At 44.0% G+C, this 72,089-nt stretch overlaps 2 protein-coding genes and 1 non-coding gene across 5 annotated transcripts in view; 2 read left to right on the top strand and 1 right to left on the bottom strand.

Annotated features, from left to right (window-relative positions):
* The first annotated feature begins 18,193 nt into the window (after positions 1–18,193).
* Positions 18,194–58,656, top strand: LOC130294422 (probable glutamate receptor). The gene is made up of 11 exons (XM_056544178.1): positions 18,194–18,307; positions 29,432–29,497; positions 36,388–36,419; positions 38,543–38,593; positions 39,746–39,925; positions 44,056–44,282; positions 45,506–45,603; positions 49,056–49,276; positions 53,748–53,973; positions 55,290–55,540; positions 58,219–58,656. The coding sequence occupies exons 2-11, from the start codon at positions 29,440–29,442 to the stop codon at positions 58,306–58,308; spliced, it is 1,434 nt and encodes a 477-aa protein (XP_056400153.1). The 5' UTR covers positions 18,194–18,307; positions 29,432–29,439; the 3' UTR covers positions 58,309–58,656.
* On the top strand, positions 43,888–43,996 carry LOC130294717 (U6 spliceosomal RNA). Its single transcript, XR_008848592.1, has one exon. It is a non-coding gene; the product is annotated as a U6 spliceosomal RNA (small nuclear RNA).
* A 7,960-nt stretch (positions 58,657–66,616) lies between the features above and the next one.
* PANK4 (pantothenate kinase 4 (inactive)) overlaps positions 66,617–72,089 on the bottom strand; it is a 57,746-nt gene continuing 52,273 nt past the window's right edge. For 2 of the 3 annotated variants that reach the window (XM_056544173.1, XM_056544174.1), the window contains exons 18-19: positions 70,347–70,415; positions 66,617–67,024 (exon numbers count right to left, since the gene is read on the bottom strand). In XM_056544173.1, coding sequence (XP_056400148.1) covers positions 66,811–67,024; positions 70,347–70,415 — 283 coding nt within the window. In that variant the 3' untranslated portion in view covers positions 66,617–66,810. Of the gene's footprint in view, positions 67,025–70,346; positions 70,416–72,089 lie in introns of those variants that run through there. The other variant, XR_008848492.1, reaches the window with a different exon arrangement.

Here is a 72,089-nt window from a genome sequence, read left to right as displayed (position 1 = left end):
AGTGTCCGGATTGATCATGATAGTCATTCAGGACCATGGCTGCATCTCTTCTAGGGACCACAATCTGATGTATGCGCTCTCCGGAAACTGGGTCTAGGGAATTTCGGTAGACCAACCCCTTGTGCAGGAACAGGCGATTCCTCTGCCGCCACAGCCGCTTCAATTCAAAGTCCCCATGCGTCTTGCGCAGCTGAGTGGGAACTTTCTTGTGGAGGCAATAGTCTAAGAGGTCCCCGATAACCCGGCTTTCATCCTGAAGTGTCTTCCATGTGGATAAATCTTCAGGGACTTTGGGAGATTCAGATCAGTCACCCTCCTGGGCAGTTAGAGCACTCTGGCTCACGAACCTTCGGTAGAAGGGCGGCATCTCCACATCTTCCCACACATCTTCAGCAGGAGGCGCTTCCCCCGGAGCCATGCAAAAAAGTACATCTGCATTAACATTAGTTTTTCCACTGTGGTACTTGATGTTGAAATCATAGTTGGCCAACTGAGAGGCCCAGCGCTGTTCAAGAGCCCCCAACTTAGCAGTGTTCAAGGGGTAGTTATCAGTGTAGACCGAAAAGGGAGTAGCAGCCAGATAGTCTTTAAACTTCTCAGTAATGTCCCAGACCAGGGCCAGGAGCTCCAGTTTGAAGGAGCTGCAGTTAGCATCATTCTTCTCGGCGCCTCGGAGATGTCGGCTGGCGTAGGCAATTACTCTCTCTCATTGCCATCTTGCACCTGAGATAAGACTGCTCCCAGACCTTCGACACTAGCGTTTGTATATAAACGGAACGGCAGGCTGTAGTCAGGATACACCAAAATGGGGGGTTCCGTGAGGAGGTACTTCAGGGCTCGGAAGGCATCTTCTTGTTCTTCGGCCCACTGTATGGGTAGCCTCCCATTATAATTCTCCAGGGCAGTCCCTCTCAGTAACTCAGTTAAGGGCCCAGCAATTTGAGCAAAGTGGGGGATGAAGCGTCGGTAATAACCGGCAAATCCCGGGAAGCTTCGGACGTCTCGCACTGTCCTGGGGGTAGGCCACTCTTTCATAGCACTCACTTTGTCCGGATCAGGCTGGACTCCTTGAGCACTGACGACATGTCCCAGATAGTGTACTTGTGGCTTTAGCAAGTGACACTTGGAGGGTTTAACCTTGAGGCCATGTTGGATAAGGACTTGGAAAACTTCTTTCAGGTGGTCCAGGTGTTCCTGATATGTTCGGGAATAGACGATGATGTCATCTAGATACAACAGAACACTTTGGAAGTTAAGATGTCCTAAACATCACTCCATTAAGCGTTGGAAAGTAGCCGGTGCATTGCACAGTCCAAAGGGCATATTTTTGAACTCGAAGAGTCCCATGGGGGTCACAAATGCTGTCTTCTCTCTATCCTCCTTCGCCATTGGCACCTGCCAGTAACCGCTCGTCAAGTCCAGTGTGGAAAAGTAGGCGGCAGACCCCAGTGCAGTCAAGGATTCTTCAATACGGGGAAGAGGATAGGCATCCATGTGAGTTATGTCGTTCAATTTCCGTTAATCTACGCAAAAGCGGATAGTCCCATCTTTTTTCTTCACCAGGACCAAAGGTGCGGCACAAGGACTCTGGCTTTCTTGGATGATATCAGCCTCTTTCATCTCCACGAGCATTTTCTTTATGGTCTGATACAAGGACTCTGGCTTTCTTGGATGATATCAGCCTCTTTCATCTCCACGAGCATTTTCTTTATGGTCTGATACATTCCAGTTGCTTGGGGGTATCTTCGTCTCCTATTTGTAGTTGGCCCCACCAAGGTAGACTAACGGCACGTATATCTTGGATCCTTACTCGACAGATTTCTCTTTGATGATTCCCAAACTTCTGTTCTGCTTGGAGGATTTTGAGGTGGTGTTGGGCAGCTCGCCGGCCTGGAAGTGACAAATGAGGGAGAGATGCATGCAGTGCACAGACAATATAATCAAAACAGTGCCTCATGATATTCATTCCTAAGATGAAGTCAGCTGCCCCTTCATCCCTAACATTAGTAACAATCACACCCTGCCTTTCTAACACATGCTGTCCCACCTTCACCGTGGGCTCCCAGTAGCCATGCCTGGGTTCTGGTTTCCTGTTCCCTGTGATTACTCTAAACTCTGCTTTCTTAGGTTCACACAACCTTTCTGGACCCCAATACTTATAGAAAACCCCCTGCGGAATAGTGGACACCTGAGACCCCGTATCTATCAGAGCTTGTAACTGGATACCTTCAACTATCACCTGTACATAGGGACAAGGAGCAACATACATAGACAGTCCTTTCTTGTCGCTGGTTAGTTCTGGACCTTCAGCAGCGGTCCTCGACCCCAGGGGACGCCCGTTTAAAGCCCAGCATTGGCTCTTCCAGTGTCCATTCTGGTTACAATAACTACAGACAGGTCTCTGACTTCCAGGTGGTCTCACAGGAGGGGTATTAGGTGGATCAGCAGGGCGGGGGTCAGGTTTCTTAGGTGGCCGTGTTGCAGATCTAGAAGGATTGGGCCGCACAGCCATTTCTTTAAAGGCCTTGGCTAACTGCTCAATGTCCTGCTTAATGTCTTGTAGGTCAGCTGTCCAAGGACTAGAAGAAGGTGTTGGCAGGGCAGGCTGAGAATGGACAGGTGGCTGGGGCAAGGGCCCCGAAGATTCTGTAGTGGGAACATTAGCCTCCTCTGTCTGGGGTCCTGATTCTATCCCTTTAACCGTTAGTCTCTTAAAAGCTGGGAAAGCCATGTCGGGATTTTGCATTGCCAGCATCCTAAGTTGGGCTTTGTCCCATTTGTTCAGTGCCCCTTCTATAAAACGGTCCATCAGTACTCGGTTGCCCTGATCGGTCGTGATGCCGTCCAACTTCTGTACCGCCTCTAATACGCTCTGTAAAGCTACTGCATATGCCCTGAGAGTCTCACCTGGTTTCTGACGTCGCTCATATAGTCTGAGGTGTACCTCCGAGGGAGAATGAGATTCAAACACCTGAGAAAGTCCTTCAAAAATCTGTCCCACTGTGGCTTTGTCAGCCGCTGGCCAGGTGCGAAGTTCCTCCAAGGTGGGTCCCTGGAGCTGTCCCAGAAGTAACTGTATCTGTTGATGAGGCGGTAATGCATAAAATCCAAAGAGGCTGTAGAACTTCTCTTTAAAGTCTCTCAATGTGAAAGGGTCACCATTGTAGGTGGGAAGCACAGGATTCCCCAAGAAGTCAGGTGCAGTAACAGGGGCTCCCAACACATAGGGAGAGACTGGAGGTGGACTTGCTGGATTCTGCTCCGCCTGTGACGAAGGTCTTGCTGGAATCACAGGGAGAGCACGTTTTTGTGAGGTAGAAAGTGTTGGTGAAGTCAGCAACACCCTTCTAACTAGGGGTGGAGACCCCATTGGTGGGGTCACTGGAGCATTGCCCCCTTGCTGCTCGGATGGGGACTGTGGCGTTGTAGGTTCGGACATCTTTGTATTTGGTATGCTGGCCCTTTAAATAAATCTTGAATTCCTAGGTCCCGAGGAGATACGCAGTTGTTCTCTAATCTGGAACTTGAGAGCGTAGATTTCAAATTTGAGAGCGGTGACTTGAAACTCAATAGCCTTTAGTTGAAAATTCAGCTGAAGCTGATCGGCAGCTGAAGTGACTCTATATAGGACTTCAATTTGGCAATCTGGTGTCTGAGTTTCGTACTGTTCCGGCTCCTTACAACTTCCAACCCGCTGTCGCACTCTGCGCCTTTTCCCGCGCTGAACTATCTCTCTTTTTTGGTCTCCGGCACTAGACTCCAACAAAATGGCCGCCACAGCACCGAGGGCTTCGGTGGACGGGGTCTCTGGATCACGTGCGCAGGAAGGCCCCGCGCTAACTTCAGCTCTTTCTCTCACAACTTGTAACTCCGCTGTACTCTTCGCCTCCCCCCTTACTTTACATGCACACTTCCTCCACACAGCACCATGCGCGCAACCCCTTACTCCGGAGTATAAATCACAGTACATGAATAAAGTTCGTTACTTGGGGGGAGTACACTTTCACCAGTGGACACAGCAGCAGGCACACACCCGAATCCTGTTCGTGCGACGCCAAAAGGGCTTTGTGGTAGGGCCTTGGGGGTGTAGTGTAGCTGGAGTGTTGCTTCAGTATATGAGGGGTTAATGTAACCCCTGTCACTCGTGACGCCAGGGTGAGGTAAATCTTCGGCCTATCGCCACCCTTCCCAGAAACGATAGGTGCGTGCTTGAATGAATGAAGGTCCACAATAAGGATGAACTTGAACTTGTATAAACTTTACTGAGGTACTTGCGGTACATCCAATTAACAGCAACAGTCTTAGCAATACAGTCTCTATACAGCACGGCAGTGATTGACGGATGCCGCGGACCATTGACTTATCCAAAGGATTATTAGAATTAGGATTGATACAGAGATTCGTCCGGATTTAGGGGTCTGTTTAGGTCCGGTGATCTTGCAGACTTAACAGGGATTGAGTTAACTCACAGTTTTGTAAGATGGCCGTTGCCGCAAGGCTTGGGCCTAGTCACTGCTGACAACAGCTGCGCAGATCCTCCTCCATCAGCAGCCAACGAGGAAAGACAGAGAATAATGGCCGCCGCTCCCTTATATGGGCAGGGCCGTTTTGGATTGGTCCGTGTCAGCTGTCACTCACCGTTACAATGCATGGTGGGCGATCACCTGACTTCCTCCAAAGGTCCTTGAACCATAAAACATAGAGTTTTGGAACGCATCACGTGACCCGCAGGTCCTGCGACACTACAACAAGGTAAGTACACTTTATCTACATATTTACACATTGAATTTGAATAATTTTAACTATTCAAGGGGTGACAAGGGGCTAACTATTGATGAGAACCCCACCGGTACCTAGGGACTCTGACTTTGGGGACCTCACCACAAGGTAACGGATGCAATCCGGTACCGGGACACCACAAATGCGTAATAAATGGATTGTCCACAACCACTGTCAACTGAAACCTGAAGGAACTTTTACTGAAGATTTTCTGAAGCAGACAATAGCAATAATAGTCCATGAACAAAGTCTATTTGTATCTGAGCAGCGATTGACAGTTGGTTGAGATCAGGTAAGCTCAGTTTAGCTTTAGGAGGATTCCGTTGCATAGATCCGCTGGATTTAGGGGTGCGCATAGGTCCAGTGGTCTTGCGGTGAGTAGCGGGGAATTAGATATCTATAACCTCGGTGATGTAGGCCGAGGCCGCAAGGCTTTGGCCTAGTAACTGTACTTGAAAGTTGCGGAGGTCCTACCTCATTCAGTGACAGCAACCCAAGAGAGAAGAGAGTGATTAATGGCCGCAGCTCCCTTATATGGGCATGGGCGGGCCGTTTTGGATCGGTCTGAAACAACTGTCACTCACCGTTACACGGCATTATGGGATAACACGTGACTCAAGAACCACCTAAGGTCCTTCAACACACCATAGAGTTCTGAACCATGTCACATGACCCGCAGGTCCTGCGACGCTACAACAAGTGAGTAACACCATATACATATTTTACATAGATAATATTTATAAATATCAAGTTACTAAGGGGTGACTAGGGGTTAATTAGGGACGCGAACCCCGACAGTCCTAGGGACTCTGACTTTGGGGACTAATAACGAAGGTACAGTATGAAATATGGTGCCGGGACACCACATATGCATGTGTATGGGGGCTGAGATACATTAGTTGTCAATGATATTATCTGTGGAGGAGAATCAAGACCAGAGCCAAGACCTAAATGATCATACAAGGGTATTATAGTGGGATGCATCATGTGAAAACTATTGAGGACACTTATTATACCATATATGCCACTTTTCTTGTGTACAAACGTTTTTGTAAATTTTTTTCCTGTTTCATGCCACTTATGCCAGTGTGTGGAATATTGTCTCCCACAGCATAATACATTTACTTTAATTCTAATCTCACCATATTGTCTTGAATTATAGCAGAAATAAATAGCTGGCATAGATTTTGATGCATAGTTTCACCAAATGTATTAGGGGCCAGAGTCTCTTAATAAACTTGGGACATCATGTTTTTTTTGCTTCAGACTGGCATATAGAATGCTGGTCTATAAATAAATAGATTCCCACCATCCCAGGAGACTTTATTCTATAGGTAGTAGAGCTTTCCAAACAGTGTGTCTCCAGCTGTTGCAAAAATACAACTCCTAGCATGCCCAGACAGCCAAAGGTTACACATGTAAAGGAATAGCTATGAGGAAAGTGAGGTGTCCCGGTACAGGACCTGGTCCTGTCCCTTGTCTAAGGTCCCTGCAGCTAGAGTCCCTCCATGTCTACAGGGCTCTCCTATAGGGCTCACCCCTAGTCGTCTTAAGTGTGTACATATTAGTTTAATGTATAGGAAATATATGTATAGGACCTTAGTGGTCACGTGATACACAGTTGTAATGTATAAGATGCTTAAGGACCTTTGGAGGTTTTGTGATGTACTCAGAGTTCACTGGGTTCATAACTTACAGGTTTGCTGACCAATGAGCTCAGTCCGGCCCCTTAAAGGGCTGTAGTCAATCAATTCACTCTCTTGTTCCTGCACTACAAAGCCAAGCACATCTCATCCGCATCAATTCAATTCAAGCTAGGCCCAAAGCCTAAGAACCTGCAGCCACAAAACGTGAGTTACTCAAAGCTCAAACTACTGAATCCTGTGTGACTACTATCACCTCAAATATTCTAAAATAGTAACACAGTGGCTAGCATCAAAAGCTCATTGCTTCCAAGTCCCAGCAATCCTGTGAGGAGCCTGTATCCCGGTTCACTCTTAAGAGACTGTTATGTTCAATATCGTTGCATAAAATCTGCAAGTAAAGTTTCTTCAGTTTACTTCGGAAAATCTGCTGTGGACATTCCGTTATTTCTCCCTGGCGTTTGTGGGACGGTTGACGGTAGGAACATTACTATTGAGGAAACCGCACCCTGGCATCATGACATTCAAGGATTAATACCACCAGACCATACACTATTACCGCAACACCCTAGACACCATTACTCTCCCGGCACCACTACTCTTTTGGCGTCTCACGAACAGGATATGGTTGTGTGCCTTAAAAAAAACTTTGGTACCCTGACAAAAGCCATAGTCCTCCCCCTATTCAGAAATGTGCTATATGAACTGTCCGGAATTGTCGCATGTAGCGATTAAAATTAAGCCCAGAAGTGTACGGGACTTTGCTGTTGAGATTGTGCTTAACTGGGGCAAACGAAAAGTAAGGGGGGAGGTGATGATTGTCTTTCTGTGGCCATGTGTAAAATTCGCAGCGTAGCCATGCTGCGCTCTCCACTGCAATAAGTACCTGAAAGGGTTAAAAATTTACCAGAGAAGCATGCAAAAATGTCCTGCGCTGGTCTGCAACTCGCCCCTGGGTGTGGACACCAAGTACACGTTGCAATGCCATAGTGGAACTGTAATCTTTTGCTTGTGTTTGCCAGAGTACAGGAAGTCAGAGCTTCACCGATGACGTTCTTCTGGCTGGCGGCCATCTTGTGGTAGCCCCATATAAAAGAAACCACGCGGCCAGACCTCTAGAGTACAGACATGGCGGAGCCCAGTGCTACACGTGAAGAGAGTCCTAAGATGGCGCCGACTCAGAGAAAAGTTGCAGCAGCGCAACTTTTTCAAGATCTTGCCGACCGCTTGCAGCAGTTGTCCCTTGGGGCCGAGGAGGCCTACAACCTTCCCCCGCTACCGGAGGACGACGAGTGGCCGGCTACCCCGGAAGGGGCATCACCTGGGACATCGGAGACGGCATCATCGGTGAGACTGTCCCCTCACCATCGGACATGGGGGTCCTGGGCCGAGATCCCTTCGGAAAACTCGGATGTGAGTACCCCGGCAGAAGCAGATTTCGCTTCCCCATCCAGCCCAGAGAGAGAGGTCCCCCTGTCCCAAGTCACCCTGCCTAGTGCACGCCCGCGCTCACCCCCTCTCCCGAAATGGGTGTTCAGCGACAAGCCTGAGCTGATTCAGTACATGTGGGACCATGTTCTTCCCCAGCCAGGGAAGTCGCATCCACCGGTCCCCACAGCTCATATCGAAAGGGCCCGCAGGGAGGCTGAAATGAACAGCATAATTGAGCAGCTGAAGGCTGAGCACCGAGAGAGATATGGGCAGAAACGCCTCTCATGTGAAGACAAATTGAAGCAGCAGAGTGATACCAAGAGGTTGGAGGCTCTGTATAGGCAGACTGGTAGGCAGACCCACATGGAATCTGGCTGATGAGGCTGCCCAACACAGCCGAAGAAGAGGAAGGATTCAGAGCACCTGTCATGCACCCCAAGTATTTGCCCAAGTCCTATCTTTCTGCAGTAGAGGATGTGCCCAGGCCTACTCCCCCTGAGGAGGTGAGGCCTAAACAGCGGGCACCAACAGATGTGCCTAGCCCTACTCTATGCCCGGAGGTGTGGCCTAACCAACAGGCACCGACAGAAGTGCCGTGGCCTACTCCACTCGAGGAGGTGAGTCCAAATCAACCGGCACCGATGGGGGTACCAGTGGCCTAAGCGGCTGCTATTAATTTTGTAGTGAGTGTTAACCCCTCTGTTTCCCAATCAAAGCTCACTAATGTCTCATGGGACACTGCTATTCATCACCTAAGAGAGTCCCAACCTCGTGCTCCTTGCTACATGTCCCAGAGCAGGAAGCACGCTGACCGGCGAGGTTGGGAGTCAAGAAGATACCCCGTGTAAAGTCATTAATTTATTTTTTGTTTGCTTACCATTAATTCTGTGGTACCCAGTACCTTTGTTTTTCTACAGACTGTTCTGTTCTGGATGTAACCTGTTAAGAAGTGGTGCCTGGCAGGACTATGCCATGAAGTTACCTGTTCAGTAACGTAACCACCTAAGCTTGTGACCCGGCCCCAGGCAGAGAGACTCCTTGTCTGAGGAGATTCTTGTAAGTCTACACCCGGCTTTGGTAGCAGCCGTGTTCTAATAAGGACTCCTAACGTAGGTGGACTACTGATCCTTACGTGTCTGTTTATTGTAAATAACATTATAGTAATCATAAATGTCAGTGGTTATTGTACAGAAGTATCAATTCCTGTACCCAAAATACTTAGTTTCTTTCAGGTTTAAAGTGTTACTTAAAGGCGCCCTCCCAGCTCCTCTGGGAGTAACAAATAATGTCACCCCACACTAACGCCTACGGGAAAACAGTCCCCCCAGTTACTTTTTCTATCATGAAAAAATGAATATACTGCCCTCATACCACCCCGTACATGGAAAAATAAAAAAGTTATAGGGGTCAGAAGATGACAATTTTAACCCCTTAACGACGCAGGACGTATATTTACGTCCTGCGCCGGCTCCCGCGATATGAAGCGGGGTCGCGCTGCAACCCAGCATCACATCGCGTCGGTCCCGGCGCTCATCAACGGCCGGGACCCGTGGCTAATACCACACATCGACGATCGCGGCAATGTGCGGCATTAACCCTTTAGAAGCGGCGGTCAAAGCTGACCGCCACTTCTAAAGTGAAAGTGAATCTATCCCCGCTAGTCAGTCGGGCTGTTCGGGACCACCGCAGCTTACAGGACACCGGGAGGGCCCTTACCTGCCTCATCGGTGTCCGATCGATGAATGACTGCTCCGTGCCTGAGATCCAGGCAGGAGCAGTCAAGCGCCGATAACACTGATCACAGGCGTGTTAATACACGCCAGTGATCAGTATGAGAGATCAGTGTGTGCAACACTGCAAAAAAAAGTTTAAAAAAAGTGTTAATAAAGGTCATTTAACCCCTTCCCTAATAAAAGTTTGAATCACCCCCCTTTTCCCATAAAAAAAAGTAAGTGTAAATAAAAAAATAAACATATGTGGTATCGCCGCGTGCGTAAATGTCCGAACTATAAAAATATATCATTAATTAAATCGCACGGTCAATGACGTACGCGCAAAAAAATTCCAAAATCCAAAAAAGCGTATTTTTGGTCACTTTTTATACCATTAAAAAATGAATAAAAAGTGATCAAAAAGTCCAATCAAAACAAAAATTGTACCGATAAAAACTTCAGATCACGGCGCAAAATGAGTCCTCATACCGCCCTGTACGTGGAAAAATAAAAAAGTTATAGGGGTCAGAAGATGACATTTTTAAGCGTATAAATTTTCCTGCATGTGGTTATGATTTTTTCCAGAAGTGCTACAAAATCAAACCTATATAAGTAGGGTATCATTTTAACCGTTTGGACCTACAGAATAAAGATAAGGTGACATTTTTACCGAAATATGCACAGCGTAGAAACGGAAGCCCCCAAAATTTACAAAATGGCGTTTTTTCTTTGATTTTGTCGCACAATGAATTTTTTTCCGTTTCGCCGTGAATTTTTGGGTAAAATGACTAATGTCACTGCAAAGTAGAATTGGTGACGCAAAACATAAGCCATAATATGGATTTTTAGGTGGAAAATTGAAAGGGTTATGATTTTTAAAAGGTAAGGAGGAAAAAACCAAAGTGCAAAAACTGAAAAACCCTGAGTCCTTAAGGGGTTAAACATATAAATTTTCCTGCATGTAGTAATGATTTTTTCCAGAAGTATGACAAAATCAAACCTATATAAGTAGGGTATCATTTTAATCGTATGGACCTACAGAATAAGGTGAGTGAGGTGAATGAGGTGTCATTTTTACTGACAAATGTACTGTGTAGGAACGGAAGCCCCCAAAAGTTACAAAATGCGTTTCTTCTTCAATTTTGTCGTACAATCATTTTTTTTCTGTTTCGCCGTAGATTTTGGGGTAAAATGACTGATGTCATTACAAAGTAGAATTGGTGGCGCAAAAAAATAAGCCGTCATGTGAATTTTTAGGTGCAAAATTGAAAGACTTAACCTGTCCTTAAGGGGTTAAAGGAGTAGTACAATGTAGAACAATTTATCCACTAGCCTAAGGATAGGGGATACATTTCAGATTACGGGGTTTCTCCCATGCAAGGCCCCGGCTCGCTGGCCAGAGAGCGAATGCCAGAAACGCCCCCTCAATACAGCGCAATGTCAGAGCCGGAGATTGCCAAAGGAAGCACTCCGGCTCTGCCATAGGGGATAAGTTGTCCATACAGGAGGCCTGTTTTAAGGACGCAATATGGCTGGCCAGGAACCGCCTCATCTACAACAGGGAGGACACATCCATCCAGGACTGCCGCAGGCTGGTCCACAGCCGGCTTAGAGACTATTCCATCTTGAACTGTCCGGACGTCGATGAAGAAGAGGATTAACCTCCTTCTGCTTCCACTACCTCCCATACGTTTGCCCAGTAGTTTGACCCTGTCCGACACCCCCTAACCCAATTGATCCCATGACCCTCCCCGATCACAGACTGTAATGTGTTCTTGATTTTCCACTGTGTTTCTTCGATATCGAGTGATGGAGCTGAGTGTTAGTGTAGCATGTGGTACGGTGTATAGCTTAGGGAACCTGTGCTGTATATTGTACTGTCATGCTTTGTGTGATTGTAATTTATTGTATGACTTGTAATGACGACTGAATGATGAATAAAGCTCTTTCAATACCTTTCTACAACCAGTTGATTTAAAAAGTATTTTGTTTTCCTAAAGTATCCCTTTAAATCTTTGATTCCATGCATAAAGCCATTTTTCACAGTTTGCATCTTGAAGAATCCTATAAATAATTATTTGTTGAAAGCAAAATACCCCATTCAAAGGAATAGTGGTCAAAACTGTAGTGCAGTTCCTCAGGGGTGGAGCTTGGCACGGGCTGTCTGTCAATAGTGGTCTTTGAGTCATATCAACTGATTTATGAAGACAGCCAAAGGCTGTCCTGGCATGCTGGGAGTTGTAGTTTTGCAACAGCTGGAGGCACCCTGCTTGGGAAAAGCTGACCTGATCTATCAAGTAGGTGCCTACCGTTACACAGGGTACCTCCTGTGACAGCCACAATGCCCACCTATTATTAAACCCAGCCCACGCTTACCACCTGTAGGCAAGGCATATTAACTGACTATGACTATAGTATATTGCAGTGTTTCCCAAGCAAGGGGTCTCCAGTTGTTGCAAAACTACAACTCCCAGCATGCTCAGACAGCCAGAGGCTGTCTGGGCATGCTGGGAGCTGCAGTTTTGAAACAGCTGTAGGCACCCTGCTTGGGAAACACTTGTAAATGGCATATAATAGAAAGTTGGAGGACTACATTTACTGTGCATTTTAGTCTCTTTACAGATCATTCTTAAAGGGGTTATCCAGGAATCGAAAAACAGAGCTAATTTCTTAAAAAAAAAAAAAAAAAGGTCCCTGTCTGTCTCCAGGTTGGGTGTGGTATTACTTGGCTCCATTCACTTCAATGGAAAGGAGCTGCAGAACCACACCCAACCTGGAGACAGACAGGGAGCAGTTTTTGAAAGACATTAGCTCTGTTTTTCGATTCCTGGATAACCCCTTTAATAAAAGCAGAAATGCTAAAAACAACAACAACATATTCAGAGATGTAGACGAGGATTGGGACGTCGCCCGTGATTTATGTGAGAACATGTACTAAAATCCAGAGCACAGGAGGGAGGGTGGGCGAAGTAAAGCTAATGGGTCAATGTTATTAGGCATATAACCACATTATCACCCTGCAAGATGTCTCCCTAGAGAGCACAGGAGACCTGAACACATGAGGTCTGGAGACTGGTGATTAAACTAGGATCTCTCCTCTCTGGACAGTACAATGGACATCCCCTTTAATTGCGCTGTCTAAGCTCATCTACGCCACATTAGGGGCCGAGAGAACATTGCATCTTCCTATTTAGTATTCAGTCAATATATTGAGCTGTCATGTAGAAAAGGTAAATGACAATAAGAATTATGTTAACCACCCTGTCAATTAGTAATCACCGCCCGGCATCGATCGCACATCGGAAAAGTCATTCTCCCAGCCAGGGTCATATATTCAGGTAATGAAGTCGTATTGATGTGCACAGCCGGGCTTGGTTCTCATAACATTTTTTTTGTAAGTAAATTAAACCTTATTAACAGTTGTCCATTCCTAATGGGACCTGGAAGTCGCTCACTTTAGATTTAGCTGCAAAGAAAGGCAGGAAATAGAGAGCGGCACAAGTCAGGACAGCGTCATTGATCAGCAAAACTCTGATAGAGAAGCTCACGTCAATTGTGCTACCTGACCGTCCACCACGTATTAAATCAAATTAAAAAAATATACCAAGATGATATTGTAATGTCCCACATCGGTTAAAAGTCCTGGGTGCTGATTAAATACTTGTGACTTTTATATTGGAAAAAATATGTTTGCTGTATATGTATAATTTTGTATAGTTTGCCCAGCTTAGCTACAAGGTATAACAAGGGTTAATGCACCACACACGTGCTGCAGAGGTTACACAAGAGTTAGGTTCCCTTTAAAGGGGTACTCTCGTGCCCAGCGATCTGAACAATTTGTTCAGAACGCTTGGAACCAGTGGCCACGCCCCTTGTGATGTCACACGACGCCCCCTCCATTCATGTCTCTGGGAGAGGGGGTGTCGGCCATCACATCCCCTCCCATAGACATGAACGGAGGGTCGTGGCTGTGACGTCACGTCCCCGTTTCGGAGGCAGCGCCCGGCACAGAATGCTGGGAGCTGCACCAAAATCACGGCAGGACCCCTGCAATCATACATCCTATCCCCTATCCTTTGGATAGGGGATAAGATGTATAAAGCTGGAATACCCCTTTAATATGGGATCCTGTGCTACAGCTTTACAGCCTTAAAGCACTACACCCTGGAGAAGACCCTGTTTCAGCGAGTACTATATTGTTTTGAGTCAAGGAACAAGTTATGTCCTGGGAAATATCCGACAGTTGAGTCCAAAACTTGTAAAGCAAGAAAGCCAATATCCAAGTCAAGTTCATTTAGTCACTGACACACTGTAACAAAAACCTCCCCTTTGCACTCTACAGAAACCCTTGCAGTGCTTACAGCCTGGGACTTTGTGAAACTGTTACTGCTGTTTACATCTGAAGTTTTACAATTAAACCTGCATTGCTATCAACCATGAGACCTGGAGCAGTTTGCAAAGGAAGAGTGGTCCAACATTCCGGCTGAGAGGTGTAAGAAGCTTATTGATGGTTTTAGGAAGCAACTGATTTCAGTTATTTTTTCTAAAGGGTGTGCAACCAAATATTAAGTTAAGGGTGCCAATAATTTTGTCCAGTACATTTTTGGAGTTTGGTGACATTATGTCCAATTTGCTTTTATTCCACCCTTTTTTGGTTTAGTTCCAATACACACAAAGGGAATAAACATGTGTATAGCAAAACATGTGTTACTGCAATCCTTTTCTGTGAGAAATACTTCATATTCTAGAAAAAACCGCATACGGCTGAAAACGCAGCCGACAGGAGGCTGCGGTACACCCCGGTCGGCTCATAGACATGCATTAAATACGGTTCCCCTATACGGCTGAGTGCGGGCGCCGTGATTAAGCCCCGCCCACCCCTCCTCCCAGCCGTATACGGGAGCCGTAAGTACAAAACGAGGTGTGAACCCAGCCTAATACGAATTGCTGAACAAACGTATGCTGACTGTGAAAGAAAGGTATCGGAATAGACAAGACATCACAATTGTGCTGTGTAGCTGCTGACTCCTGTCCACCACGAAAATACCTACAATGGGCAAAAGACAATCAGAACTGGACCAGGGAAAAAGACTTACCTGTGAAAGAGTTGTCACTAGGAGGCACTATGGGAAGAAGGCAGGTCAGAGGAAGTAGTCTGATGTTCTGGAAACCTCATGTCGTGTAACCTAAATGTTGTACAAACCAAGTACATCCCTTCATGGCATCAGTATCTTTCAGCAGGATAATGCTCCCTGCTAGGCTGCAAAAATTGTGCAGGAATGGTTGAGGAAAATGACGAAGAGTTCAAGGAGTTGACTTGGCCTCCAAAGTCCCCAGATCTCAATCTGCTTGACAAGTCCTGCAATGTGTTAAAAAAAAAAATCCTGACTGATCTATGGAAACTGCGCTGAACAAATTACAGGACTTAAGGTGACCGTACACCTTATACTACCGTAAACCAAACCTGCCGGGTGTATAAGGTGTATGGCAGCATCCCGACTCTTCACCAACAGATGATGTCAGTGGAGGTGGAAAGTGATGGAATTTTACTGCCCGACCTTTTTGTTCATAGAGGGATAAGCTGGTGCCCTTTTTATGGGAGCGCCGAAGAGACCCAAGTATATCTTGGGCAACTCCGGTGCTCTCATAGATCTGAATGTGTCATCTATTGCACCTGCTCCTCATTGAGAGGCTGGGTCCAACGGTCGGACCCCCTGCGATCAGCTACTTATCCCCTATCTTATGGATAGAGGATACGTTAGTTCTAGCTGGACAACCACTTTAAAGGGGTATACCGCCCCTAGACATCTTATCCCCTATCCCCCTATCCAAAGACCCCCCCCCCCCCCCCCGCGCGCGCGCAAGAGCCGGAGGCTCTCAACATCATGGCCACACCTCCTCGTGATGTCACACCATGCCTTCTCAATGCAATTCTCTGGGAAGGGACATGGCAGCCTTCACGCCCCCTCCCATAGACTTGCATTGAGAAGGAGAGCATGACCTCACGAGGAAGGGGTGGCTGTGACGTCAAGAGCCTCCAGCGCTGCATCGCTAGTCATCCAGCATAGAGCTTTGTGCAGAGATTGCGGGGGAGGTCCCAGCAGCAGGACCCTCGCGATTAGGATTCAGGTTAGGTCTAACAGTTGGAGGCACACTATAAAATGAAATACCCTGCAGATCCGTTACGTGTGACCCTACACTTAAGGTTGGATACTCACAAGTAGAATATGGGCACATTCTTACACCTATATTATGGCAACCAGTCCAAGTCCAACCTGTCAATTTGGCAGATTAAACCTAGTCAGGCTGGCACTTGTGTCTATAATATGGGTGTAGAAATGTTTATTTTGCTAGTGAGAATCCAGTCTCAGAGGTCTTAAAGGGGTACTCCGCTGGAAAACTTTTTTTTTTATCAACTGGGGCCAGAAAGTTAAACAGATTTGTAAATTAAGTGGCGAGTGGGCTTGTACCTTTTGATCAAAATGTATACTAATAACCTGTTAGTTTTCGAATTTATGCTGAGAAGCAATTAGATCAAAATCCAATTTGTGGATGTGCGACCATGTCTGTTTTCTCTACTTGAATTCAGATTTGTAAATTACTTCTATTTAAAAATCTTAATCCATCCAGTACTTATCAGCTGCTATTTGCTCCACAGGAAGCTCTTTTCTTTTTGGATTTCCTTTCTGTCTGACCACAGTGCTCTCTGCTGACACCTCTGTTCATATCAGGAATTGTCCAGAGCAGGATAGGTTTGCTATGGGGATTTGTCTCTGCTCTGGACAGTTCCTAAAATGGACAGAGGTTTCAGCAGAGAGCACTGTGGTCAGACAGAAAGGAAATCCAAAAAGAAAAGATCTTCCTGTGGAGCATACAGCATCTGATAAGTACTGGATGGATTAAGATTTTTTTTATAGAATTAATTTACTGTTGAACTTTCTTGCCACCAGTTGATTTAAAGTAAAATGTTTTCCAGCGGAGTACCCCTTTAAGGAGTCCGTGCTTTGAAAGTTCAAAGCTGTTGCGGCAGACCTAGAAGGAAATACACAATATTAAAGGGGTACTCCGGTGAAAAACTTTTTTTTTTTTAAATCAACTGGTGCCAGAGAAAGTTAAAAAGATTTGTAAATTACTTCTATTAAAATAATCTTAATCCTTCCTGTACTTATTAGCTGCTGAATACTACAGTGGAAATTCTTTTCCGTTTGAAACACAGAGCTCTCTGCTGACATCACAAGCACAGTGCTCTCTGCTGACATCTCTGTCCATTTTAGGAACTGTCCAGAGTAAAAGGAAATCCCCATAGCAAACATATGCTGTTCTGGGCAGTTCCTGAAATGGACAGAGATGTCAGCAGAGAGCACTGTGCTCGTGATGTCAGCAGACAGCTCTGTGTTTCAAAAAGAAAAGAATTTCCGCTGTAGTATTCAGCAGCTAATAAGTACAGGAAGGATTAAGATTTTTTTAATAGAAGTAATTTACAAATCTGTTTAACTTTCTGGCACCAGTTGATTTAAAAAAAAAAAAAAAAAAAGTTTTTCACCGGAGTACCCCTTTAAGAAGATTACTTTTTTTAATGTTACTGACTGATCAGCGCCTATTTCACTGCCTGTCCCCAGTGAGAGATCAGGGAGTATTAGCTAAGTATTTTAACTAATTATTCTATTTATTTGTATAACATTTTGCCTTGTTTCAGCTATTAAAACGTACCAATACACCCTGCTGTTTTGTAGCTGGTCTCTTACATTACAGTGAAGATACTATATGAACTCCACAAGCTAAAGGACCCATATGTAGGCGAGAACAGTCCAGCTACACCAGTGGTCTCAAACTGTGGCCCTCCAGATGTTGCAAAACTTCAACTCCCAGCATGCCCGGACAGCCAACGGCTGTCCGGGCATGCTGGGAGTTGAAGTTTTGCAACATCTGGAGGGCCACAGTTTGAGACCACTGATCTACCAAGAAGGCTGACGGGACAAAACCACATTTTGCCACCTGATTTAATATCATCCATTTTTTTTTTAATTGATCACAAATATTCCACTCCACTGTGTATTCCAAATAAACAACATGAGCACAAAACATAAAAATGCAAAAAAAAAAAAAAAAAAAAAAATATTACAACAAAGAAATATACAGATAAAAAAACAGGCATAATAATCATAGAATTGCAGAATACCGTTTTTGCAGTGATATTTTTTTCCTACTTTTATTTGTTTGTTTTGTTTGTTTCTCTCTCACGCACCGATTGTTCTTCATGTGTTTTCTGTTGTTTGGCCTTTATTGGTGTTAAACTCTCTTTCTTTTTTTCTTTTATTTAATTTTTTTTCTTCCTCTCCAGATGAATTTCAGAATTTCTGCAGTTTATTTTTATTTATTTTTTTCAGTCTGGCCAACTAATATTGCTATATATATATATATATATATATATATATATATATATATATATATATATATATATATATTATTATTATTATTATTATTATTCTCCCAAAGGGATCACCTAATGATCCTCCAGTCAATCACAGTGAAAAATAGAAGCAGTAATATACACATTCCAATAAGGGGCAACTAAATAGGGCTGGCTTGCTCCTCCTCCTCCTCCTCCAATCCTCAGCATCTTGTATTGAAACTGCAGGGTTTGCAATGTTTTCCTGAGAAGCTCTTTTCTTTCTCTCTCGATTGCTGTTGAGAGGAGAATTACAGACACGGGACACCGCATCCAGGAGGCGAACTTAAGTGGTAAGACTCCAGCCTAATTTATAATAGGGAAAATTCTGAATTCATTTTGAGTACTTTATATTTTTTTTTCTTACTAAAAAAAAACAAATAAATAAAAAAAAATTGATTTGCATAAAATGTTATTTTATTTATTTTTGTATTATATCTTTCTGCAACATAACAATTGGATTATTTTTATTGCAATACAGTAACCGTTTTTATTTTATTTTTTTTTAAATAATTTAAAAAAAAGTATCTATTATAGTTAGTAAGATTAAATTGGCAGCTCATTTTTATTTATTTCTTTACATTTTATGCTGTTTCTATAATTTCACTATACAATTTTTAGTTTTTCTGTGTCTTTTTTTTTTTTTTCATAAAGCTTATAAAAGTTGCTGTTAGTTTGAGCCTAAGTGATGTAAGATAATAAATCTGATCTGTTCTAGACCATAATCGATAGTGGTCCTATAGAACCAGAACAGGTTAAGGTGGGGAAAAAACAACAGGGGCTATTTTTAGTGAAATGTTTTACTGATTCAATTACCTAGCAACGCATCAGATTTTCTTATATTGGAGAACACGTCATCGTGTGAGAAATTCTGAAGATTTTGCTTAATCTTGGGAAATATGAAGTCTGTATAAGAAGGTTATTACTATAAGCAGATTTATCCCTATTTTGTATTAAGGAAGAAGGGGCCACTTTGGGTTTTGGTAACAGGGCTAGGTTTCTGATACAATCAATTCATAAAAACTTATTTTCTTAGAATTTCCGAGATGATATTTGTAAATAGAATATCAGTAAACATGAACGACTCCTGAAATGATGCATATTAGACATTACTTTACTGTGCGGCACTTTGTTTTCTACCTAAATTCAGACAGGAGGTAGAACCTCTTTGAGACGATTACCTAAAATTGCTGAATTAGAAAAGGTCTTCTATGGAGAGGGAAGGGGGGGGGGGGGGGGGATCTTCTTAAAGAAGATGGCAAGAATGCATAATATATGGTGGAACTGAAAATCCATCACCAGAAATCTGGTCTGGGGATGTTTGTTTTTATTTATTTTATGTAGTACTTGAGCTGATGATTGGTCATTGGTTATTTTAAAGGGGTATTCTGGCAATAGAAAGTTTTTTTCCATAAAGGACTCTGGGTACTTTAAAGTGTAAGTCCAGTGTTGTTCTCTTGTTCTTTCTGCAAAGATGGGCATGGAGAGAGGCTATGAGGCAACATACCACGCCCAGCAAGTTTTGTGTACAAGCTTTTTCCTTAATAGTAGGTTACATGCGCGGAATTTGCAGGGTGCCATACGGCTCACTCGGCAATAAAACCGCACAGTGTGTGCAGTGTCTCTCCACGCTGAATTCTGCAGAATGTACAAGAGAGCAAGGCTGGAGTTATACTTTAAAAATAAGAAAAACAAACCATACTCAGCTTCCCTGGTCCCCTGCAGCTATCAGTCTGATGGCTCTAGGTCCCTTTTACTCACCACTGCTCCCCGCTTCCTCTGACGTGTTGACCCTGCATAAGATGTCTGCTTAGCCAATCACTGGTCACATCAATGACCCACCTCAGCCAGTGATTGGCTAAACAGGTATTTCCTGCATAGTTGACACATCAGAGGAAGCAGTGAACGGGGGAATTGGCACTGTTGAAATTGCAGCTGTGAGATATCAGGACAGGTGAGTAAGCTTTTGTTTTTATTTTTAAAGTGTCTCTGGCATTTGAAAATGCTTCAAACGTGTCGCAGAAATTCATCAAAAGTTTTGGTCAGTCGGAGTTTGGGTATTCAGATCCCACTGATGGCTAGAAGGGTTTTCATTAAGTGTCCTCCTCTTCCTTGTCGTCTAGTTGCAGATTTATTATCAAGGCGTGTGCAAAGTGCATGTAAGGAGCCATAGGCACTCTATGTTCTGCCATATGGTAATTCCATTTGGTGCCAAAATATAAAGCTATTCTTACTTAAATGCATGGTTTCGAGGAAATCTGGCATTCAATGGCAGATAAAAAACAGTATGTAATTAGAGATATACAGAGGGACGTAGAGACTTCTATAGGTGCCAACTGTACAACTTGGTCAATTTACACCCCCAAGAAAGGATTAAGTTTAAAATTTTACACAACAACATAGGTTTACAAAACCTTAAAGGGGTACTCCAGTAGAAAAAAAATTTTTGTAAATCAACTGGTGCCAGAAAGTCAAACAGATTTGTAAATTACTTCAATTTAAAAATCTTAATCCTTCCAGTACTTATCAGCTGCTGAATGCTACAGAGCAAGATCTTTTCTTTTCGAATTACCTTTCTGTCTGATCACAGTGCTCTCCGCTGACACCTCTATCCATTCTCATGTCAGGAACTGTCCGGAGGAGGATAGGTTTTCTATGGGGATTTGCTCCTGCTCTGGACAGTCCCTGACATGGACAAAGGTGTCAGCAGGGAGCACTGTGGTCAGACAGAAAAGAAATTAAAAAAGAAAAGAACTTCCCCTGTAGCATACAGCAGCTGATAAGTACTGGAAGGATTAAGATTTTTAAATAGAAGTAATTAACAAACCTGTTTAACTTTCTGGCACCAATTGATTTAAAAATAAAATAAAAAATTCCACTGGAGTACCCCTTTAAGGACAGATGGAAAGTGTGACTACAGAGTTCCATCGTAGTCTAATACCACGGCAACAGCTAGGTTTGCAATGGACACAGAGGTTGATTTTTACGCTTTAAAGGGGAACTCCGCCCCTGGCATCTTATCCCCTGTCCAAAGGATTGGGGATAAGATGTCAGATCGCCGCGGTCCCGCTGCTGGGGACCCCGGGGATCGCCGCTGCAGCACCCCGCCATCATTACTGCACAGAGCGAGTACAATGACGGGCAATACAGGGGCGATACAGGGGCCGGAGTAGCGTGACGTCATGGCTCCGCCCCTCATGACATCACACCCCGCCCCCTTAATGCAATTCTATGGCAGGGGGCGTGATGACCACCACGCCCCCTTCCCATAGACTTGTATTGACGGGGCGGGCCGTGACGTCACGAGGGGCGGAGCCGTGACGTAACCATGCTCCGGCCCCTGTATTGCCCGTCATTACGTGCAGAGCGAACCCGCTCTGTGCTGTAATGATAGCGGGGTGCTGCAGCAGCGATCCCCGGGGTCCCCAGCAGCGGGACCCCGGCGATCTGACATCTTATCCCCTATCCTTTGGATAGGGGATAAGATGTCTAGGGGCGGAGTACCCCTTTAACAACCTGTATGCAATCATTTTTTTTTTTTATAGAGGAGTGACGATGTACTGTGCCGTGATACTGCCCCCTACTGCCAGCTCAGGGAGTGCCCTGTGAAGTTTTTCCTCCCCTGCTGGATTTACTAGCAGCGGCAAGGCAGGGGATTGGAAAAAAAAAAACATTCCGTCTGTTTCTGCTGCTGCCTCCCCCAGCAAAGCGCCGCCCTAGGCACTGGCCCTCCAGTAGCAAATACGGCCCCGACAGGATGTGAATATTTTTTTTCCTTAGGGGATCTTGATAAACAGCCAACTCTCGGCTCCCTTGTGTGTGGATTATTTCAACCACATTGTATTTATTCGAAATTCCCTTTTATTTGATAGTTTCCATCCTGCAAAGGTTCCTTTCAGACCGTTCTTCCCTCATAGGGCCTCTCAAGGGACTGGGATGTTATGAAAGCAAAGGCATTCGCAGTCAGCCGAGCTTTCCATATGGAAGCCTGACTGAGATCTGTGTATATAACATCCGTTGATGAAATATGTCAGAAGATTACCGCCAAATAGTTTCCCGGGACATATGTTTGTCGTGTAATTGAAAACATGGATTTGCTTATTTGATTGACATCCCAAGAATCATCTGATTTGTTCGGTGTCTTAAATACTTCGGTTAGATCCAAAAAATGGGCGTAAAATGATTTTCTTTACTCCAGAAGCCATTCCGATCGGAATGTTATAACTAGCGCGCCGGTGGATACAATGTACAATAATTTTGTCACGCTGTCAGTCAGATCTATCATTACATGCAGGGACGCTAATAGAGCATTTAACATGTAGGAACCATTAAGAAATTGGACCTCGTTCAAGTTGCATTCATTAATATCATAGGGAATAGAAGGATATTTCACAGTTTTCATGTCTGGGGCTCTATATACTACTACTTACATATGCAAGGAGTTTGTGTGTTCTCCCAGTGTTTGTATGGGTTTCCTCCCACACTGTAATACATACTGGTAGGTTCATTAACAATGTAGATTGTGAGTCCAATTGGGGATCAGGCCCAAGTGAGTAATGTATTGGCAGACTATAAAGGTATTATTAAAGGGGTTATCCAGGAAAAAAACTTTTTTTTTATATATGAACTGGCTCCAGAAAGTTAAACAGATTTGTAAATTACTTCTATTTAAAAATCTTAATCCTTTCAGTACTTATGAGCTTCTGAAGTTAAGGGTGTTCTTTTCTGTCCAAGTGCTCTCTGATAACCCCTGTCTCGGGAACCGCCCAGTTTTGAAGAGGTTTGCTATGGGGATTTTCTTCGAAACTGGGCGGTTCCCGAGACACGTATTATCAGAGAGCACTTAGACAGAAAAGAACAACCTTAACTTCAGAAGCTCTTAAGTACTGAAAGGATTAAGATTTTTTAATAGAAGTAATTTACAAATCTGTTTAACATTTCTGGAGCCAGTTTTACATTTTTACAAGGAGAAATAGGAGAAAATGCCCCCCAAAATTTGTAACCCGTTCTTTTCTGAGTATGTAGGTACCCCATAAGTTGACCTGAAGTGCACTACGGGCGAACTACAATGCTCAGAAGAGGAGTCATATTTTGCTTTTTGAGAGCAAATTTTGCTCGGGGAGCATGTCGCATTTAGGAAGCCCCTATGGTGCCAGAACAGCAAAAAAAAACACATGGCATACCATTTTGGAAACTAGACCCCTTGAGGAACGTAACAAGGAATAAATTTAGCCTTAATACCCCACAGGGGTTTTATGACTTTTGCATATGTAAAACGAAAAATATTTTTTTCACTAAAATGTGTGTTTCCCCCCAAATTTCACATTTTTGCAAGGGTTAATAGCAGAAAACACCCCGCAAAATTTGTAACCCCATCTCTTCTGAGTATGGCGGTACCCCATAAGTGGACGTCAAATGCACTGCAGGAGTGCTACAATGCTCAGAAGAGAAGGAGTCACATTTGCTAATTCTGCTGAAATGGGGGGGGGGGCATGTCGCATTTACTGCCAGAAAAGCAAAAAAAAAATTCAATTTGTAAATACATTTCTTTGGAAAAAGGACATACCTCATATCTGGGCGTAAAACGGATCTCCGGGTGCACACTGGTCGCGGAGGAACAGGAGGGCAGTCAGGGGCCTTGAGCTTCTGCCTATGGAGCCAGAACAGTGGGACCCTCCCCCCTCAAGGGGCATTATATGGGGTACACTAATAACTAACAAGGGGTACAGTGGGACATAAAAGCATAAAACAGGTTATGTTCCCAGAATGATGACCCAGAGCATAGCCAAAACTAAAAAATATGCCCACCCCAAACCCTATGCTCTGAATCATCATTTTGGGAATGTGATGTGTGTGACCTGTTGCCTCAAATCCTGTTGCGCACCCGCTCAGGTGGAGAGAGAGCGCTGCGCATTTGAGGCAACATAAAAAGTCCCTGATGATAGTGACTCAGTGACCCATGGCCCAGAGAAAAAAAATACCCCCAGAGGTCTTATCAGTTTTTTTTATGAGAGTTTTTTGGGCAATTTAGTGGTTTTATGGGGTTAAAACTTGGAATGTACTCTGGACTTGGTACATTGGGGTCAAATTATGGAAAATTAAAATGAAAAGGGAAAATTTAGTACTGCATGGAAGTGTGATACTCCCTGAAGCAGTTTTTAATGCAGAGGCCCGGATAATCAGGGCAAGTGTCACATTGATAGGTGGTGTCCTTCCGTATCCCCCTCCTGTTACACACTCTGCATTTTTTCTGGGATCATCCCTTCTTTCCAGTGTGGGGGACCTCACCTGGAAAGTGTTGGCCTGGGACGATCCTGGCACCTATAACTTCAGTTCCTTGGGAAGTCCGGCCTGCTCTTTCCCGGTCAGCAAAGATCAGGACCTTAAGGACCTTTGGAACTGAAGGTATGTCCCTGTGTTGCCAGCATTCTGGTACAGTACAAAAGAGTTGTACATGGCAACCTGTACCAAGTAGACCGCAACTTTCTTGTACCATACGCGTGTTTTTCTGCATGGCGTTATATGGCTTCAGGATTTGATCAGAAAGATCAACTCCCCCCATATACCGATTGTAGTCCAGAATACAATCGGGTTTGAAGACCAGTGTTGTGGTACCTCGCACAGGGACAGGTGAGCTGCCGTTACCATGAATAGTGGTCAGCATAAGGACATCCCTCTTATCTTTATACTTGACCAGCAACAGGTTTTCATGGGTAAGGGCACAGGACTCAAACGATTTTCCCGCTAACACAGAGAGTGGGGGTTCAATACGGGAATCTCGTCCCTCATACACCCTAAACTTGAGAGTGTACCCAGAGGTACTCTCACAAAATTTATATAGCTTTACGCCATATTGCGTCCGCTTTGAGGGAATATACTGGCGTAAGAGGAGTCTCCCCTTAAAACTGATGAGAGACTCATCTACAGAAAGCTCCCTAAGCGGTACATAGGCCTCCAAAAATTCCGGAATCCGTGGCTGATAACCCTCTGGGTGTCTCCAGACAGGTTCACCGGAAGGGAGCTCCGGTAAAATCGGGGGGTCGGACTCCTAGTACGAGCGGCATCACCACTCGCACTAGTGCCAGCCACTGGGGAACCTTCATGGGGGGTGCGTGGCCTCGCCTGGCGGGTCTCCGCCGCCGTGCAGGGGGCTCATCATCACTACTAGATGATGAGGAGGACGATGAAGAACACAGGAATGTTGGATCTTCATCGTCCTCACTGACAGATTTGGAGTCGGAGGCAAGAAAAGCGTATTCCTCCGTTACCGAAAATGCCCGGCGAGCCATCGCCTTTTTCTACGGTGGCGGGGGGGGGGGGGCGGTGGCGGGGGGGAGGGGGTGTGTGTGGGGGGGTGGCGGGCATGTATGTACTGTGTGTGTGCTTGGTGTATACTATATATAACGGTGTGTGATTAGAAATCACACACCGTTATATGAACAAAAATAAAAAGCTGCTGCCAAAAAAAAAATGTGGGGGGGGCCAAATGCAGGGGGTCAGGGGGGGGGGATTTTTTTTTACTTTTATTTTACTGTTTTACACACTTTTTTTCCTACCTTTCCCTGGGGGGTTTTCTGTCCCTGCTCTATGGGGGATCGTCGGTCCTGAGGGAGCTCCAATCCTCACAGGGGGGGGGTCCCTGGCACCTTCGAGCAACTTTGCCCGCTGACTGAACTCAGCTAACGGGCAGAGCTGCAAGAAGATGCAGTTAACCCCTCCCCCGCCGGCTGCTATTGGCTGGTCCAGCCAATAGCAGCGCTCCTGGGGGGTGACGAAATCGCCACCTCCCCATAGATACAGTGGGTGATAGGGGGTGTATTGTACACCCCCGATCACCTTGTATCTTCGGGTCAGCGGGTCACACGTGACCCGTATGACCCGAATCGCGGCAGATCGTTAGTGTGAATTCACCAACGATCTGATGACCCCCCTGGGCATTTGCGCGGGATGCCTGCTGAATGATATCAGCAGGCATCCCGGTCCGGTCCCCGCCCGGCGCGCGCCGGGGACCGAAATTCCTGCGGGCGTATGGATACGCCCTGGGTCCTTAAGTACCAGGACGTCAAGGCGTATCCATACGCCCTAGGTCCTTAAGTGGTTAAGCATTGGGCATTTTTGGCCATGTATGTCCCGATAAGAGTCCTACATATGATAGAAAATTAAATGAAAAACAGGTTTAGGAAAAAAAGAGAAAACAAAAGCCCAATTGCAATAAAAATCTGGAATTTCCAGATGTTTTTTGAGCTATAAAAAATGGCCTTACACATTCCTCTTTTTATACATTAAACTAGTCTCCTGTCATGTGCTGCCCTGTGGGGGAGATTTATCAAAACCTGTGTAGAGGAAGAGCGGTGTAGTTGCCCATGGCAACCAATCAGATCACTTCTTTCATTTTTACAGAGGTCTGTGAAAAATGAAAAAGGACTCTGGTGGTTGCTGTGGGCAACTGCTCCACTATTCCTTTACACAGGTTTTGATAAGTCTCTACAAGTAGTGTGGTCACTGATAGGTTATTGGTTGCTGCCAAACCCCGTCCTCCTACAGTCACCAGAAAAGAAAGGCCTCAGCCTATTTACTTGCTGATTAACAGGAGTCCAGGGGGTTAGACCCGAATCAAACAATGATGGCCTTTCCTAAAGACCATCATTGTTTTACTCCCAGAAAAAAAAACTCTTGAAGGGGGTATTACAGGATTATTTTTTCTTCAGCCTTTGAGCCGATGATGCAGAATTATAATACTGTGTAATATGGTTCCATTACCCCTGTGTCCTGTTTTCATGTACAGTGAACGGTGCCGGACCCTAACAAAAGGGCAAAGATTTAGTGGGAAATTCATAATGTAGTAGTGGGGTGTGATTAGGGCAGATGTTGTTACCCTAGGGGCAGATGGCATTAACCCCTTGCATTCGTGACGCCAGGGCATGGTTTAGCCTATAACCACCCGAAGGTATACCGCTAGATCCTGGGCTAGGCACAAGGACAATAAAGACTCTGACGCCAAGTTACGGACAATGGTAGCTTTACTGAGGGTAGACATTTGGTAAAGTCTATACAGTTCAGCCAGGGTCCAAGGAGGCGACCAGTGACTCAGAGACCTTAAGGGCTTGCTGGGATTTGTAGTAGGACTGGACAATTGAATGCAGAACACGCTGACTTGACAGATGACAGGGACTGACTTGACATGACTCATAAAGCTGTGACTTTAGCTTACTTGATGGTGGCTGCAGGACTTGACTTTGAGGTCTCCAACACTCTGGACACACACACTAGACAAGACTGCACTGGACCTCAGCAGGAAGCAGAGACAAGAGAGAGAAGCTCCACCCAGGGCTTATATGGGGGAGACTAGCAGGGAGCCCATAGGTCACTCTTGGGATCACCTGGTCACTGGTACCTCCTGGGTAACAATCACATCACATGACATAACTCATAAAGATACAACACATTTTATAATACAATACACTGCAGAACATATGTACAGGGGAGAAACAGGTGCAAGGGGCCCTGGGGACACTGAAAGAGGCTGCCTGACAGGACAGTAAGGGTACGGGGCAACATCTCCCGTACTGGGCCACCACAATAATTTTAGACAACATCCATCAGTGCAAGTTTTGTGGAGAACGCAGGGTGGCGGAGGTTCATGAGAAAAACTGTACTCAGTATTTAATAGTAAACAGAACAAATTTTATCTGATGTTCCAGCCAACCATGAAGGCCAATACATGGCATAGTAAGTAATGGGAAGGGTCAACATAGAAAAACACAATTTTACTGTTGTCTTTGACCTTTCCCAGCATTCCATGGGGCCAGAGACAATGGGGGAGATTTATCAAGGGATTTAGACTGTTTTTTCCTGTCTAAATTTGTCGCACAGAAAGTCGCAGTCTAAATATGTGCGACTTTTCTGCGACTTTTGCTTTAGAGGATTTTTAGAACATGATGCATTCTAGTCTATTTTAGATGGAAAAATGCATCGATGCTGAATTTATCAAAAGCGACTTTTCAGCGACAAGTTGCATCAGCTGAAAGTACGCCGAAATGTCAGACCATGCTGGAGAAGGTTTAAATACAGTCTAAAGCATAGATCATGAAGTCAGTGTGCAGAATTTATCAAGAGCCGTGCGCCTTTTGATAAATTAGGTGCACAACAGACCGGCCTAACCCTCTGTAGTTTGGTCTATATTGATGCGGGACATAGACAGCTTTGATAAATCTCCCCCAATATGTCATAAGTCTTATGGTCTCCAGGGAGCGTAGATATTCTGCAGTTGGTGAGTGGATAGCCAGGTGGAAGTATATACTTAAGTAATGTTAAACCCCCCATCCTCACTGCAGCATAGCCAGGCCCCCTGAACACCATGTGACTTAAAGGAGATGTCCGGTGCGGACTGTTCCTATTCCATCCTGCCCGGGCTGCAAAAAAAGAGAAAATAAACTTTCACTTACCTTCCTACGTTCCCCCGGAGCTCCGCAACAGCTGATCGGTTGGCCGTGCTGTCTACTTCCTACTTACCTTAGCCCGGTACGTCACACGGCGCTTCAGCCTATCGCCGGCCGAGGCGGGACAAAGCTGCGGCCGGTGATATGCTGAAGCGCCGTGTGACGTACCGGGCTGACCTACAGTAAGTTGAGTATAGTAGATGTGTATGTGTATGGGTGTTATGTCTGAAGAACAGCCGTAAAAAGCTGAAGTTTGTCACCATTTTGCCTTTAAATATTAAGTCTAAGCTGGTGATAGAGATCCATTAACTTAGTTAGTTAGTCAGGATTTTGTATTTTAGCAGTCCATATTGACCCTTCCCATTACTGCCTATGCCATGTTTTGGCCTTCACATCAATGTGAATTCAATCTTTCAACAACTTCATGGTTGGCTGGAGCATTAGATGATAATTGTTCCGTCTACAATTAAAATACCGAGTACAGTTTTTCTCTGGCACCCTGCGTTCTCCAGAACTTGCACTTTCTGATGGATGTCATCTACAATTATGAACTTGCCCCAAAATCTTTGGGCTCTTGTTAGGGTCTGGAATCATTCATTTTTTCGCAGTTATTTTATAATTTGTCCTAATAACATGGCTTAATGGAATAACAATAACTGGAATAACAATCATATACAAAATGTACATGCATTAAGAACATACCCTATTCATTATTACATCATATTACAGTGTTTACTACCCCATCCCCTATACACAACACAGTCTACATTACATCTATAGAGGATTTTTTTGGCCCCTCATACTCCTCCTGGGGTACGTGACTGTAGTGACTGAATCCACGAGCTGCTAATTATTGGACGAGAACCAAGAGCGATAACCCTGGTAACAGGAGTAAAATAAAATATCCTTGGCAACAGAAAGCAACGGTATTGGAAAGGAAACATAATTAGAATATCTGCTTTTCTTTATTTTTTACAGAGACAGCCATGAAGAAATCCCTGGTGTTGGTTTTCACACTTGTCATCCTGTGGATGGAGGACACAGGTCAGTATAATCATGTATGTAAATGAGCACTCCGACTGCTGTTGTCAAGCACATGGGAGACGTAGCCTGATGGCCGGGAGCTATCCTAAATGCTGGCATATTGTATTAATTTCCATAATATTTTAAGAAATCTGAGGATAACTGGGATCACTTATCCTATGTTTTTGTGTATCCTAGAAAACAAATAGGAACACATTTTTGTGTCCGTATTAGTGTACCTAAACTTTGAGACAACTTCTGACATGGGCTACCTCAGACTTGCAAACATATTTGCCAAACAATCAGGCAGCAGTATATGGGGGATGTTAGAATCATTATAACAGCCTATGCACATAGCTTCAGCATTGATTTTAGGGATAGCACGTGATAGGGGAAGATCTCTGTGAGGGACAGTGAGCATTGCACAACACAGATAGAAGTAGAACCAATCACAATAATGTAGTAAAGCAACACGGCCAAGGGTGTTCTGTATCTGTTCTGTCAGAGCAAAATCAGTTTTAATTGCAGGGTAGTTGTGCCAGTTTTTTTTTTTGTACACTAATTGTAAAATATGTGGAAAGAAGGTTTTTTTGTCACTTTTATGCACTTTTTAGGACACCAGTTCTGTTCACAATGGCATTATTTTGATGCTTCCAAAAATATATACTTCCTGGACCTTTTTTGAATGAAAATGTGGTTGCCCAGTACAGAAGTGGCACATCTGTACATTGTTCTTCCTATCAGGTGGACTTAGTCCCATTCCCTTGGCCTCCACACTCCTCAGGACTCTCATCATTTCTTCTGTGATATAAATAGTTAATGTATTATAGTCATGTTAATGTGCCTTTAAATGTTGTCGCTAAGTCTTATGTAATCAGGGAAAGTGTCAGTGACCAGGTGACTTGTGGGTGACCTATGGGACCCCTCCAAATTGATCCCTTTTATAGCAGGGAGAAGCTAGCTAGTTCAGAGTTTAGACCATTCTGAGGAGCAGTGAAGTCAAGACCTGTGAGTGTCTTGTGTCCTCAGGGAGACCAAGGCCTAACCACACAGCCACGCTTTCATCATCAGTGAACCCCCTTCAGGGGAAAGTCAAAACTTGGTATGCAAATACAGGGGAGAAGTTTAGTCAGCATAGTCAAGTCTGTCAAGTCTAAAGTCAGCGTGGAACTGAATAATTCATTCCAAGTCCACTACACCTCTCAGCGAGCCCGCAAGTCTCCTAAAGTCACTGGTCATCTCCTTGGGCCTAAACTGAGATGTAAAGACATTAACACCTGTAAAGCTGCTGTTTTTATGTAACCTTGCATTGGAGTGATTATTTGCCTCGCGCCTGGCTCAGGAACCAGCAGCCATACCTCGGCTGGTGTAGAGGATAACCACACCCTGGCATCACGAATACTAAGGGTTAATAACATCTGTCCTAAGGGTAATAACATATGCCCTTCATCACATCCCTCACCACAAAAAAAGTATTAAAAAAAAAAAAACGTTAGTGCAGTGTGTGTATTAGCTGTTATTTATTACTGGGTATTATCCATTAACCCATAGTTGTGGCAGCAGAGAACTGTGGTCAGACTGTAAAGAACTTATCAGCTGTTGTATTCTCCAGAGGAAGTTGTGAAGTACTGGAAGATTTTTAAATAGAAGTAATTTACAAATCTGTTTAACTTTTGTTTTCCATCGGCGTACCTCTTTAAAAGGCTATGGTCACCTTTGGAGATTGTTATTGTGCATGATATGTTTTATGTGCAACAAAACATTTCTGCAATTGATTTAATTTAAAAAAAAATTACAATGCATTACAAACTGCTTGATTCTGCAAGGGAGCAGTTTGTCAGGACCGAGACTAAACAGAATTAAGCAGATTGCAGTGTATACTTATGCATGTAAGCTGCAGAAGGAAAATAGAAACGTTTTCTAAATAAAACCAATAGCAGAAATGTTTATTCACATAATCTATACAATGCACTAAGGAAGAAATGATGATGCGGCAGCTATTGGTGACCAGAATTACAGGAGCAGCCAAGTAGGATATTCTGCACTGTTTCTGTAATATCCAAGAAGTTATATGAATTAGAGTTATGAAAATGACATCGCTGCACGAGCTGTAACAGGTTGTAGAAATAGCGTGTCCAGCTTTGCAACTCTGATTCAATAATGATTTTCACTTTTATGGGAGTTATGGAAATAGCAAAGAACAGCCCGCTTGGCTGCTTGTGTAATTCTGACCTCTGCATCCAGTTGGGATAGAGTTGAAGGGGGAGGGGCACCATTCTAGAGCTAGGTGTGAGTTTACAAGGTACCCACATATATCAAGCAGTTATGGCCTATCTTGTGGATATTCCATAAATGTCTAAGAATGGTATACCCCTCTAAAGGGAACCTGTCATTTTGATCTGACAGTTGCATTTTACAGAGCAGTAGGAGCCAAGCAGGATGAGCTACAGTATATAGTGGTGTGGAAAAATATTCTACACAATTGAATGCTATTCAAATTTAAATCTCTAGTTATTTATTTAAATCTCTAGTTATTTTAGACCTTGGAGTTCAGTGGGTGATCCTACTCAGGCATCTCTGTGTCCACGCTTATACAAGGAAAGTTGTAAGTCCTCCAGCAAAGCAAACCACTGGATTCCTAAGTTCAGAAAAAAACAAAAGAGTCTATTCCCACAAAGTTAAATGGGTACCTGGATTTGTCCAAGCTGAAGCAAAGGCATAGACAAAGTTAAATGAGCACCGTCAGATTCAAATTTGAATTTCCTTTTTATAGAAATCATGGGTTAGAAAATCATGGATTTGTCCAAGCTGAAGCAAAGGCATAGACAAAGTCCAGTAAGTGAGGGTGGGCTAGCATTGATAGGACAGGAGAGAGCACAGAGGAGGGCTATCAGACAGGAGAGAGCACAGAGGAGTCCTATCAGACAGGAGAGAGCACAGAGAAGTGCTATCAGACAGGACAGAGCACAGAGGAGTGCTATCAGACAGGAGCGAGAACAGAGGAGTGCTATCAGACAGAAGAGAGCACAGAGAAGTATTATCAGAAAGGAGAGAACACAGAGGAGTGCTATCAGACAGGAGAGAGCACGGAGGAGTGATATCAGACAGGAGAGAGCACAGAGAAGTGCTATCAGACAGGACAGAGCACAGAGGAGTACTATCAGACAGGAGAGAGCACAGAGAAGTATTATCAGACAGGAGAGAGCACAGAGGAGTGCTATCAGACAGGAGAGAGCACAGAGAAGTGCTATCAGACAGGACAGAGCACAGAGGAGTACTATCAGACAGGAGAGAGCACAGAGAAGTATTATCAGACATGAGAGAACACAGAGGAGTGCTATCAGACAGGAGAGAGCACAGAGGAGTGATATCAGACAGGAGAGAGCACAGAGAAGTATTATCAGACATGAGAGAACACAGAGGAGTGCTATCAGACAGGAGAGAGCACAGAGGAGTGATATCAGACAGGAGAGAGCACAGGGGAGTCCGATCAGGCAGGAGAGAGCACAGAGGAGTACTATCAGACAGGAGAGAGCACAGAGAAGTATTATCAGACAGGAGAGAACACAGAGGAGTGCTATCAGACAGGAGAGAGCACAGAGGAGTGCTATCAGACAGGAGAGGGCACAGAGGAGTACTATCAGACAGGAGTGAGCACAGAGGAGTGATATCAGACAGGAGAGAGCACAAGGGAGTCCTATCAGGCAGGAGAGAGCACAGAGGTGTACTATCAGACAGTAGAGAGCACTGAGAAGTATTATCAGACAGGAGAGAACACAGAGGAGTGCTATCAGAAAGGAGAGAGCACAGAGGAGTGCTATCAGACAGGAGAGGGAACAGATGAGTACTATCAGACAGGAGTGAGCACAGAGGAGTGCTATCTGACAGGAGAGAGCACAGAGTAGTAATATCAGACAGGAGAGAGCACAGGGGAGTCCTATCAGGCAGGAGAGAGCACAGGGGAGTCCTATCAGGCAGGAGAGAGCACAGAGGAGTACTATCAGACAGAAGAGAGCACAGAGGAGTGTTATCAGGCAGGAGAGAGAACACAGAGGAGTCCTATCAGACAGGAGAGAGCACAGAGGAGTACTATCAGACAGGAGAGAGCACAGAGCAGTGCTATCAGACAGGAGAGAGCACAGAGGAGTGCTATCAGACAGAAGAGAACACAGGAGTATTATCAGACAGGAGAGAACACAGAGGAGTACTATCAGACAGGAAGGAGCACAGAGGAGTGCTATCAGACAGGAGGGAGCACAGAGGAGTACTATCAGACAGGAGAGAGCACAGAGGAGTATTATCAGACAGGAGAGAGCACAGAGGAGGCTATCAGACAGGAGAGAGCACAGAAGAGTGCTATTAGACAGGAGAGAGCACAGAGGAGTGCTATCAGACAGGAGAGAGCACAGAGGAGTGCTATCAGACAGGAGAGAGCACAGAGGAGTACTATCAGACAGGAGAGAGCACAGAGGAGTGCTATCAGAAAATTGGTTTATGGAGAAAAAAAAATACTAGTACTAATAAGGCTAGGTTCACACAATCGTTTGCATCTAACCTGTTAAGGGTCCGATAGGCCTTTTTTCTTTTTTTAAGCTGATCAGACGCTGAAACGGGTCGGATGAGAACGGCTACTGCTGGGTCCCGACTGCCCCCACTTGAATGGGGTCCATCGGTGAACCAGTAATTTTACAGGATTTTAGCGGCGAAAGAAAAATGTGCTTGCACCGTTTTTTTCCTCCACTAAACTTGACGGAACTGCCGACGGAGCTTCATCTAACGGAGCCCGACGGCAGTGTCAACGAAGCCTGACTGGGAACCATGTTGTACATCCTGCAAATAATTCTTTAGGCGTTACCTTCATATAAATCTGTCAGGGCAATAGCAAATGAGCAATTTAACCAGGGTATGACCTTGTTGAACCATACTAGTTCACATCAGAGAAATAGTTCATACTAACGCTTAACTATTTATGGTTCCGTAAAGGACGATAGCAGGAATAAAGATCTGATAAAAGGTTTTCCAGCCTCGTACTGTGAGGCGCTGGGGCATGTGACAGCTTCAATAGACATACTGGTTTTCTTGGAATGTTCTCGAGCAGCTCTTTAACTTGACTTGAAAAGAACTTTTATATCAGAGAAGGCTTTGAAAAAGGTTACAAGACCATTCATTCTCTGAGCCGTCAACTCAAGCTGTGAGGAGGAAAGCAGCCAGAGTTGGTTTACAACTCTTCCAAGTCTTGCCAAGGATTATGTAGGGAAAAATAAAGAATCTCCGGAAAAGGGGGCAATGCTGTCAGAGTTGAACAAGCCATAATTTTTTTTTTTTTTTGCTTTTTATATTTTAATGTTGTTTAAAGGGCATCAAGAGTTTGAAGACAACGACGTCTTTCTTCAGGGATTAGAACTTTCCTCCTTAACTCTTGTTGAGGCCACCAGAGAACACAATACTGTTCTGTAAGAAATCCAAGACACGGGCTGTTCTTATCCATGTGGCTTATATTGTATGTCTGGATTGTTTAGATCAGTGGTCTCAAACTGTGGCCCTCCAGATGTTGCAAAACTTCAACTCCCAGCATGCGCGGACAGCCAACGGCTGTCCGCGCATGCTGGGAGTTGAAGTTTTGCAACATCTGGAGGCAGAGGCGTAGCTTGTAGCTTCTGGGCCCTGATGCAAAATCTGCAACAGGGCCCCATAGGCCAATTATAATACTGCTTAATATTGGAAAAATTGACCTGGCATCAGGCGCTCGGGGATCCAGAGAGATCTCACAACCAGTTCATGGAGGTGGATAGGAATTCAAGCTTTATTAGTATACAACAACGCGTTTCGGGGTTAGCATACCCCTTCTTCTGTCAATCTGAAGAAGGGGTATGCTAACCCCGAAACGCGTTGTTGTATACTAATAAAGCTTGAATTCCTACCCACCTCCATGAACTGGTTGTGAGATCTCTCTGGATCCCCGAGCGCCTGATGCCAGGTCAATTTTTCCAATATTAAGCTCACCCACAGGATCTCCTCATTGGATCCATCCTGAAGACCTGTAGGCTTGCACGGAATCCTTCATTACCTCAGACTGAGGTTATATGCGTATTATTATACGCTCCAGGTGAGCGGCCATTCATTAGACCCCTTACGTATCCCCACTCTACGTGGGTCTCTGTATAAATTTTTAGGGTAATGCACTAGGCGCCTCCTTGGGCCTTCTCTCTTTTTTTCTATTTGTTTACAATTATAATACTGAGCTCTTATGGGATAGTTGTGCTTTGGGGCCCTCTTAGGCAACAAAGCCGAGGTACGACTGCTACCTCTACTACCTCTGTAAAGTCTAGAAGAGAAAAGTATATCATACGCACTCACCCGATGTGTGCTAAAGAAGTTGCTTTTATTCCATGCTTAAGGGTACAGTAATTCGGGTCGGGGGAGAGGAAGAAATCTTGAGCTCAGCTGAGCTCGTGGAACGACGGTTCCGTTTCGTGGGTTGTCCACTTGGTCAAACGGACAACCCGCGAAACGGAACCGTCGTTCCACGAGCTCGGCTGAGCTCAAGATTTCTTCCTCTCCCCCGACCCGAATTACTGTACCCTTAAGCATGGAATAAAAGCAACTTCTTTGGCACACATCGGGTGAGTGCGTATTATATACTTTTCTCTTCTCGACTTTATCATCTACATGTTTTCCATATAAGCGCACCCCCGACCCGCCGTACCACTCGCCCGAGAGTAACTACCTCAGTCTATTACTGCATCCGCAGCACCGCAAACCACACTATAGTGCCGGTTCTCTATCTTTGCATATTGTCTACTACCTCTATAGCTACGCCCCTGACTGGAGGGGCCACAGTTTGAGATCACTGGTATAGATGGAAGTTGTGTAATACTAACATCATCAAATTGCTTTTTTTTCCTTTTAAGGTGCGGAAGAATCAGATGGATTTCACCTAAAGGTAACAACATCTGGAACCGGAGGGAAACCTAAACAGAGCATAGCAACAACTGTTTCCATGGCTACAGAGATGGGGGGGGGGGGTTGAGCGATACGCAACATGTCTTCCATATTACAGTAAAAGTCACGTCTTATCTCCTGAGTGGATATGTCTGCTAGCAGCTCAGGGTTAGGGCTCCTTTACCTGGCTGTATTCAAGATACATCTATTTATTGAGCAATAACAAGATCCAAGCATAGGAAAGATCATTATTCCTTCTGGGTTCTACTAGTTTTTCCAGTAACACTATGGGAGACAATGTAAATGAGGCATTCGTAGGTCCAAGAATTATATTTATAGCTCCATGACAAGTGAGCTGCCAACCTCAGAAAGGATCCTGAGACGCAATGTCTTAAGAGGTTGCATACATTTTTAACACGTGACCTGCCGAATTATATAGAACACATTCCTACCTTTAGGCATTTTCATTTCGCATATGACCTTTATTACACCCCACAATAAATACTGGCCATTGATCAGACCGGCGTTATATCTTTAACTAGGCCAACAAGGCCCAGGCCTAGGGCGGCACTTTATCAGGGGGTGGCAGCTGGGGACAGGATTTTCTTATTTTTAACTTGGCTCTCACCATTCAACCATATGTATTGAGATCCCCCCCTTCCCTGAGAAGCTCTGCCCCCCACCAATGAGGTAGCCCTGGACTAGGGTGAACCCCCCCCCCCCCCCCCCTACCTTGTTGGCCTCTGGCAGCACAAAGCCTAAATACACCCCTTAATGGAGTACTCCACAGGAAAACTTTTTTATTTTTTTTATTTTTTTATTTACTGGTGCCAGAGAAGTAAACAGATTTGTAAATTACTTCTATTTCAAAATCTTAATCCTTCCAGTACTTATCAGCTGCTGTATACTACAGAGGAAGTTCATTTCTTTTTGAATTTCCTTTCTGTCTGACCACAGTGCTCTCTGCTGACACCTCTGTCCATGTCAGGAACTGTCCAGAGCAGGAGAGGTTTGCTATGGGGATTTTCTCCTGCTCTGGACAGTTCCTAAAATGGACAGAGGTGTCAGCAGAGAGCACTGTGGTCAGACAGAAAGGAAATTCAAAAAGAAAAGAACTTCCTCTGTAGTATACAGCAGCTGATAACTACTGAAAGGATTAAGATTTTTAAATTGAAGTAATTTACAAATCTGTTTAACTTTCTGGCACCAGTTGATTTAAAAAAAAAAAAAAAAAATTCCCAGCGGAGTACTCCTTTATATAAATCTAGACCCCAGTCCGGACCTCTCAAATACGTTTCCTACAAGACCCCCTGAATGAATAAAAAAATCCAAGATTCTCCAATATTATTTCTGACCACCTTAATTAAATGCAGACCCCAGACCAGACTCAGCAGATACTTCCCTTTTCTTGTTTTTTTTTTTACTTGCAGACGTCTTTACTAGAGATGAGCGAACTTACAGTAAATTCGATTCGTCACGAACTTCTCGGCTCGGCAGTTGATGACTTATCCTGCGTAAATTAGTTCAGCTTTCCGGTGCTCCGGTGGGCTGGAAAAGGTGGATACATTCCTCGGAAAGAGTCTCCTAAGACTGTATCCACCTTTTCCAGCCCACAGGAGCACCTGAAAGCTGAACTAATTTATGCAGGAAAAGTCATCAACTGCCGAGCCGAGAAGTTCGTTACGAATCGAATTTACTGTAAGTTCGCTCATCTCTAGTCTTTACTCCCAGACAATCTGTATTTAGGACACCGCATCCGTTAGATCTTCTGGGAGGTCTAGACTTCTTCTGGGGGTCAGTTAGAAATTCTGGGAGGTCACCTAGGCCAGTGTTTTTCAACCAGTGTGCCTCTTGCTGTGGCAAAACTACAACTCCCAGCATGCCCGGACAGCCTTTGGCTGTCCGGGCATGCTGGGAGTTGTAGTTTTGCAACAGCTGGAGGCACACTGGTTGGGAAATATGGACCCAGGCTGAATCCCTAAAGTCAGCTAGGATATTGGCTTTATGACGCCATAAAATGCAGCATGGTTCTTCATCATCCTGGCCATTTCACTTGCGCCATTACCTTTTAATTCTAGCGTATAATTTGTAATTATTACATCAGCACCATATTTTTACTCATAGGGAAGAACAAAGCGTCAAATTCCAAAAACTGTAAAGGTCACCACCATTCTGGTAAGTAATTGATAATGTTGGTTGTGTCTCCTGATGTGATCTCTGTATTATAAATATAGGCATTCCTATTTAGAATCGCAATATTTTCGAATGAAATCCTGTAGAATATTCGAATTTAAAGGGGTACTCCAGTGGAAAACTTTTTTTTTTTTAATCAACTGGTGCCAGAAAGTTAAGTAGATTTGTAAATTACTTCTATTAAAAAATCTTAATCCTTCCAGTACTTATTGGCTGCTGAATACTACAGAGGAAATTCTTTTCTTTTTGGAACACAGAGCTCTCTGCTGACTTTACGAGCACAGTGCTCTCTGCTGACATCATGACCACAGTGCTCTCTGCTGACATCTCTGTCCATTTTAAGAACTGTCCAGAGTGGGGAGAAAATCCCCCCTAGCAAACATATGCTGCTCTGGACAGTTCCTAAAATGGACAGAGATGTCAGCATAGAGCACTGTGGTCATGATGTCAGCAGAGAGCACTGTGTTCCAAAAAGAAAATAGTAGAGAATGTAGTATTCAGCAGCTAATAAGTACTGGAAGGATTAAGATTTTTTAATAGAAGTAATTTACAAATCTGTTTAACTTTCTGGCACCAGTTGATTTAAAAAAAAAAAGTTTTCCACTGGAGTATCCCTTTAAAGGGGTACTTCGGTGAAAACTTTTTTTCTTTTAAATCAACTGGTGGCAGAAAGTTAAACAGATTTGTAAATTATTTCTATTAAAAAATCTTAATCCTTCCAATAGTTATTAGCTTCTGAAGTTTTCTGTCTAACTGCTCAATGATGATGTCACGTCCCGGGAGCTGTGCATGATGGGAGAATATCCCCATAGGAACTGCACAGCTCCTGGGGCGTGAGTCATCAGAGAGCAGTTAGACAGAAAACAGCAACTCAACTTCAGAAGCTAATAACTATTGGAAGGATTAAGATTTTTTAATAGAAGTAATTTACAAATCTGTTTAACTTTTCGGAGCCAGTTGATATATAAAAAAAAAAATGTGGGCCTGAAATACCCCTTTAAACATTTGATGTAGCTTCTTATCAGGAGATGAGTTTGATTTAAAAAAAAAATAATAATAATAATAGTAATAATAATAATAATTTTCTATCACAATTTAATAACATATTCTAATCTTACTAATCTTCTACATCAGGAACAGCCCTTTGCTATGATGACTGACTCTGATTTGGAAGGATTCTGTGTGGATCTTCTGTCGGAACTTTCTAAAACCTTGAAGTTCAACTATACATTACATGTGGTGAAAGACGGTCGGTACGGCGCCAAAGACCAGAATGGAAATTGGAACGGGATGGTTGGAGAGGTCATCAGGAAGGTGAATGATTATTGACTCCCCGATCCTGTTGTCCTTTGACATTCGATAAGCTTAGACAAGCTGCTTCGAGGAATTGTCCAGTGAAGACAATCTTCATTCTATATGTAGTTTTCATGTCAAAAGAGAATTTGTATAGGGATTGTAATTACATCAAATGTATTGCACAAGGGAAAGTTCTGCAACTATGGTCTTGTTACAATTCTCCTCATGATGTTATCTGTCAATGACATTCTAGTCAGGGGATTAAAACCCGGCCTGGTCCGAGGGTAATAGTAGTAGTAGTGACAATCTCTAAAGTCCCCTAACTGCAGCAAAAAATACAAATTTAATATTTTCCTAAGAATTCATTAAAGGGGTTATCCAGGAAGAAACGTTTTTTATATATATATATCAACTGGCTCCAGAAAGTTAAACAGATTTGTAAATTACTTCTATTAAAAAATCTTAATCCTTTCAGTACTTATGAGCTTCTGAAGTTAAGGTTGTTCTTTTCTGTCTAAGTGCTCTCTGATGACACCTGTCTCGGGAAAAACGCCTAGTTTAGAAGAGGTTTGCTATGGGGATTTGCTTCTAAACTGGGCGTTTCCCGAGACAGGTGTCATCAGAGAGCACTTAGACAGAAAAGAACAACCTTAACTTCAGAAGATCATAAGTATTGAAAGGATTAAGATTTTTTAATAGAAGTAATTTACAAATCTGTTTAACTTTCTGGAGCCAGTTGATATATATAAAAAAAGTTTTTGCCTGGAATACCCCTTTAACTTGGCATCGAAATGTTTTCGGAAAGTGCCAGGTGGCGCGAAACAGCCGTAGCCCTGGCGTTCCCCCTGAATATGTTCCCATGAATTGTATCTGCATGAAAATAAATAATTGATAAAATAGATTTTATGGTAAGTGCTGTGAAACTTCGTTGAATTAGTCATTTAAGTCATGCCCCAGACTCTTAATAGGATTGAGGTCTGGATTTTGACAAAGCCATTCTAAGACACTTTAATATTTCCCCTTTCCTTTGTCCCATGTGGCAGTATGTTTGGGGCCATTGTTCTGATGGAAGGTAAATCTCCATCTCAGTCTCAAATCTCTGGAAGACTGAAAGAGATTTTACAGAATTGCCCTGCATTTACTGCCATCCAATTTTTTATTTAGGGGATTTATTATATAGGGGATAAGTTTCAGATCGCGGGTGGTCCGATCGCTGGGACCCCTCGCGATTTTCCATACGGGTCCCCGGCAGTTCGCAGACTGCATGAAGCAGCGGCCGATACGCCTCCTCAATACAACGCTATGGAAGAGCCGGAGCATTGTCTTCAGTAATCTACGGCTCTGCCATAGCGCTATATTGAGGGGGCCTGTCAGATGCCACTTCATGCGGTGGTCGACACGCTATTTGGCCAGAAAGCCGGGGACCCCCACCGCTGGGACCCCCCACGATCTGTAACTTATCCCCTATCCTTAGGACTTCTGGGACCCCCTGCAAGTTAATTTTCGCTGAAATACTCCTGTTGGTTAGATTAGCCAGATATATTAAGAGGTGCAGGCGTCTTAATATATCTGGTATTTCTGTGACTGTCCCATGTGCCTATGACTGAAATCAATGCCAGCTAAAGGGGTTTTGCCTGGAATACCCCTTTAAGAGCCGGTGTAGATCTCAACTGAAATGTATGCCTGCCTGCATAGTAAATCTGGTGGTCACAGAAGGCCATGTCACCTTTTCCCCTGCGACCCACTTTGTGAGCATGATGTAGGGTGCTGGTGTCCATCAAAGAGAATGCACCCCCCCCCCCCCCCCCCCTCCCCATGGTGTTTTTTATAATGGACAAAAACTTAAACTTTAGTCACATTGGACCTGTTAATCACCTTCTATGTGTTTGAGAAGTCTGCCACATGCTCTGAACATATTTTGCCTTCTTCGTGGAAACTTCCATTAAGCCCTACGGATCTTTGGAGCTCCTATATCATTATGGTTGGTGTCTTTGTTGCATTTCTTAGCCAATGCCTATTTTCCTGGTCTAGGAGTTTTGGGGGGGGGGGGGGGGTGACCTATTCTTGGCAGGTTTGTAGTTGAGCAATTTTCCTCTGGTTTTGCAATAATAGATTTTATGGTGCTCAAAGTTCGTGATATTTATCATTACGTCTTCACAATTTTGTGGAGAACACCTCGTTATCATGTTCCTTGCTTAATGGTGTTACAGACTCAGAGTGGGTGTAATTATGCTGAGAATATGTGCCAGATCATGGCTCGGCTCCCCGGCCAGATGAGACATCCGTCCATTTCTCTATATGCAGAGATACATGTACGGCTCTCTCGGCCGGCCGCGATTGTGTATATACTGCATGATATGAATAGACACAAACATTTTCTTCAGGAAAGACATTGGACATGTGCAATTTGTTTAGGAACGAATACTAAACTTAACAAATTTTCCCGTTTTCGGGTGTTCGTTACAATCCGAATGCACGAAAAAAAAATTGAATATTTCCGAAAAAGAACACGAATACGAATATACAGTTAACGACTGCATTCGTTAAATAACGCATAAAGAATAATGCATGTTAGCGAATAACGAATGCATTCGTTACCAGTAAACCGAATGTAAGGAATGAATTAGATTTTTTTCATTGGGTTTACCTGAGGAGAACTTGCCTTCCTACACAGAGAAAACTGCAAAAAAAGGTGAAAACAACAAGAATCCTAAGGTAACACCTGCTATTTATTACAAAAGAGGATCAGCAAGTGAAACTAATGTGCATTTCGTTTAGTAACGAATGCTAAATTTAATGAATTTTACAGATATAACGAAAGATCCGAATTAACGAATGCATCCGAAACCGAAAATAAAATTTCGCAGATGCATTAGAAAACTGAATATGACGAATGCACAGCATTCCGAATATTCACAGAACGAAAAAAAAAAAAAAAAAAAACGAAAACGAAAAATACTAAATTTTTGGTTCTGCACATGTCTAAAAGATTTTTTTTTCTAATTTCTTAAAGGGGTACTCCTTTGGATGTCTAATCGCGGGTGATCTCTCTGCAGCACCCCTGCCACACACGGCATTCCAAACAGGAACATGAATGGGGGGGGGCGTGATGTCATGTCTCCGACCGCCCAAACCCAGTGTTCTAAACATCCTGTTTAGAATGCCGGGTGTGGCAGGGGTGCTGCATGGAGATCACGGGGGGTCCCAGCAGCAGGACCCCCACGATCAGACATCTTATCTCCTATCTTTTGAGTACCCTTAATAACTCAGGAATGATCCATGTCAGAGCCACATATCAAAATTTGTTTTTAATGACCGTAACACTTTAAACATTCTTCTTCCAGTTTGTAATGCAACAAAATAGAGACAATCAACAGGAGTTACTCCTGTTGCTTTCCTCTTCTTTGAGACAAGCAACATGAGTAACGTAACATTCTTTACATTTCTAGGGGATATGGATTTAAGACTGTTCTGTACTATTTTAAGTTGTGCGGATGTAGCCAAAGGCTGTCCGGGCATGCTGGGAGTTATATTTTGCAACAGCTGGGGCCACCCTGCTTGGGAAACACTGGTCTATGTAGAGGACAGGAGCTTCTTCGGGGTCCTGTAAGTAAAAAAGTAATGGAGTCGCCCTCACCTGGTGTCCACAGGAGCAGCTAACCCTGGTACAGGTAAAGTGTACAGAACATGTAATACCTCCCTCTACTGTAGGGGGCGCTACCAGACACCAGTCAGTGCATACGCTTCAGTAATACAGGGGTTTTACCAGTGAATGCCCATTTTGATTGGTCGGTTCTTCCGGCCATTGACACGTTTCACAGATCTGGACTGTCCGTGCATTGTATGTTGAGTCTGGTTTCAACTTACGATAGTCCAGAAAAGACCATTGTATGTTGAAACTATTGTATGTTGAGGCCATTGTAAGTTGAGGGATCACTGTATCTTTCATTCATAAAAAATAAAAATAAATTCTACCCTGTGCTTGCTTCGGCAGCTTATATACTTAAACAAATTGGAAGGATACAGAGAAGATTAGCATAGCCCCTGCGCAAGGATGAAATGCTAATTTGTGAAGCCATGTTAAAAAAAAAAAATGAAAAATGAAAAAAAAATGAAAAATACTCTTCCCTCTTTTACTGTTTTTCTAGGAGGCAGACTTGGCAGTGGCTCCTTTGACCATTACTGCAATAAGAGAGGACACAATATCTTTCACCAAACCCTTTTTGCAGACCGGAATTGGCATACTTCTCAAGAAAGAGTCGTTTTCTGACGGGTCTTACTTTTTTGGCTTCCTAAATCCTTTCAGCAAAGAACTGTGGATAGGAATCATTATCTCTTATGTGATCACCAGCCTGTGCCTGTTCCTAGTAGGAAGGTGAGAATTACCTTATGTAATTGTTCTAGGGATTAAAGGAGTACTCCGGAATAGGAAAATTATCGTCCATACTGCCAGCAGTAAAAAAAAAAAAAAACATACCTTCCTTTGCTCCCCGGGGCCTCCGGTAACCCACTCTGGTCTCCACCGCGATCCTCTTCCTGGTAGCCGGTGGTCGGCGAGTCATACTGCACTCAGCCAATCACCGGCCGCAGCGAAGTCCCGACTCGGCCGGCGATAGGCTGAGCCACAGTGTGAGAACGCTTCAAGACACACAATTCTTCACTGCATCGGCACCCGCTGCTGGGGCCGAAAACATCACACTGCCGCTCAGCCTATTGCCGGCCGAGTCGGGACTTCGCTGCGGCCGGTGATTGGCTGAGTGCAGTATGACTCGCCGACCACCGGCAACCAGGAAGAGGATCGCGGCGGAGACCGGAGACGGTTACTGGAGGCTCCGGGGGAGCAAAGGAAGGTATGCACCTGTTTTGTTTTTGTTTTTTGCTCCCGGCAGCATGGACGATAATTTTTCTATTCCGGAGTTCTCCTTTAAAGGTGTTGAAAATGTCTAGAAATACAGCACCACATCTGTCCTCAGGTTGTAGTATTGTAGCTATGTACTTCATTGGCACTCAGCCGCAATTCCATTTCATAAAACTGAACTTAAAGGGGTACACCACAGCTCCAGCGTCCGGAACATTTTGTTCCAAACACTGGGTGCAGGCTGCGGGGATCATGATGTCACAGCCACGCCCCCTCAATGCAAGTCTATTGAAGGGAGCGTGGCAGCAGCCACGCCCCCCTTACATAGACTTGCATTGAGGGGGCGTGGCTGTGACATCACAACCCCCGCAGCCCGCACCCAACGTTCGGAACAAAATGTTCCGGACGCTGGAGCTGTGGTGTACCCCTTGAAAGGAAGACTTTGCAGAAAACTGATCTAACTATTTACGTTTTAGGGCTAGAGGCTCATAGATGTGAGATACAGATTTCTTCAAAAGGGTTTGATACCTTTTGGATGAATAGAAAGATCCACTGATGATAGGAAGATCACAGGTTGTCCCAGCACTGGAACCTCTAGAGATCAACTGTTACCTGTGATAGAACCTGGCGGCAAGAGTTCAATTTTCCTGCAGCGCCACCAAAGGGGAATTGTAGCATTACATGTGAAAATGATTTGTGTCATGAAACATATAAATGACTGTGACTTCATATTTTTTTAGGGTAAGTCCATGTGAATGGGCTGAACCATCGAATGAACAGAATCGGTACACTCTGCTGAACAGTCTTTGGTTTGGCATGGGAGCACTTACACTGCAAGGTAAGTCACGTCTTTCTGGAGGAACATCATGATCGAATTAATTACTCAGTAAAGATATAAGGATGTAAATAGTTGGGAATTTGGGAATGGACCAACCAGACTTAATGGGGTACTCCGGTGGAAAATGTTTTTTTTTTCTTTTCTTTTTTAAATCAACTGGTGCCAGAAAGTTAAACAGATTTGTAAATGACTTCGATTTAAAAATCTTAATCCTTCCAGCAGTACTTATCAGCTGCTGTATGCTCCAGAGGAAGATGTGTAGTTCTTTCAAGTCTGACCACAGTGCTCTCTGCTGACACCTCCGTTTATGTCAGGAACTGTCCAGAGAAGGAGCAAATGCCTATAGCAAATCTCTCCTGCTCCGGACAGTTCCTGACATGGACAGAGGTGTCAGCAGAGAAGAAATTCATAAAGAAAATAAATTCTTACGGAGCATACAGCAGCTTGATTATACTGGAAGGATTAAGATTTTTATATAGAAGTAATTTACAAAATCTGTTTAAAGGGGTACTACCGTGGAAAACTTTGTTGTTGTTTTTTTATCAACTGGTGCCAGAAAGTTAAACAGATTAGTAAATTACTTCTATTAAAAAATCTTAATCCTTCTAGTACTTTTTAGGGTCTGTATACTACAGAGGAAATGTTTATCTTTTTGCATTTCTCTTATGTCACGACCACAGTGCTCTCTGCTGACCTCTGCTGTTCACTTTTGGAACTGTCCAGAGCAGGAGAAAATCCCCATACCACACGTATGCTGCTCTGGACAGTTCCTAAAATAGACAGCAGAGGTCAGCAGAGAGCACTGTGGTCGTGACATAAGAGAAATCCACAAAGATAAACATTTCCTCTGTAGTATACAGCCCCTAAAAAGGGCTAGAAGGATTAAAGGAAATCTGTCATCAGCATCACCCGCACTAAGCCTGTTACACAGGCTTGTAGTGCGGGTGATGCTGATTAAAACGCTATGTACCTTATTAAAAAACCGAGCAGTGGATGTTTAGAAATCTTTATATTTACTTACCTGTCAATCACAGGCTTGGGGCTCAGTTACGTCAGCGGGACTCGGGACTCGGAAGCGAGACTTGGCCGGCCATTGATGTAAAGTTTCCTGTGATCTAAAGTTTTTACAAGTGCGCATGCGCGGGTTAACGCTAGCATAAATACGTAAGCGGGACTCGGCCGGCCATTGATGTAAAGTTTCCTGTGATCTAAAGTTTTTACAAGTGCGCGTGCGCGGGTTAACGCTAGCATAAATACGGAAGCGGGACTCGGCCAGCCATTGATGTAAAGTTTCCTGTGATCTAAAGTTTTTACAAGTGCGCATGCGCGGGTTACCGCTAGCGTAAACACGGAAGCGGGACTCGGCCGGCCATTGATGTAAAGTTTCCTGTGATCTAAAGTTTTTACAAGTGCGCATGCGCGGGTCAACGCTAGCATAAACATGGAAGCGGGACTCGGCCGGCCATTGATGTAAAGTTTCCTGTGATCTAAAGTTTTTACAAGTGCGCATGCGCGGGTTAACGCTAGCGTAAACACGGAAGCGGGACTCGGCCGGCCATTGATGTAAAGTTTCCTGTGATCTAAAGTTTTTACAAGTGCGCATGCGCGGGTTAACGCTAACGTAAATACGGAAGCGGGACTCGGCCGGCCATTGATGTAAAGTTTCCTGTGATCTAAAGTTTTTACAAGTGTGCATGCGCGGGTTAACGCTAGCGTAAACACGAAAGCGGGACTTGGCCGGCCATTGATGTAAAGTTTCCTGTGATCTAAAGTTTTTACAAGTGCGCATACGCGGGTTAACGCTAGCGTAAACACGAAAGCGGGACTCGGCCGGCCATTGATGTAAAGTTTCCTGTGATCTAAAGTTTTTACAAGTGCGCATGCATGGGTTAACGCTAGCGTAAACATGGAAACGGGACTCGGCCGGCCATTGATGTAAAGTTTCCTGTGATCTAAAGTTTTTACAAGTGCGCATGCGCGGGTTAACGCTAATGTAAATACGGAAGCGGGACTCGGCCGGCCATTGATGTAAAGTTTCCTGTGATCTAAAGTTTTTACAAGTGCGCATGCGCGGGTTAACGCTAGCGTAAATACGGAAGCGGGACTCGGCCGGCCATTGATGTAAAGTTTCCTGTGATCTAAAGTTTTTACAAGTGCGCATGCGCGAGTTAACGCTAGCGTAAACACGGAAGCGGGACTCGGCCGGCCATTGATGTAAAGATTCCTGTGATCTAAAGTTTTTACAAGTGCGCATGCGCGGGTTAACGCTAGCGTAAACACGGAAGCGGGACTCGGCCGGCCATTGATGTAAAGATTCCTGTGATCTAAAGTTTTTACAAGTGCGCATGCGCGGGTTAACGCTAGCGTAAACATGGAAACGGGACTCAGCCGGCCATTGATGTAAAGTTTCCTGTGATCTAAAGTTTTTACAAGTGCACATGCACGGGTTAACGCTAACGTAAATACGGAAGCGGGACTCGGCCGGCCATTGATGTAAAGTTTCCTGTGATCTAAAGTTTTTACAAGTGCGCATGCGCGGGTTAACGCTAGCGTAAACACGAAAGCGGGACTCGGCCGGCCATTGATGTAAAGTTTCCTGTGATCTAAAGTTTTTACAAGTGCGCATGCGCGGGTTAACGCTAGCATAAACACGGAAACGGGACTCGGCCGGCCATTGATGTAAAGTTTCCTGTGATCTAAAGTTTTTACAAGTGCGCATGCGCGGGTTAACGCTAGCGTAAACACGAAAGCGGGACTCGGCCGGCCATTGATGTAAAGTTTCCTGTGATCTAAAGTTTTTACAAGTGCGCATGCGCGGGTTAACGCTAGCATAAACACGGAAACGGGACTCGGCCGGCCATTGATGTAAAGTTTCCTGTGATCTAAAGTTTTTACAAGTGCGCATGCGCGGGTTAACGCTAGCGTAAACCCGCGCATGCGCACTTGTAAAAACTTTAGATCACAGGAAACTTAACATCAATTGCCGGCCGAGTTCCGCTTCCGAGTCCCGAGTCCCGCTGACGTAACTGAGCCCCAAGCCTGTGATTGACAGGTAAGTAAATTTAAAGATTTCTAAACATCCACTGCTCGGTTTTTAATAAGGTACATAGCGTTTTAATTAGCATCACCCGCACTACAAGCCTGTGTAACAGGCTTAGTGCGGGTGATGCTGATGACAGATTTCCTTTAAGATTTTTTTAATAGAAGTAATTTACAAATCTGTAATTTGATTTAAAAAAAAAAGTTTTCCACGTTAGTACCCCTTTAACATTCTGCCACCAGTTGATTTTTTTTTTTTTTTATTCCGCAGGAGTCCCCCTTTAAGCTGCTGCCTTACATACTAGCAAGCAGTTTGGTCTTGATTAACACTTTAGTGTACGCCTACTAAAGATGTCATGATGTAACTTTAGGAAAAGACATGTTCTCTTTTATATTTGTGTTCTATTCCATAGGTGTGGAGCCTCAGCCCAAGTCTGTGTCTGCCAGAATCATTGCCGTTATTTGGTGGCTCTTTTCCATTACCCTATTGGCTGCCTATATCGCCAGTTTTGCTTCATATGTAAACAACACCAAAGCGCAAACTCCAAACATTCAGACATTCGATGATTTGCTGAAGCAAAATAAAATTGAGTTTGGGACATTGGCCAACTCTTCCACCTTCAATTTCTTTAAGGTAACTAAGGCTTTTTAGGTATGACTCCTCTCAGTACCATAGCTGGGATAGGTTCTTCTTATAGAAAAGCACCATTGCTTTGAATGACTATTAACTCTTGAACACTACGATGTGTTTATTCTCTATATAGAATAGGTCTGAAATCATAATCTTTGTTAACAAATCTTACATATACAGTATTTAGAGATTCTTTTTTTTTTCTTGCTTTGTTACAAAGCTCTTAATCCCCTTCTTTACTTTATAATGCTAAATAATAAAAATCTGGCTGCCTTCAGCTACCACTAGGGGGAGCTCACTGCACGTTTTATTATTTTGTTTAAAAAAATAAGGAACTGTACACAACATTTGTGGTGTAATTGTGTTGGGAGTGATCTCAACATACATAAGCTGAATGTATCTATTACCTACAGAGCAGTACAGGGCTGTGGAGAGCTTTCTAATACAATAGGGAGGGGGCAAGGTTCACCAAAAGAATAAGCTCTTAGCATACATCAGGCTTATTATACAGTGTAATCCCTTTTTTGAAAAGACCAGCACCTTACACCAGTGTTTCCCAACCAGAGTGCCTCCAGCTGTTGTAAAACTACATCTCCCAGCATGCCCGGACAGCCTTCGGCTGTCCGGGCATGCTGGGAGATGTAGTTTTGCAACAGCTGGAGGCCCCCTATTTGGGAAACACTGCCTTACACAGACCAGTTTTTTTGTTACTGATTTTAAGTCCATCATATTTAATGTATCCGTGGTCACCTATGTGGGTGGTAATTTCAAAGCACTTGTAGATGGTCTTCTCATAGAGGTTTTAAAGGGGTACTCCGGCGCTTAGACATTTTTATCCCCTATCACGGGGTGACAGCTGTCACGCCCCCTCCCATAGGCTTGCATTGGGGGGCGGAGAGTGACATCACCCGGGGGGCGGAGCCGTGACGTCACAATGCCCCGTCCCCGTGATCGACAGTAATCAGACCCGGAGCGAACAAGTTCTGGGGACTGATTCCAACGGGGTGCGGCATGCAAGATCACGGGGGTCCCCAGCTGCGGGACCCCCGCGATCAGGCATCTTATTCCCTATCCTTTGGATAGGAGATAAGATGTCTAAGCGCCGGAGTACCCCTTTAATGTCGCCTTACCCATACCTATTGACCTACCACCTTACCTGGGATCTAAGGTGCCTATACACCATTGATTAAAGGAAATTTTAAACTAAATTGTAATTCATTGGGTGAAATTTAACAATAAATGATAGACTGTTGTCACCAGAAATGAAGTCATGTTGGAAATTTTCAGGCAATAGTTGAACAAAAGAAAATTTTTAGAAAGATAATTTCTTCCTTCTTCTGCTGTCATCGATCATTTGTGGCCAGATTGACAGCGATAAGTGTGCATATGGAGAGCTGTCATTAGCTGAGCAAGACCGCCCACTTGACTATTTAGCCCAGAACGAACAGAAATTTTCCTGAATAAATGACAATTTATCCTAAAGCTTTTCCCCCAAAATTATTGTTAAATATAATCGGATCGCTAAATTATAACCCGGTCTGATCATGGAGAGAGTGAGCTCTTTGTTTGTATAAAAAAAAAACATACCGTATTTTTCGCCGTATAAGACGCACTTTTTCTTCCCCAAAACTGGGGGGGAAAAGCCGGTGCGTCTTATACGGCGAATACACCCCTATGGCGGCGGTCCCTGCGGCCATCAACGGCCGGGACCCGCAGCTAATACAGGACATCACCGATCGCGGTGATGCCCTGTATTAACCCTTCAGACGCGGCGATCAAAGCTGATCGCGGCGGTGCCGAACAGCCCGACTGAATAGCCGGGTTAGTGCTTACAGGACACCGGGAGGGACCTTACCTGCCTCCTCGGTGTCTTCTCCGTTCAGGGATCCCCTGTATGGCCGGCGCTCTCCTTCCTCGTCATCAAGTCGTCGCATACGTGCGTCGGCGTGCGTAACGACGTGATGGCGGCGACGGAGAGCGAGGATACCCGTCCGGCAGCAGAGACAGCGATGGAGCGACATCCAGGGCAGCGGTGACGGGTCCGGAGCGGCGGGGACACGTGAGTATTACCTCCTCCTGCAGTGGTCTTCAATCTGCGGACCTCCAGATGTTGCAAAACTGCAACTCCCAGCATGCCCGGACAGCCAACGGCTGTCCGGGCATGCTGGGAGTTGTAGTTTTGCAACATCTGGAGGTCCGCAGGTTGAAGACCACTATTGGGTTCAAAATCTTTATTTTTTTTTATTTTGCCCCTATAGGACGAAAAATACGGTACATTTATTGTAATATTCTTGACATTATGGCAGACAGTACATAAAAAAAGAAATCTTCATGTAAAGCAGCATAAGTAAATAATGTAGGGGGGTTATGTAGGCATCTCCATAAATCTTGTCTCACCATCTGGGATTTCTCAGTACTTCATCCAGTGTGCTGGATCCATCTTGAAATGTCCTTTTAAGATGGCCGCCTCTGTTAGCTTCCTCTAGCTGTCATCCTCCTTGTGCTGGAGGGCTGTACAGGACGTCCTGTCCTTGGAGACCCTCGTCCGTTCCTGCATCCATTCGTGTCCTCCTTCAGGCTGTTTGGCCCCGCCTCTTTCCTTAGTTCTATCAGCTTTGAAGTCTTGAACTTATATACCAGTGGCTAATATCTGATTGGATGTTGAACACTTCCTTACAAGCTGAAGATTCAATTTAGGTTTGCTCATGTAAGCATATAGATATGGTATACAGTTAGGGTCATTAAAAACTTCTTAGCTTTAGCTATTTTAGCTATAGGATTCAGCTAGCTCAACTTGTATATATTTGAAGGGAACCAATCATCAGATTTTACCCTATATAACGCTTGGTAAAGCGTTATACAGGGTAAAATCTTTATTTTCACCATTCCCGGGGGATGCTGCTGCCCCCAGGGATGGTGAAGATATGAAGTTATAAAGTAGTCACCTGGGCGGGAGCTCTTCTCACCTACTCCCGTTCTTCGGCCGGCAGCGATGCTCCCTCCGCTTGATTGACGGGCCGCGTCATCACTCTGCTCCGTCTGTTCAGTGAGCGGAACAATGACGCGGCCCATCAATCAAGCGGAGGGGGGCGTCGCTGCCGGCCGAAGAACGGGAGTAGGTGAGAAGAGCTCCCCGCCCAGTTGACTACTTACGTGGGCGGCGGTGACTAGTTTATAACTTCATATCTTCACCATCCCTGGGGGCAGGAGCATCCCCCAGGAATGGCGAAAATAAAGATTTTACCCTATATAACGCTTTGCCAAGCGTTATATAGGGTAAAATCTGAAGATTGGTTTTCTTTAAAGGAGTACTCCAGCGCGCACTTTTTTCCTTTTATCCCGTCCGGGCTGCAAAATAAAAGAAAACACACTTTCTCTTACCTGCCAACGAGCCCCCGGAGCTCCGGTACATTCCGGTACAGGTGTTCGGTCCCCGGGCTGTATTCTTCTTACTTCCTGTTAGCCCAGCACGTCACACGGAGCTTCAGCCTATCACCAGCGGAGGCGGGACATTGCTGCGGCCAGTGATAGGCTGAAGCTCCGTGTGACGTGCCGGACTAACAGGAAGTAAGAAGAATACAGCCCGGGGACCGAACACCTGTACCGGAATGTACCGGAGCTCCGGGGGCTCGTTGGCAGGTAAGAGAAAGTGTATTTTCTTTTATTTTGCAGCCCGGACGGGATAAAAGGAAAAAAGTGCACACCGGAGTACTCCTTTAACTTGTTTCAAAAGGTCAGTTCAGCCATCTTGTATTTGAAACACTTGCTCAATTACCTTGATCCATGGATTATAATAGATAAAAAGAAGGGAACGCGGCCCTAGTGATGTACAGTTAGACAATATTATCAGAAAGAAGGTTGAATCTCACTCACCATATAGTGTTGTGCTAAGAGCACAACACCTCAAATCACATGTAGAGTGAGTCTTTTTGGTCCTGCAGCTTACAATCCTTCCGAACACTCCATGGAGTCGTCCGTGGTGACAGATGCAAGTAGATCAAAAAAAATGATTTTTTTCTGCAGCGCTGGACCAAATGGAATTAAGAGAGACCAAGCTCTTAAGAGTATTATCGGATAGCGTTTATTTGAAGCACATCTACGCGTTTCTGGACCAGAGTGGGCCCTTGTCCAGAGGAAGGGCCCATTCTGGGCCAGAAACGCGTAGATGTGCTTCAAATAAACGCTATCCAATAATACTCTTAAGAGCTTGGTCTCTCTTAATTCCGCTTGGTCCAGCGCTGCAGAAAAAAAATCTGTTTTTATCTACTTCCATGGATTATAATGACATTGTATATTTTACAACTATATTTTAATCGTCTCAGCTCCATCTGGTCTACAACATAATTCATTTTAGAATATAATATCAGGGAATTGTAATGTAGGCAATGCCTTCAAATCTTTAAACTTTTCTAAAGCATATCTCTGTAGGATTACAAGAAGATCTCACAGGACTACTCTTGTCTTCTATATACAGAATTCTAAAAACCCAACTTTGCGAATGATTTATGAGTATATGGATAAAAGAAAAGATCGAGTACTCGTGAAGACTTTTTCCGAAGGAGTCCAAAAAGTCAGAGAGTCAAACTACGCCTTCCTGGGAGAGTCCCTCAGCCAAGACTATGTTGCGGCCAAACACTGCGATCTTGTTCGTGCCCCGGAAATCATTGGAAGAAGAGGTTATGGTGTCGCTGCTGCACTAGGTATTCCAATGTCTGATTACTCATTTCTTTCATTTTGTTGTATGACAAAGATATTGGGGGAGATTTATCAAAACCTGTCCAGAGGAAAAGTTGCTGAGTTGCCCATAGCAACCAATCAGATCGCTGCTTTTATTTTTCAGAGGCCTTTTCAAAAAATGAAAGAAGCGATCTGATTGGTTGCTATGGGCAACTCAGCAACTTTTCCTCTGGACAGGTTTTGATAAATCTCCCCCAATATTCCTAAATAGCCTGTAAACATAGGATTACCAAGAATACTTCCTAGAGCTGCAGGCATTACGTCACATCACTGCTCCGCCAATCATTAGTCGTAGCAGTGTCCTGCCTCAGTCAGTGATTGGTGGAGCAGCGATGTAATGTCTGCACCTCCGGGAATACTGGATGCTACAGGGGAGGGGAGAGGTAAGTATAGGCGTTTTTATTTTATTATACAACCTTGGCAGATATCTTTCAAATAAAAACAAAATTAATAAATAAATAAATTGCTCAATGATCCGTTTAAACTTCAATTTATATAATGTCCTAAAAGATAGAGTGTTGGGATATGGTTGGAATTGTAGTATTGCAACAGCGAGAGAGCCAAATGTTGGGTAAGCACTGACCTAGAGCAATGTTTCCCAACCTGCAGCTTAAAAAGTACCTGTCGTGATCTTGTTAAATTGTATAATCCTCCCAGTTCACTGCCCCCATCATGATAAACCACCCCCTGCCTTTATTTTTATTATTTTTAGTTTTCTACCTTGATATTGCTCTTTATTTTCTGCTCAGTCTCAGTCAGATTCACAGACAGGGAAGAGGCGTTCCCCAGCAGGCGTGACATCATCTGAAGCCACACAGGGGAGAACTTCCTCCCTCACTCTGCTACACACAGTCCAGAGTGTGATGAACTATGATTGGCTAAGGCTGCACACATCCCCCTCAGCACTCTAGACTGCATTTCCTGATTTTGGACTTCAGCCAGGCCAGCGGAAGCCCAAAGTCTGTGCAAGAGATGGGAGGAAATGTGCTATGGACAAGTAGGGAGACACCTAGTGGCAGCTTTTTTAAAACACAAATAAAACATAATTTTTCAAAGCTTTATTTTTTTTAAACAAAGTGCATTAGTAAGATTTTTTATTTACTATAAGGAGTGCAATAGAAAAAAATAGTTTTCATGACAGTGCCCATTTAAGGATGTTGCCCCCAACTGTCACCTTCATGATGCTGGAAGCTAAAGTTCTACAACAGCTGGAGTAGCCACAGGTGGTACTGAATAAGGCATCTATGTTGACCATCTTTATGCTTGTAAAATGTTGCAGACTCGCCCATCATCAGGCCCCTGTCAATCGCAATTCTGGAACAATTTGAATCCGGTAATCTGGAGTATCTGCGGCAGAAGTGGTGGGAAAACACATGCACGTCTGCAGAAGTGCATGATGGCTGGGTGCCCGTGCAACCCCAAACCCTGGGGGGAATTTTCCTCATTCTGGGCATCGGTCTGGCCCTGGGACTGATCATCTCATTCATTGAGCTGGTGTGTAAATCGAAGTGCAAGGCGGTCCAACAGCAGGTAAAGATCCCCTATTCTGATGGCGCTACGTGGGAAAGGGCGGGCAGACAATCCTATCATGTCATAGACCTGTCAGTCTTCATGCTGCAGTCTCCTCTATACTCCCACACTGTGTCCAGCAGGGTTTCCCATGCTCTAACTCTGTGGGAGCGGCCGACCATTCTCTCATGGCTCCGAATTGTCGCATTCCATTCGCTATGAATCTCCATCCAGGAGAATCCATTTGTTGCCACTGAGTCATGTTACAAAATAATTCTTTAATATATTTGAATATATATTTACTGACTGTGAAATATCACACTCTGTCATTTCAGAATAAACTTTTAAAGGGGTACTCCAGTGGAAAACATTTTTTTTAAATCAACTGGTGCCAGAAAGTTAAACAGATTTGTAAATGACTTCTAATTAAAAAACTTAAAGGAGTATTCCAGGCAAAAACTTTTTTTTATATATATATCAACTGGCTCCGGAAAGTTAAACAGATTTGTAAATGACTTCTATTAAAAAAATCTTAATCCTTCCAATAGTTATTAGCTTCTGAAGTTTTCTGTCTAACTGCTCAATGATGATGTCACGTCCCAGGAGCTGTGCGTGATGGGAAAATATCCCCATAGGAGCTGCACAGCTCCCGGGACGTGAGTCATCAGAAAGCAGTTAGGCAGAAAACAGCAACTCAACTTCAGAAGCTAATAACTATTGGAAGGATTAAGATTTTTTAATAGAAGTAATTTACAAATCTGTTTAACTTTCCAGAGCCAGTTGATATATAAAAAAAAGTTTTTGCCTGGAATACCCCTTTAATCCTTTTAGTACTTCAGCTGCTGTATGCTCCACAGGAAGTTTTTTTCTTTTTGAATTTATTTTTTGTCTAACCACAGTGCTCTCTGCTGACACCTCTGTCCATGTCAGGAACTGTTCAGAGTAGGAGCAAATCCCCATAGCAAACCTATCTGCTCTGGACAGTTCCTGACATGGACAGAGCTGTCAGCAGAGAGCACTGTGGTCAGACAGAAAAGAACAATTCAACTTCCTGTGAAGTATACAGCAGCTCATAAGTACTGTAAGGATTAAGCTTTTTTTTAATAGAAGTAATTTACAAATCTGTTTAACCTTTTGGCACCAGTTAATTAAAAAAAAAAAAATAGCTTTCCACTGGAGTACCCCTTTAAGTCTATGGTGTTTTTTTTTTATTTTTTTTTTAGATGGGCCTCTAGATAATAACATGCTTTATTTAGCATTAGAACAGTGTTTCCCAACCAGGGTGTCTCCAGCTGTTGCAAAACTACAACTCCCTGCATGCCCGGACAGCCAAAGGCTGTCCGGGCATGCTGGGAGTTGTAGTTTTTGCAACAGCTGGAAGCACCCTGGTTGGGAAATGCTTAATTAGCATATCTCGCACTATTCTGCATTTATCAAAGCACTAATACTGCCTCATATAGCAAATTGTATGTATATACAGGTTTTACATCAAATATTATAGTCCAATGTATTTCGTTTTATATATCCAAAAAGTAAAAAAAAAAAAAAAACACTGAAATATTTTATTCTACATCCAGAAAGATAAGAAAACTCCCTCCTGTCTATGGCCGTGTTCATATATAGTATTTTGTTTAGTATTTTTAGGCTCTTTTCACACTATGAAATAGTTCCGTTTAGGAACTTCCGTCAGAAGTTCCGTCACTATATCGGGGAAAACCGGCCGTTACAAAACCCCTGACGGCCGTGACTAAATCGCATTGCAGCCTATGGGGTTTTGTAACTGCCCGTTTGCACCCGTATATGCCCGTAATTCAATACAGACGTGATACAGTGATGCCACATCGTGGCGGGAAAATTACTGCATGCAGTAATTTTTCCGCCACGATGTCCCGTCACTGTATCACGTGTGTGTGGTCACGCCACGCCCCCTCCATTCATGTCTATGGGAGGGGGCGTGTTACAAAATAGGCCATAGGCTGCAATGCGATTTAGTCACGGCCGTCAGGGGTTTTGTAACGGCCGGTTTTCCCCAATATAGTGACGGAACTTCTGACGGAAGTTCCTAAACGGAACTATTTCATAGTGTGAAAGGAGCCTTACACAGCAGAATTTCCATGTGGAATTCTGCCGGGAATTCTGGGGTGATTTTCTGCCTACTGATTTCAATAGGATTCTGCTGTCCCATTCAGACAGCAGAATTTCTGCAAATATGTAATACCAGTCTTCTATTTCGCAGAATTCTGCCCCCGGAATCCCATTCAAGTCAATAGGGTTTGCATTTCGGAGGAATTCTGTGTCCTGAGAACACAGAAATTCCGACAGAATTCCGTATTTACTTCAACAAGCTTTGCTGAATGGCATTTCTGTGGAATTGCGGAAATTCAGCCGTTTAAACATATCCTTAGTTAGAAGAGGAACAAACACAGAGAAAAATGTATCATGGAAAGATTTGCACTCATTCTTGGGGCCTAATGCTGTTTCACACAGGCTAAAAATACACTTGTTTTATTTATGTATTCTTCATGCAGCCTTTTTTTGCTTGCTTTTTGTTATACAAAGTATTTGGTGCTTTTTTTTTTTTTTTGTGGTGTTTTATGCAGTTTTTGTGGTGTTTTTGCTTACGATTTTCATGAGTTTTGAAATGTTTACACACAAATAAATAAATAAATAACTTTATTTTATTTAATTTGTCTTTGCAGAAGTCCTGCTGTTCTGCCTTCTCAGAAGAAATAGGCGAGCGCTTTGGAAAAAGTGAAAATCAGGAGAGTCTGGAAAAGGTGCAACCATGAGATTACAGCAAGTTGGGATATGAAAAAAAAATAATAATAATCTTTTGTGAATTTGCAGTTAAATAACCTACTTTCTGTAGTGGTGCCTTTCTGTACTAGTGTATTTGACCAGTCATGAATATGGTGCTCAGAAGTCTTTTTATTTTTTACTATTTTAAAGTTACTTGTCCTACAGAAATAACTATAGTAACACAACAAGCTTTAAGACTCACACGTGTACGTAACATGGATCTAACTAATTCAATTGTGGTCAGTTCTGTACAAAGACCTCTGAGTTATATTCAAGATAATGGTTTGGGTAACTACTGCTATTTGGCTAACTTGCCATTAAACAGGTACTTCAGAGGGGGGAAAAAAATCAAATAAACTGTGGCAGAAAGTTATACAAATTAGTAAATTACTTCTATTTAGAAATCTTAAGCCTTCCAGTACTTATCAGCGGCTGTATGCTCCAGAGGAAGTTGTGTAGTTCTCTCCAGGCTGACCACAGTGCTCTCTGCTGCCAACAGGAGCAAATGCGAACCTCTTCTGCTCCAAAGGTGGCAGCAGAGAGCACTGTGGTCAGACTGGAAAGAACTACACAACTTTCTCTGAAGAAAACAGCAACTGATAAGTACTGGAATGTTTAGAAGTAATTTAAAAATAATGTTTAACTTTCTGGCATCAATTGATTTGAAAACATCCCCCCCTCCCGGAGTACCCCTTTAAGGCTAGGGCCAACTTTGGTGAAGGTCACAAAGTTGCATTGCAAATTCCCATTTACAGAGTGTGACTGTGACGTGACAGTTTCTCAAAATCAGACTTTTGGTTGTAAGACCCATGCGACTTAGCTGTTACTGACCTCAATGTGAATATTATGTGACCACAATCTGCTTGCAACCTGTCTGCAATTTGGCTATTTTTGTTATAGCCAAATCTGAATTGTAAGAAAGTTGCTCAAGCTAGATGTGACTTGCTGTCGCACGACACATGCCATCATGTAGCCCTAGCCTAAGAAGATGAGCCTTAAAAATTCTGCCCAATCTATTTGCTGCAGACACTTTGGGATAGCTGTTAACTGTTGATGACCTGATGAAGAGAGGACATGCCTCTAGAAATGCGTAGTCTGTAGAGGAAATTAAAGTTGGATATATCACCGATTGGCACCTTGAAAAGTATCCATTTTCTTCGGCTGATTAGGACATATAAGCAAACCTTTCCTGGAGATGATGGTGGTTAGCAACCTTATAAAAACTCATTTTTATTTCTTAGTGTCAAGTAGGCAGAGCTGAGCTGCTCTGGTGCCACAGCCTGGCATATTCCTTGACTAGTGTAAAGAGCCCTGTACATCAATATGAGAGCAAGTGAAGAGGTGTGCCAGGCTGTAGCAGGGGGGAGGCTCTGCTCTACCTTTTAGATAACTAACTTTTGGCATTAAGCAGAGAGGACAGAACCCCTTAAAATGCTACAAATTGAAACATGTTTCTGAGAACAAGCTGTTCAATTTTTACCAACGTAACCAACCAAAGTCTGTTAGATACAAGTATTGGATCCATTTTGAAATATTCATATAAAACAACACAAAAAAACTCATTTTAAGTCACTGTGAGTCATAGACTTCTAACTAGAGATGAGCGAACTTACAGTAAACTTGATTCGTCACGAACTTCTCGGCTCGGCAGTTGATGACTTTTCCTGCATAAATTAGTTCAGCTTTTAGGTGCTCCGGTGGGCTGGAAAAGGTGGATACAGTCCTAGGAAAGACTCTCCTAAGATTGTATCCACCTTTCCCAGCCCACAGGAGCACCTGAAAGCTGAACTTATTTATGCAGGAAAAGTCATCAACTGCCGAGCCAAGAAGTTCGTGACGAATCTAATTTACTCTAAGTTCGCTCATCTCTACTTCTAACGGTTGTGTATAACAGCACTGAATTCCCAATGACTTCTAATCAACCAAGTGCTAGTAACTAGAGTTGAGCAAATTTACAGTAAATTCGATTTGTCACGAACTTCTCGGCTCGGCAGTTGATGGCTTATCCTGCATGAATGAGTTCAGGTTTCAGGTGCTCCCGTGGGCTGGAAAAGGTGGACACAGTCCTAGGAGACTCTTTCCTAGCTAGGACTGTATCCACCTTTTCCAGCCCACTGGAGCACCTGAAAGCTGAACTAATTTATGCAGGATAAGTCATCAACTGCCGAGCCGAGAAGTTCGTGACGAATCGAATTTACTGTAAATTCGCTAATCTCTACTAGTAACCAACAAGCAAAGAGGAGACATTAATACTTAGCTGCTTCCCCATTAACTTGCATATCTTGTGTACTGCTATCCATAGAAATGGCATAAGACCGGACTGCCTGCCAAGTAAGCCACCCTTCTATTTCTCAACCCTAAGTGAGGTACACACAATGGATTTTTCCATTAGAAAAATCAGTTGCAGATCCACAGCAGAAATCTGAGGCATGTCCTTTGGGGGCTTTTTATTATTACCTAAATGCATATGGATTTACAAATACAAGTAGGAAACAATATGTGCCATTAGCCTGGATTGCTCATGAAAATAATGAGATAAGGTTTGGGGACTAAATGTGTAGTAAAGCCCATGTTCATGTTTCTCTCAGGTTTCCAACAGGTATGGAAGCTTCCTAGTTTAATACCCAGATCTTCTGATGATTGTATAAAATAACAATAGATAAATAAACTCAGATGCCGTATGGCCAGACACACCTGCACACTTACCGTATATAAAAACACATTTTAGTCTAGATAAAATAATAAAATTAAAATAAAAAAAGGACAAAATAAGCATGACTTCTTAAAATCTATCATATAACAAAAGTATAAACAATCTTTCATAGAAAATTATTTTGCATGCACGGAATTTAGAATTTTTTTTTTTAAATACCAGTTACAGTATTTATTAACTGGCAATTATAGTTTAGTTAAATAGACATTTTACAGTGTATCACACATCTGTACGAGACCTGAATTCTTATTGCATAAGACTCATCCCCTTCTCTAGCAATGTAAAGCCGGCCATGCATCCAAACCTGGAGCTAGCGTAGATGTCAGAAGCACCGCACACAAGGCGCTTCACTTCCCTGCCTGATTTATAAATCAGAAATCGGTAGTAGACTGGGGTGTAAAACGTGTCTTGATAAATTCTCCCCTAAGAGTCTTGAGTTTCAGCACACCTATTCCTCTGCTTGTTGGGGAGATGAGCTCGGACTATGATGTTAAAAAGTGTCCTGTGTTTATTTCAATGGGAGAATAGAATGGCAATAGCTTAGGTGTCATATAGGCAGTGCCGAGCTGCAGCATGCACAACTTCTGCCTCCCCCCCAACCTTTGCGGCTCAGCTTCCGGCACTGAGCCCCGTACCACCTCTATGACACTTGGGCTCTGACCAACATCTAGAGCTGACAGATTCCCTATAAAAAGTGTGAAAACACATCATCTGTGCAGCCCCTTGTCTAAAGGTGGTCATATATTGGCCAAATTATAACTCCTGACCTTCCCATACATAGGGAATGTTAGGCATGGTCCAAGGTTCTTGTAATCTCTATTTGGGGGTCAGAAATCCAGCCCACCCAACCCATTTTTCCACTTACATCTATCAGTTGGGAGGCCGCCATATGCCGTTGGCAGGTTCGGCTGACCACATGAACTGGATTTGTGACGTCTGTCTCATGCAATGTTCTTAGGTTTCAAGTCTTTTGAGACTACTTTCTACTGTTGTAGAGATACCTCTGTGAACACTTTTTTTTTATACATTATTCACTAACTGCATACCTATCACATATATCAAGGGTAAACTACTCTGCTATACCATAGTGGATTAACATTAGGTATTGTGCTTTGTTTTGTGAAGTATGAGGTTTTTCTTCCTATGTCAACGGTTAATATGAATAATTCTTAACTTCTACCTGTTACTTAATGGGGTTTTTCTATTTACAAAAAAAGATGGCTTCCCGGTTATCTTTAGTCCAAATCTGCCGTGTTGACTGTTTTATCACAATTTGAGTAACTTCTATTGACATTAATGGGAGGTGAACCAAATGGCGTATCAACAGGAGCTCTGTCGACTGCCGTTTATGCAGTTCCTATTTATGTCAAGTGGGAATTACACAAATTACTTAAGACGGCAAGGAAGACATCTTTTTCATAAAACTGGAAAATACCTTTAAAGAATGATCAAGAACTTGAGTCACAGTGAACCTGGCAGGTTTGCAATGGACTACAACTCTTAACGGAGGTAGTAGGTGTCAACTGCACTCAATAATCTTCATGTATTCATAACTAAGAAGATGGCAGTATGATGGGAGGTGTTGGGAAAGCAGCAGTGCTCCCTCATCCAATAAAGACCCCAGACACACAAGAAAGAACTTGGCTAAACCCAACTATCTCGTTTGTATTGGGGCCTCCCACCATGCCTGAAGGATGGGGGCATATTAGATGCCTCATCCTTCTCATTTGGAGAGACCAGCTGCTGCCAGAGAAGTCTGGCAGTGGCTTAAAGGGGTACTCTGTCAAAATACATCTTATCCCCTATCCGAAGGATAGGGGACAAGATGTCTGATCGCGGGGGTCCGCAGCCAGCAGCTGCTGCGTCCAGAGCTTGGAGCTTCCGTGTGTGTGGTCACGCCACGCCCCCCTCCATTCATGTCTATGGGAGGGGGCGTGACGGCTACTACGTAGCCGTCACGCCTCCTCCCATAGACATGAATGGAGGGGGGGTATGGCAGCTGTAGTCACCAGTCATCCGGCAAGGAGCGGAGTTCGCTCCGTGCACGGATGACTAGGGTGCGATCGCGATAGGGGCTAAGATGTACCTCTTTAACCCTTCTCTATCCATTCAGAACAAGGGTGCCCAGCCGAGCTAAAAGTTCAAAAGGTCTGCAGGAGGGATAAGCGAAGACCAAACAAATGTTTATCCGACAGCTATCACACGCGTGCAAGACTTAATTTAGTGTTGTGGACTTCACTCTACCAACGCATAAGTGCTGGTTCTGACCTTCACCTTTCAAATGCTGTACTAAATGGTCATCCTATCTGATGGAGGGAGGTATATCACATAGCATACAAGGCAGCTACTAACAAAAAAAAATTACTTTTATTTCTACAGATAGAGTATGTTTTTATCGGTGTTACAATATGTTAATCAGTGGTTTAGGTCACAAACTGATTGTGAAATGTGAGTTAATGGTCTTAAGGCCATCAAATGTATCTGAAGTGTTCAATGAGAGTATATGTATACAGAAAGTGGATGTATTCTAACATTTATTGATGGACATGTTACAGAAATTCCTTTAATAAATGTGAAAAATGACAGTGTTGTTGTTGTTTCTCTGGAAAACCAGATTAAATGGGTATTCTGGTGCTTAAAAAAAATCATATGCTGGGGCCGTGGAGAAAAGAAAGCAAAAACATTATAGTTACCTACCCCCAGTACCTTGCTGGTCCTGCTGCAACTTCTTTACCTCCCCCCTAACACCAGACAGGTTGCAAAGAGCAGTCAACAAGGGGAGGGAAGTTTGCTAAATGAGTGTATTTGCAAAAAGATTTACCTTGACATGCCCTACAGTTTAACTACATGAGTTGGGTGGAGAATACCCTACTTAAAATCTACGTGCAACCCCGAGAAGTGTAGTCTATTTTAATATTGCCCCCTACATACTGCTGAGTTGTGCAGGCATGTTGTTGAAGGGGTTATCCAGGAAAAAAAATGTTTTTATATATCAACCGGCTCCAGAAAGTTAAACAGATTTGTAAGTTACTTCTATAAAAAAATCTTAATCCTTTCAGTACTTATGAGCTGCTGAAGTTTAGTTGTTCTTTTTTGTCTAAGTGCTCTCTGATGACACCTGTCTCGGGAACCGCCCAGTTTAGAAGCAAATCCCCATAGCAAATCTCTTCTATTATGCAGTCCCCGAGACAACTGTTGCCAGACAGAAAACAACAACTCAACTTCAGCAGCTGATAATTATTGAAAGGATTAAGATTGTTTAATAGAAGTAATTTACTAATCTGTTTAACTTTCTGGAGCCAGTTGAATAAATATATATATATACACACACACACACACATACATACATACAAGTTTTTTCCTGGAATACCCCTTTTAAAGGGGTACTGCGGTGCTTAGACATCTTATCCCCTATCCAAAAGGACAGGGGATAAGATGCCTGATCGCGGGGGTCCAGCCGCTGGGGACCCCCGTGATCTTCCACCCCGCACCCCGTTAGAATCAGTCCCCGGAGCGTGTTCGCTCCGGGTCTGATTACTGTCGATCACGGGGACAGAGCATTGTGACGTCACGGCTCCGCCCACGCCATAGGCTTGCATTGAGAGGGCGGAGCGTGACATCACATGGGGGCGGAGCCGTGACTTCACAATGCTCTGTCCCTGTGATCGACAGTAATCAGACCCGGAGCGAACACGCTCCGGGGACTGATTCTAACGGGGTGCGGCATGGAAGATCACGGGGGTCCCCAGCGGCTGGACCCCTGCAATCAGGCATCTTATCCCCTGTCCTTTGGATAGGGGATAAGATGTCTAAGCGCCGAAGTACCCCTTTAAGGAACGTTTCCCTTTTGAAAACATAAGGGGGCAACAAAGCTTGGCAGAATATTCCTATATTTACACTTTACTATCGAAAAACCTTTTTAGAAGAATATAGTAACCCATCACCATTACTACATCTTAAATGGCGGTAACATGTAACTCATTTATGAAATTACAGTTTTGGATAAAAATTGCAAAAAAAATAATAATACTAAATTGTAGAAACATCTCAAAGACGATCAATAGAAATGTAAGGCTTCCCAAGTGTCATAGCAGAGGGTCTGAATACTTCTATCAATGCATAAATTTAGCTTTTCCTTTGCAATAAATTAGCAAATATTTCTAACATTCTGTTTTCACTTTGTCATAACGGGATATTGAGGGCAGAATGATGGGGAAAACGTTTTAAAAAAAAGGGGTCTGAAGACTTTCTGAATGCACTGCACATTTATCAGGACTATTTGACATAGGCCCGATACAGTTGTATGTCTTGTAAAAGAACACCCCACAGCAGAGCCATACCATGGGGGGAGCCCAAAGGGGTGGTTGCTTCATGAGCAAAATTCTTGGGGGTGCAAAACCTGATGAGCATTTCACCCACTACCCTGGACCAGTAAATGTAAAATGACGGGTGACGTATATAGTACTTGCATTGTGCTCACTTCAGTAAGCATACATTTCGCCGCCATGGGTGCTCTCACACCCATCCTAGTAAATGTGAAGTGAGTGGCAATGCATACAGTGTATACCGTATTTTTTGCCATATAAGACGCACTTTTTCTTCGCCAAAACTGGGGGGGAAAAGTTGGTGTGTCTTATACGGCAAATACACATTAAAACCGGCATTCCCTGCGGCCATCAACGGCCGGGACCCACGGCTAATACAGGACATCACCGATCGCGGTGATGCCCTGTATTAACCCTTCAGACGCGGCGATCAAAGCTGACCGCCGCGTCTGAAGGGAAAGTGACACTAACCCGGCTGTTCAGTCGGGCTGTTCGGGACCACCGCGGTGAAAACGCGGCGTCCCGAACAGCTTACAGGACACCGGGAGGGACCTTACCTGCCTCCTCGGTGTCTGATCCGTGCCGGGATCCCCTGCATGGCCGGCGCTCTCCTTCGTCGTATCACGTCGTCCCGTCATCCAATAGGAGCGGCGTGCGTAGCGACGTGATGGCGGCGACGGAGAGCGAGGATCCCGGGCAGCAGAGACGTTCCAGAGCGACGGGGACACGGCAACAGCGATGGAGGGCAACATCCAGGGCAGCGGTGACGGGTCCGGAGCGGCGGGGACACGCGAGTACTACCTCCTATACCAGTGGTCTTCAACCTGCGGACCTCCAGATGTTGCAAAACTACAACTCCCAGCATGCCCGGACAGCCAACGGCTGTCCGGGCATGCTGGGAGTTGTAGTTTTGCAACATCTGAAGGTCCGCAGGTTGAAGATCACTGTCCTATACTTTACATTGTATTTGGTTCAGAATCTTTATTTTCTAGATTTTTATGCTTTAAAATTGGGTGCGTCTTATATGCCGGAGCGTCTTATTTGACGAAAAATACGGTACATTGCAATTCAGTACAATTCCACACACCTGGCCAAGTAAATGTACAGTATACAGTGTGGACACATACACTGTATGCACCACTGCTCACTTTACATTTACCGATTTTAGGGGTACGATACAACTCCCAACTTCCCAGAATATTGCCGTCAAGCTTTTTTTTTTTTTTTTTTTTTTTAACGTATATAAAATTTCTATACAAAAAGCATGAAAGTGACAATTTAAATCTCTGTATATATATTTATATGGACGCATATTGTCCCTTTTATCTCAGCACAGAAGCACAATATAAATACAGCAATATATCCCCCCCCATCCCTGTAATAAAAATACATTCTTTACAATTGAATAAAACTAGTGCTGAGGAATGGGCTGAGGCGAGCCGCTAAACGTTTCCTCATTTGGGTGGAGTCTCATATTTGAAAACAACACTAAAGATTTTGCCTCCCAGTCTCTCGGCCAGCCAGGAGTTCTTGATGACGGCCAGTTTCAGGCTTTCACACTGCAGGACTGCATAGTAGTTGGTGTGGATGGCTCGGCCCATCCCTTCAATGATAACCAGGTCTGTGTTTCTCTCTTTCACCAGCATAGCAAGGCTTTTGTCTAAGCGACTGTAGACACAAATATGTTAAACTAGAGTATTAGAACGATCAAGCAGCATAAGGATCAGTGATACATTCTGGGTACTTGAACATGTCATATGGAAGGATTTTCAGGGATTAAAGGGAATGTATGCATGGCCTACAGTATAAGACTCCACACACCAGTTTAATGGTTCCAGTCAAAACAATATAGGTAGTATCCAAAAACATCAAAGGGGTTCTCCGGTGCTTAGACATCTTATCCCCTATCCAAAAGGATAAAGGATAAGATGCCTGATCGCGGGAGTCCCGCCGCTGGGGACCCCCGTGATCTTGCATGCGGCACCCCGTTTATAATCAGTCCCCGGAGCGTGTTTGCTCCGGGTCTGATTACCGGCGACCACAGGTCCAACGGCGTGTGACGTCACGGCTCCGCCCCCGTGTGACATCACGCTCCGCCCCTCAATGCAAGCCTACGGGAGGGGGCGTGATAGCCGTCACGCCCCTTCCCATAGGCTTGCATTGAGGGGTGGAGCGTGATGTCACACGGGGGCGGAGGCGTGACATCACACGCCGTCGGATCTGTGGTCGCCAGTAATCAGACCCGGAGCAAACACGCTCTGGGGACTGATTATAAACGGGGTGCGGCGTGCAAGATCACGGGGGTCCCCAGCGGCGGGACTCCCGTGGTCAGGCATCTTATCCCCTATCCTTTGGATGGGGATGAGATGTCTAAGCACCGGAGAACCCCTTTAAATGGCATTTATTATCAGTTACCCTGTTCATCTCTCTCCAGTGTAGCAATGTTTTTTGTTGCGCTACTTTTCCTTTGGTCCAGACACAGGAAGGAAGCTCCCTTCCCCTTCATCTTTGTGTTGTTATTGTGCCTACAGGTGGCAAGCTATGATTTTTGTTCAATAGCTAAATGATCCCACCTTCTCTGTCTCCGCTTCAGTCATGATGGAGAAGGGGGCTGGCTTTGCTACTGAACTGTGCACACGTGCAGCCCCTTCACTGCACAACTGATGACACACAGAGTGAGGGTGAAGGTTTAAGTCCCACCAGCTTTACTTCCCCATTGGTACTAAAAAGAAGGTTCTAAATAGGAAGATGCATGCAGATTTGACCTACTAAAGGAAAACTGACAACAGGGTCAGCCTTACTAACATGGATATATACCGTATATACTCGAGTATAAGCCGACCCGAATATAAGCCGAGGCCCCTAATTTCACCCCAAAAACCCAGGAAAAGTTATGACTCGACTATAAGCCTAGGGTGGGAAATACATCATCCAGACCCCCGTCATTAACACCCTCATCATCACCCTGTCATCATCCCACCCCCCTTCATCATCACCGCCTGTCATCCTCCCACCCCACCCCCCTTCATCATCATCACCGCCTGTCAATCCAGTGGTCTTCAACCAGCGGACTTCCAGATGTTGCAAAACTACAACTCCCAGCATGCCGGGACAGCCAACGGCTGTCCGGGCATGCTGGGAGTTGTAGTTTTGAAACATCTGGAGGTCCGCAGGTTGAAGACCACTGCGGGCCTTCGTCATCATCCAGACCCCCCCCCTTAAGTTATCTACTCACCTCCCCTCGGTGGGAAGGAAGGGTGAGCTTGTCCGGGCCATCTATGCTGCAGGGACCGTCCGGTGGGGAGGGTTAGTCATTCCGGGCTGTCCATCAAGGCAACGTCACTAGTCCGGGGCCGGGCCAGGAGCAGAGAAGAGGGCCCACCCTGGTGAAGATGGACAGTCCAGAACGACTAACCCTCCCCACCGGACGGTCCCTGCAGCATAGATGGCCCGGACCAGCTCACTCGTCCTTCCCACCGAGGGGAGGTGAGTAGAAAACTAAAGGGGGGGGGGGGGTCCTGGATGATGACGAAGGCCGCAGTGGTCTTCAACCTGTGGACCTCCAGATGGCTGTCCGGGCATGCTGAGAGTTGTAGTTTTGCAACATCTGGAGGTCCGCAGGTTGAAGACCACTGAATGGGATTGACAGGCGGGGAGTTCACTCGAGTATAAACCGAGAGGGGCGTTTTCAGCACGAAAAATCGTGCTGAAAAACTCGGCTTATACTTGAGTATATACGGTAGTTAGATAATGTGGATGACGACAATTCAAACACTTCTTGCTGGGTGAAAATCAGTGCAGCTGTTCTGGAGATATTCATCTTGTTGCTAATAAGGTTTTTACTACTTAGTATACAGTATGTTCACACTGAGGAATTGATCTGGAATCATTTCAGTCAGGAGAAACTCTATAAATCTGCTATTGTATGCTTGGAGCGGAATTGGTGCAGAATGAGAAGGGGAATTTCACTCTGAATTTTTAAGAGGAAATCTGGAGGAGGATCAGTACTCGACCATCAATGGTCTGACTCTGAATTCTCCATTTAAAATTCTGCTTCAATTCCGCTCCAAATTAAGTCAGGAAAAAATAAAGTCCCATTGACCTCAATGGGCTTTTATCTTCTGGTGGATAGAATTCAGCGAGGAAATTCTTCTTGCGAAAATTCCTTATTGTGAATAAAGCAGCGGAAAAATTATTAAAATGAATGGAGCTTTCATTCACGGTAGAATTTGAGCGGAATAAGAGAGTGGAATTACTCAAGTACATTCCTCAGTGTGAACATATCCTTAACTGAACTGAAAGTGTCTGCTGCTGTATGTGAAATGCTGTTTCCCGCCTGCTCCCGACAATAACTCTGTCCATATTCATCTCTATTCCTCAGTATGTCTAAAGAGGGTGGAGTAATCGGCACATACAGCAACAGTCCTCCTCCCAGCAACCCTCCCCAGGTTTAGTGCGGGTGACCCTACTGTCAGTTTTCCTTTAAAAGGGTACCTCTCATCAAAAAAACTAGAATAACTTTACAATTGCATGTTATTAAAAAATATGCTTCTTTCTATTTAATTTTCCACTTTGAAGAAATGACCACTAGGGGTCTCCCTACCAGTCCTGGCAGCAAGCATTTCAGACTCATGCTGGAGTCCTAAACACTACGAGCTGCCTTTCTGCTTTGTTCACAAAGGAGAACACTCAGAGCTGCCAGCCTGCTTTGTTCACAGCCTGTTTGGCTGTGAACAAAGCAGGCTGGCAGCTCTGAGTGTTTAGGACTCCAGCACGAGTCAGAAATGCTTGCTGACAGGACTGATCTGGAAAAATACAATGGAAAGAAGCATATTTTTCATTAACATGCTATTGGAAAGTTATTCAACATTCATTAATCTAAAATATATCAAAAGTTTATTTGATGAGAGGTACCCTTTAAGCATTGTAAGGGGTTCAATTTGAATACATTTCACATACAGAAAAAATATCCCCTTTAATCCCAACTCACCTAAGATCTAAGCAAGGAGAACTTGAGCCAGTTTGCACCAATATCAACCTTTCATCCTGCAATGCATGCCTAAGGAAAAGAAATTAAAATTTCAGAAAACATAAACAGGAGGAGACAGGTAGATCAGCTCACCAGACAGGCGTCCTTTCCACAGCACGGCAGGCGTATGGCTACACCAAACAATGGAAATAAGAACAGATTGCCAGCGTGGAACATGCAGATAATCCTTTAGTGAATAAAATCGGAAACACAGGAACGGGAGAACATGACGCGTTTCAGGCGTGTACCGCCCTTAGTCATATGAACAAAGTAAGGTAGACTCAACTTAGATATCAGAGGAAGTGGATCACGGTAGGGGGAAGAACCACCCACAATGAAACGCTTAACCCCTTAGATTCAAAACATAACAGTGACACATATTAAAAATAGCACAATGTGAATACACATGTTAAAATATAAGATGAAATGTATCAAAGAAACAGTAACACCTCGTTGCAAATACAGATGATAACAGAAGTTTTTGTTTTTTTTAACACAAATCTATTTCATATACAGAGGTGTATACTGAACATGTCAAGCTGAGATATAGCAAAAATTGTTGTAATACCACTATATATCGCTACTGAGGAAAACAATGGACGTGTTTTAACATGTGTATTCACATTGTGATATTTTTAATATGTGTCACTGTTATGTTTTGAATCTAAAGGGTTAAGTGTTTCATTGTGGGTTGTTCTTCCCCCTACCGTGAACCACTTCCTCTGATATATAAGGTGAGTCTACCTTACTTTGTTCATACGACTAAGGGCGGTACACGTCTGAAACGCGTCATGTTCTTGTGTTTCCGATTTTACTCAATAAAGGATTATCTGCATGTTCCACGCTGGCAATCTGTTCTTATAAGGTAACATGAAGCTCATGTTTGAGAGTCTCAAAGAGACCTGGGTTTCATTACATTTTTTAGGATGGACCGTCACCAACCATACACAATTGTAATACAGGTTGCAGACAAAGAGCAAGGCAACAGCTCCCACCTCTACTAACCCGCACCTATGAACAGACAGGCCGCACCTCATCGAAGATTGGATCCAGCTCTCATGGTAAAGTTAAATGGAGCTACTTTATGTATTTATTCAATAAGCAACACCTAGGACAATAAACGCTGACGCAGCTGCAGAGCATTAGGAGGTGAGGTTTACTAGATTTGGGTCTGCTGCAGAGAATTGATCTGCATCTGGGCATGCTGGGAGTTGTAGTTTTGGGTCAGCTACAGAGTCATAAACTGCGTCAGGGCATGCTAGGAATTATAGTATCATTTTCGGTTTTTGGCCAAGCACATCCTGAATTTTCAGTCTCGTTGCACCCCTACCCTCCATACCATGACAAGATTGTCAATTTACCGCCCAGTCCTTTTAATGCTTTTAAAAATAGTTTTTCCAAGGAGAAATATGATTTTTTTGGGGAGTAAAAATTCTAAAATTCTAAGAATATTCGCTAATGAAGGCAAATTTTTGGCACCCATGGATGCTCCCCTGATCTAAAGGAAAAACTTACCCTTATATATAAAACAAAATGGTTAACAAAAAATAAAGTCTCTGAAATGCTGCAGCACTTAAAAAGAATGAAATGGCATGAAAGAGAGTCTCCCTTATTACATCCAACTATTGTTTTCTTTTAAGTTCTCCTTAAAGGGGTACTCCGGTGAAAACCTTTTTACTTTTAAATCAACTGGTGCCAGAAAGT

This window comes from Hyla sarda, chromosome 10 (assembly GCF_029499605.1).
Source record: "Hyla sarda isolate aHylSar1 chromosome 10, aHylSar1.hap1, whole genome shotgun sequence".
Taxonomy (NCBI): Eukaryota; Metazoa; Chordata; class Amphibia; order Anura; family Hylidae; genus Hyla; species Hyla sarda.
The sequence above is the reverse complement of the archived record's forward strand: the minus strand, read 5'-3'. Positions and strand labels throughout refer to the sequence as shown.

Coding starts and splice junctions, on each gene's coding strand:
- LOC130294422 (XM_056544178.1), top strand. CDS start 29,440: ATGAAGAAATCCCTGGTGTTGGTTTTCACACTTGTCATCCTGTGGATG. Junction 45,604..49,055: donor GGGAGCACTTACACTGCAAG/GTAAGTCACGTC, acceptor TCTATTCCATAG/GTGTGGAGCCTCAGCCCAAG. Junction 55,541..58,218: donor GCAAGGCGGTCCAACAGCAG/GTAAAGATCCCC, acceptor TTGTCTTTGCAG/AAGTCCTGCTGTTCTGCCTT.